The 61,135-nt window shown below is 40.3% G+C and overlaps 3 protein-coding genes across 4 annotated transcripts; all 3 read left to right on the top strand.

Annotated features, from left to right (window-relative positions):
- The first annotated feature begins 287 nt into the window (after positions 1-287).
- Positions 288-1,914, top strand: lg4h11orf96 (linkage group 4 C11orf96 homolog). The gene has a single exon (XM_049575049.1). The coding sequence runs from the start codon at positions 702-704 to the stop codon at positions 1,080-1,082; it is 381 nt and encodes a 126-aa protein (XP_049431006.1). The 5' UTR covers positions 288-701; the 3' UTR covers positions 1,083-1,914.
- Positions 1,915-15,370: 13,456 nt separating this feature from the next.
- ticrr (TopBP1-interacting, checkpoint, and replication regulator) lies at positions 15,371-30,867 on the top strand. Of its 2 annotated transcripts, none has more exons than XM_049575180.1 (21): positions 15,371-16,447; positions 17,369-17,606; positions 18,142-18,374; positions 19,463-19,697; positions 19,837-19,975; positions 20,147-20,274; positions 20,449-20,652; positions 20,780-20,925; positions 21,422-21,522; positions 21,754-21,847; positions 22,042-22,124; positions 22,484-22,714; positions 22,831-22,918; positions 23,147-23,231; positions 23,645-23,776; positions 23,879-23,969; positions 24,144-24,202; positions 24,389-24,660; positions 24,961-27,166; positions 27,574-27,702; positions 29,400-30,867. In XM_049575180.1, exons 1-21 carry the CDS (start codon positions 15,773-15,775, stop codon positions 29,516-29,518), a joined length of 5,688 nt encoding a protein of 1,895 aa, XP_049431137.1. In that variant the 5' UTR covers positions 15,371-15,772; the 3' UTR covers positions 29,519-30,867. The 2 variants fall into 2 exon arrangements, with proteins under 2 accessions (XP_049431137.1, XP_049431138.1); XM_049575181.1 differs by having other exon boundaries at positions 27,577-27,702.
- A 3,857-nt stretch (positions 30,868-34,724) lies between these two features.
- On the top strand, positions 34,725-60,383 carry LOC125887505 (creatine kinase U-type, mitochondrial-like). The gene is made up of 9 exons (XM_049574368.1): positions 34,725-35,021; positions 40,720-40,918; positions 42,467-42,562; positions 42,647-42,868; positions 43,720-43,805; positions 49,790-49,913; positions 52,100-52,234; positions 54,816-54,941; positions 59,499-60,383. The coding sequence occupies exons 1-9, from the start codon at positions 34,876-34,878 to the stop codon at positions 59,610-59,612; spliced, it is 1,248 nt and encodes a 415-aa protein (XP_049430325.1). The 5' UTR covers positions 34,725-34,875; the 3' UTR covers positions 59,613-60,383.
- Positions 60,384-61,135: the final 752 nt, after the last annotated feature.

Below are 61,135 nucleotides of genomic sequence, written 5' to 3' on the forward strand. Positions count from 1 at the left end.
CTTCATTTCTCCCCCCACTGTCTTTCTGTCCTTCTGTCTTGAAAGCTCTGTCACCCCTACAAATCCGCCAAAGCCCCCTCACCCAAGCAAACACACAGATATTCTCTCCTCATATGTTTATTTTGGTGGGGTGACTCTGACTGGCTGACTGCTGCGAAGGCCGGAACCGTGACGGAGAGGGAAGGAGGGGAGAGGGAGGGACCTGGCAAACACAGGGAGTGGGGAGGGAGAGAGAGAGAGACAGTGAGTGGGTAGTGTGCTGCTATAAAGGCAAGTGCTGGAGCTGCTGGTGGCATTAACCTCAGCAGACTGAGACTCACACACTCACACACAAAACGAGAAACAGCCAGAGAGAAAAGAGACAGCAGAGTTGAGACAGAAGCACTCACATCGAGGAGTGAAGAACAGAGGCTGATTAGAGCTGATCGAGAGCAGTTATTTCTTTGAGATTGGTAATTATTGTTGTGGCTGGACCTGAGGTTTGAGGAGTGTTTGTTTGACTTTGGATGAACTCTTTTTTTGTTGCTCCTGAGACAGAGACTTCTCTTCAAACAGGACAAAGCACCAAAAACAGCAAGGACAGACAAGTTTGAGACGTTCACAGGCAATCAGCTGTCGTCTTCCAGCTGCGTCCACACTTGGTGTTGCATTTGATTTGAACTAGATTTATTTTTATACTAATTTGGGCTTCTGGTCTACCAATGGCTGCTGTGCGTCAGATGGTTATGGAGGCCTCTGGCTTCCACGTCCTGCCGGCCCACCTTATGGCCTCAGCCATGGAGGAGTTCCCCCAGCAGCTGCCTGTCCCCAAGTGCCCAGCAAGAGGCAAGAGCCGCTCCCGCCGACCTCGTGAGGCTCGCTTCAAAACACAGCCTGTCACATTTGCTGAGATCGCAGAAGTAGAGGAGGAGGGTTCCTCGCCACTGGAGGAGGAGAGGGCACGCCGCTCCTTCCTGCAGTCCCTGGAGAACCTGCGGAGGAGCACACAGACCCTCCACTGTCCACCGGCTGCCCGTCACAGCTGCACCCCCACACCCACACAGGCCAGCCTGGACTCAAGTGACTCCGACTCCACTCAGTGAGGGGTGGGACGTGCCCATCTCCTGGCAACCATGTTCCTCGCTTCGCTTTGACGCCGCTTCAAATGGAGGCCAACTGAACTGAACCAAACTGGCCTGTCTGCCAGCCTGCCTGTGTGTGTAAGCTGCTGCTGCCTGCATTTAATCTATACTAACATATCAACATACAGTGTATAGCTTGAAGATGCACATCTGTAAAGATCTCCACCAGTGCCACAGGCTGGTTACACTGCTGTATAGATATGACGAGTGTGAGAGTAGCAGATGACGCTGTGTTGAACACACCACTCTTCAAATGTATTCCTTTTCTACTGTAGATGTCTATGAGGAAAACTTGAATGATGAAAGTTGGTTGATATTTTTCCATTTTAAAGTTGTATAGGTATTTTTGTTTCAATCCAGATTTTTCTACTTGACCAGTCACCATACAAAAGACTGTTAAGTTAGCATTGTGACTTACCACACTGTAAATACTTTGACTAAGCAATGTACGGAGTGCTGGCAGTGACCCGGCCGTCACTGTAGCGGAGGAGTACCATTACAAAGCTTTGTCATGACTTTAAGCTCTTGTTTTCCAGCTTCACAGTGAATGAAATCTCTGCTGTTGCTTCAATTCCTGAGCGAAAGAAAATGCCTTTCTAAATGTCCTTATTTATTCTATATTTTGTTCATAACCAAGTGGAGTTGTAGATGTGATATTTTATTGCTCTTTCTGACTTCTAAAGTCACCTTGACTTTCAAAGAAAATCATAACCTTTATACTTTATATTTGTTTTACTTTATACATATATGTTACGATGTTTGTTATATGTACTTTAATAAATATTTTCAAGTATTTTGAGTCATTTTCTGTTGCCATTTCTTTTACATTTCCTACTTTGGAGGTGCAATTGTTGGAACAAAATACTGAAGTTGGCATGAGTTATTCAGATATTTTTGACATTAACTGTACTGAAACTGTAATCCAACCTGATTTACACTCAGTCAATGATAGAAACTACTACAAATGAACAATAACAGGACATGCAAAGGTCAACAAGTCCCAGCACCAAGACAATGGATCTGAGAGAACAATAGCAACCCTACAAGGTTGAAGAGATGGATGAAGAGATACAATCCCATCACAAAAGTTTATGACATAAAGGAGGAAGTTAGGTATCATGTAGCCTTTACTGCAGTGATACTCAAACAGCATAGTTTTTCTTTTTACTTTTCGTATGTACTGCAACTACCATTAAAAAGTACGTACTGTACGTTCATGCTGTTGTTGCTAGCATTATATTTGCGACAGTGAAATTACGTCTGCATTACGTAGTCATTGATATTTTTATAGTTATGTCCTGTTGTTGTTTGTAATATTTATGATTCTTTTTTAACTTAAACAATCAATATTCCTATTATCACTGTTCGACTGGCCATGAGTGCATGAATTTGCCGTCAGTCATCATTGCAACTTCTGACAGCTGTCAATGAGCTGTCATCTGTTTGCAGCTCAGTCGATGTGACGTATCGTCCGCTGTCTAGACCAAAAAATCAGACCGGATGTAGTAGAACATCCTGGTATTTTTGGCATACTGCATTTGTCACATACTATGTATTGGAACATACTGAATCTTTTTTGGCATACTATATTGTGTGGTAGTATGGGGATTAGAATGCACAGTTACAACAGGCTAGGGCACTGCATGGCCCGCCAACCAGAATTGATTTTAAGATTTTACTGATCATTTTAAAAGATCACTGGGGTCTGGCCCGAGCTACATAGCAGAAATGTTGACATCATACGAGCCAGTTCGCAGCCTTAGAACCTCAGGTGGGGCCATTCTGACTGTTTCAAAGCTGCAGCTTAAATCTTAAGGTGATCCCGCCTTTGTCATCAGGGCCCCTCGACTTTGTTATGACCTGTCAGTCTGTCAGTAATTTCTTAAAACCCATCTTGATCGACTTGCATTTACATGATGCTATCTTTTTATTTATTTTACTTTTTTTTATTGCTTTTATTCTTTTTATTTGTATATTTTTATATTGACATCTTGTGTCTTGCATTTTTTGTCTTCTTGTTTTAACTTTCCAACTTTCTTTATCGTTCTGACTTTGTAAACTCTAAACCTAAAAGTGAAGTGATTATTATTAATAATATATCATTTTCTAATTCACAATGAAAATAAATTGATACATACTTGGATTTTTTAATTTTAATGTGGAGGTGCCATGGTTCACTACATATATATATATATATATATATATGCTTTTTTGATACTTGTTTATGAACTGGCCCTGGCCTCTTGCCATTTTGCAAATGTGTCCCCCGGGCAGAGCAATTAGAGAATCCCTGCTATACTGACTGTCCATCTCCAGTGTTATTGTTAAGATAAACTGACGTCTGACCGGTATGTAAACACTCAGTACTTGCTCTGCTTCAACTGCACGCTTGCTGGGCTGGTGACGCACTTTCAGTAATGTCAGGTTGTCATCAGCGAACTCAGCCACAACAACCACCAGCCTGCTGAGAGAAGTGCCTTCTGCAGCCGTCCCTCCTGTTGCTAATAACCCTACTCTCCTAATCCATTCGGTGACAAGCCAAACGTGATGCATGACTTCCATCCGAGTGCAAGTCAGCAGCTTGTTGCAGACAGAGACAATGCTGCAGGGGCTTTAGTTGAGAACCTGCTTGGGTTGCTTGTGGCTTGACTAAAAATAGACTCTGATTAAGTAAATCTGCAAGATGAGAGACGTTCTCTCCGGACGTATGATAGCTTGGACTGTGACGCCTGTGCCACAAGGAGATGTAATCACACAGGGACACAGATTGGAGATCAGGGTTTGTGAGACAGAAAGGGGGAGCACAGTGTTACTTATTTTCAACAAATCCCATGAAAAGACTAAAACCAACAATATGCTAGTCCATAACAGTTTCACAAATTCCCTACCCCGTCTGTGGCATGAAATTTCACACCCATTCGTTCCAGCTAAGGTCGTGTAAGTCTTTTCAAAAATGACTCATAAATACACACTGTTTTAAAAGGTTAAGAACAGCTTAGAACATTATTGAAACAGCTGGGTATAGTTTTTAGCAGATGTTAATCAAACAGGAGTTAATAGTGCATTTGTTGGGGACTATTGTTAATCACTGTAAATTGACTTATCGCTCAGAGGGAACTCATTCAGCGGCTCCTCTGGCAGCAGCACAGAGTCTCTCCCTCTCCTCTCTTGCCGTGTGCACACGAGGGTCGGTGTCGTCATAAACGTAAACCTTTGGTAATGTTAATACGTTACGCTCACGGCTCGACAAAAAAATATATGTGAATGTGTGATAGCTGTGGTATCATAACAGCCTGTCACAGGTTACAGCGTGATGATGAGAGGAGAAATGGCAGAGCATAAAGGTGCAGGTGGAAAACAACAACTCAGTCATTAAGGATTTTACTAAAAGAAGGAAATCATCTGTTGATTTATATATATATAGATCCCTGGGGACATTTTTTGTATTTTATTTTGCTGAACTATTAATATTGTAACAGAATCTGAATCTCACTCTGAGTTACTGTTGTTCACAAACTAAAGAAACGAGAGATCATTTTTCTTTATTTTTTTCTGAATATCTGAAGGCAAACTGTAAAACTATATCACTTATTTTGTTGCAATTCTATTTTCTTAAATTAATAATACTTTTTGTTTTACTAATTTGTCATATCATCAAGAATATTGTTACTAGAAAAATCCCCTCAAATGTTATCATATTATTTTAGGGCTATATTGTCCACCCCTTGTGGATACTCCTAATAACATAAAATGCCCCCATGGCATGTCATGATATAGCAAAGTGGAACAGCTTGTGCCATTTTGCTATATGTGTCAAAATACGTTGTTGGTTTTTTTTTTAGAGTTTTCCACCAGTGGTGGACTTGATCGACCGTATAGTCTTTCATTTCTTCAGTCACCTTCTTGGAAAGTTTGGCGTTAGAATATTTGCACGTTACCAAAAACCTGTTGATAGCCAAGTCTTTAATAATGTTTAAAAGTAGGTGTGTTCTCCTTCTGACCAGAAATGTGGGCTTTTCCTTTAGGTCTGTTGCCCACCAGTGGCCCCACTCACTCCTAACGACTGTCGTTCACTAGTGTGACTCACCTGACCCAAACAATGGTCCAGTGAAACTCCACTAACGAAGTATTGTTTTATGAGGGTGGTGGGTGTACACCTCCACAGAGGTTAAAAACCTGAGTCTTACTCCACTGTTTGTCAGACTAGTGAGGACTAGTCAGACCCATGCGTTGAGAACTGATGAAGCCGCTTGGATAAGAGGCGAAACGTCTTCTAGACAAAATCAAATGTCCAGTTGCCTACGATTTAATTGTTGCCAAAATGCTTTTCCTGTAGGCGTGCATCTCTACCCCCACCTTTCGACCTTTTTGTCAGCTGGCTTGTGTACAACTCACAGAACTGACTATAAACAAGCCAGGGGCTGTAGGTCACAAACTGCAGTAAAAACCCCAACTGAGACACATTTTCAGATGCGCTGTATACATGTCAGAGAAAGCTTTCAAACATCTTAATTGGAAAATGCTAGAATCCATATCCAAATGGAATATTCTGTATCAAATTCAGGATATTGTCATGTTTGAATTAGTAGTGGGATATTAGTGTATGTAAGGCAGGTTTTTCTCTCCTGTCTTACCTATTAACTAACTAGTTTCTGAATAAACTATCAAAGGGCTGTGGGTGAAGTAAAAAGCACAGGGACAGCTTCTCTGTGTAACTCAATCCACTTTAATCGCCGAAAAAGAATGTAGGATAACTGAACATTGACAACAATAGTGGCATCTCACATCTTGTATATCACTCCGCCAAACTTAATCACAACTTTCATTACCTGCACGTAAGGTGCACAATATTAGATAGTTCCAAATTTAATGTAAAGAGCAAAATAAATTATGTAAACAACATATGTATGTAGTCAATGTTAAATTTTGTAGATGCAAAATAATGACCAGAGAAAAACAACACAATATACAGGATACGTCTCAATGAAAATAAATTTCACCTTACATGTGCATGTAAACATAATCAATGTAGTTTGGTGTCTTTTCACGGGCTTTCTTTCAACCATCTTGCATTTTAATGTGCGCACACAGCGAGCAAAGCAAATCAACATCACAACAGCTGCCCCTTCTATTAACAACAGCTACCTCCTGTCTCCCAACCAGGATGGACAAAGACCAGCTGGTAGCACATGACAGGTCTCCATACATCTCTCACACAAAAACATACATTAGTCATTGTTTGTCTAGTGCTTGTAGAGCTGTCATACTTAACCACATCCACAGCAGAATTACTGCCTGTCTTCATGTGTGACAACGCAACTCTCAAAGCATTTGCGTCACTGAATTTTCTGAATTTCCCACTGAAGAGGGGGACAGTTTCTAGAAAGAGAGAGAGCCGGACATAAGAGGAACATATTTGTTATCACGTGCCGGGGTGACAGATTGATCCAGTTCATCATGTCTCTACTTTCTGCCTACTTTCTCCAGCAACCTAGTTTTTATGTTGCAGAGGAGATTAGGGAGTGTGCAAAAGCATCACTGTGATGAATCAAACATTGCTTTGTCCCCACCAAATCTTATGTATGAGGATATTTACCTCCTAATCAGTTTCACTGTCTGATTCTGACTGCATGACAGATGCTTGGTGTCCTAAAGTTTGAAATACATGTATAAAGACAGATTATAACCTCAAGATGAAACTTTTAATGCCTGGTGCCTGGACACCAAAGGCTTTGTCACCTTTGTTTCTTTCTAAGCTCACCCTTTACAAGATCAGAGGTATGAACCAGACCTGAGCTGGGCCCTAAAAGCGATCAGTTAAATCTTAAAATCAACAGGAGAGGAGTTCAAGGAGGGGTCATGCGACCCTGTGGCGCACATGGTGTCTTTGTTAACAACCTGGCAGAAGACAGAACTGCATAACAGGACAATCATCTGTTAAATAGAACCTGTAGCACATGGAACAAACTGTACAGACACCGTGTTTGGCCAGCTAACAGGCAACATAACCTCAAAGCTTTAGAATGTAGGACATGAAGGCTGAAAGTACGTAACCTTGTTAAAGTGCCTGTTTTTTCCCCGTGCTGTAAGTGGGATGCCAAGATGTTTGAAAGGCAACATCACTGCTTTAAGTGCACTACTGTAATGACAGTGTGTTAGCTGGAGTCTGACCAGACAGACGAGATGAGACAGAGCTGAGAGCAAACATAACACAAATGCACAGTCTCCGACTCTTCAGGTTTTCTCACATTTTGATTCATCCAAGTGGAAGTGCATACATTTCTTCTTATCTTATACATGGGATCATGTAACAGCTGTCACTTACATAGAGATCTGTAGGAAGCATTCTGTGCTAGTCCACAAGAATTAACAACTACATGCTAAAGTAGTAGAAATTATAGGCATTTAATGCCTTACTTTTAATGTTCCCTTCTTCCTTTCTTTATGTAAAATCAACCCAATTTCTGGAACAAAATGTTGGCATTGTACATTTCTGTAAATTGAGGATACATTAGAACTTTGTTTCATTATGTTTCAACAAGGCTGTGGTTAATGTTTGGTTAGATTTAGGCACAAAAACCATGTGATTTTGGTTTGGAGAAGATCACGTTTTGGCTTAAAGTACCCCAGTTTTGGGGGCACAACCCCGTTTGAAAATGCAATGATGTCTCAGTAAAAAACAACCACTTATCGCACCACTATCCCAGCAGGGAATGCAATGATATCTCGGTCAAGAATAACTGCATTTCATGCCACTATTCCAACAGGAAATGGAGCATGTCTCGGTGAAGAACATCTACTTTTCGTGCCACTATCCCGGCAGCAAACGCAGCAATGCCTCATTAAAAACAACCGCTTTTCATGCCACTATTATGGCAGGAAACGCAGTGATGTCCCAGTAAAGAACTACTGCATTTCATGTCATTATTCTGATATTCTGAAAACTGTTCTGTTCCACCTGCCTCTTTGACATGTTATTGGTTACTGATTGGGCCATACTCACATGCATAACCAACACCACTGCCAGGATAATCGTTCTGCCCACACCAGACCTCATAGAGTTAAGCATCAGGGCCATTGCACCCATTGCTACGTCAATAGAACAGGACATGACAGACCCACTCAATCAACGCATTACCCCACTTCCCTCTGGGCACAGGTGCAGAAGGGCTCGTTTTGGGAAGAGCCTGATTCCTGCAGCCATAGTTGCTTTAAACAACAGGCCTCAGTGTGTACTGCTGTCTGTCGCTGCATGTTGCTGTGTGCTGTGGTCTAAAAGTGTGCAGAGACAATAAAGTTTGAAGTAGAAGGTATTTAAGGGGATTACAGTCGGAACACTTCAGCTTCATGAGAGCAAGAGAATCACTCAAAATGTAATAGTTCAAATCTAACTTTACTAAATCTGATTTATCGTATCTCCTGAGAATGAGTCAGGCAGTTACGCTGATGTGTCACAGGTGAAAGAGGAAGTTACAACTTTGTGACATAACAGCATAGTCATCAGAGTCCCTCACCCGGACGGATTACCGTCACGCACTTTGTTTAAGATTCAACAGTGTGTGGAATTGTGTTTTTCTTATGAATCACAGACCACTCTGATAAACTGGGCTTCAGGATAAAGACAGCTGATGTATGTATAAGGAAGGTCGCCATAGCACAAGACACACACTGCATGCTTTGCTTGCTTTTGTGTGAAAAGGATCCTGGTCTTGCAAAAGAAATTTATTTTAAATCTGTCAATGAACAAAAAGGAACTTGCTTATTTTATTTCGTTATAATCATATTAGTCAGTCTCCGCTCTCATTACTCTGGCTTTGTATGATGAAATAAACTCAATTAATTTGGAAAGCACTCTATGTGCCACATACTTACAAAATGTCCCAAAACCAAGGAGGAAATGTTCCCAAAACAAGCCAGCGCTCTGCCTTATTTGTAATACAAACACAAGCCAGGAGGCCGGCCTGCAGGGACAGAAAGATTTATTTTTAGGGTCAGTAGGATCAGAAAAGCCTTTCAGTGTGGCTCTGAATGAAGACTGTCCCACTTCAGTGATGTAAAGAAGACTTTATTTACATGTTAGCAAGGCTCTTGTAGTGATGTGCACTGGTATACAGGTCAGTATGAATAATGTCTGGTACCATATTTGCTGTGGAACAGGAGTCGTTTCTGCCAAGCTGAGAGCATCTGCTCAGTGATTCCACCCACAGCCTGGAGAACATTATGCTAAACAGCCTGTTGGTTCTATTGTGTGTTTGTACTGTTTCGGTCACAGAACTCACATCCGCACACTTGCCCTAATTACACTTTGATGAATCTATTGACATTTATAGCAGCGGATGTATGACAGCCACTTGCCTGTTTAGTGTCAATTAAGGTATGCAGTGAAGTCCAGAAATAACCTTCTGAATATTTTGAACACTTTAAAAACTTTAAAAACACTTTAAAAATCAAACAAAGCTAAAAGTCTGATGGAAAACAGAATAATAGATAAAAAAGCAAGAGACAACCTTGCTAATTATTACCACAAGGTCATGTAAAACAAAATAAAAGTGATAATTATAACTTGATTGATAGAGCACTCTTAAAAAACAACTTACAAAGTGCTTTGCCAAGACATAAAACAGGAGAAACTAAAGTATCAGATATAAAGTAAAACTAATACAACAATTATCAGGCCTACAAGCGGGGTATGAATTACTAAAAAACATTGAAACAAGAGACATAAAATGGCAGAATAACAGATTCAAGAGAAAGCAATTCTGAAGAAAAATGCACAGAATTCATAGACGAAACAGAGCCTGCCCGCCTGATCTCCTCCGCCAGGTCGTTCCAGAGTTGTGGGGCCGTGACTCCAAAGGCTCAGTCTCTTCTGTTGTTTTTGTCTTCACCTAGGAATTGCTAACACACCTCTGCAGGAGGATCTCAGGCTGCCTTCAGGCTCATGGTAGGCTAGTGATAATCAGGGGCCAACCCCAAATGTGCTTTAAAACCAATCCTTAAATTTTTTAAAATCAATCGGTTTTATTATTCAGTGTTTTTAGTGATTTAAATCAACGGGTCCGCTTGTTTTGAAGAGGAAGAGACCTCTGCGGAAAAACTGGCTCCAAGTGAAAAGCTCCTCAATGTCTGGATCTTAAGTCATCAGAGAAAAAAGGTGAGTGAACATTAAGAGGTGTTAGGTTAGTGGGTCATCTCTGACAAGCTGAACAATGTTGGAGAAACACTGATTTATAACATGAAACTGCTTTATTCCGTGTTTTTACTGGTTGAAATCACCAGGTCTGATGTTTTGGAGAGGAAGGGACCTCTGCGGATAATACGGCTTCCAGTAAAAACCTCCTAAATGTCTAGACCTTAAGTTATCAGGGAAAGAAGGTGAGGACAGATTAGCAAGCACTGGGCTGACGGCCTATCTGCAATGTGCCGAACAGCAACGGGGGAAACACAGATTTGTGACGTGAAATTGTTTCATTAAGTGTTTTTACTGGTTTTAATCACCTGGACTGTTTGTTTTGGAGAGGAAGACATTTCTGTGGATAATTCGGTTCCCGGTAAAAACCTCCTGCACTATGAGAAGTTTAGGCTGGTTGCAATCTGCAATCCTCACCGCTAGATGTCACTAAATCCCACTAAATCTTACACATTAGACCTTTAACTGAAGACAGCTTTGGAAAAAATGCTTATTATCTGTAGAGTGGCTATTAAGGACATGTCAGACTCAGCTTGTCTGGCACAGCTCTACAATGTCAGCCTTAACTTAAGTTTGATCACTCTAAGCTGTACTTTCTTGGCTTCTGATGTCATGCAGGATGGACAGCAGTAGTGGTAATGATCTCAACTAAAGATGGCAACTGCCAGTGTTTCTAATATCCTGTAATTTACACACTGAGTAGATAGTCAGGCCTATCTACTATTAGTAGTGTAACATGAGGGTTCAGTGTGTGGTGGTTGGATCACTTGCTGAAAGTAAGGATGGAGACAGATATTCTCTTAAGCAGCACTTTACTATTCTCCACACATTAGCAGCCTCACAACGTTTCCTGGTTACACTTCCTTGTTATGGGTCACATGTCTCTTAACTAACCAATGAGAGGCTAGAAGGACTTAGACTGAGGTAAATGTGTGAGAGAATTACTGATGCAGATCCAGCAAATTATTCAACTGTTTTTAACAATGCTGCTGCGAATATTCTAACATGTAAATATGTTAATAATAATTGAACATAAATGAGTAAATACTTAACTGTGCAAACACTGTAAATGGCGTTTTAGTAAATTACTAAAACACATGAATAAACTTAACTTGTAAACCTTACAGCTGTATTGGACTTTGCCATGGTCATCAGGATTCATCCTCTGGAGATCAAGAAAGAACTATTAACTATTATTACCATTACTACTATTAGTATTACTAATTTAATGCCAGTCTATCCAAGAGGAGCTTGTTTAGATATGATATTGACATGCATTTTAGTGATGCGAACACAAGTGGACAGCCGAGACACATCACTGTTCACACCTGTGTCTATTGTGTGTCTCCAGCTGACCACTTGTGTTCAGAATTCGTTACTACCTATGTTACTTCTCTTAGAAGGTCAAAGGGCCGTGCGCACTGTTATTATGTCTACATTCTCACCAGCATGCTCCCTAGTCACATTGGCAGTTGTGTCGACACGACTCAAGTTATTGCTTTCAGTAGAAATCAACATGTTTCGTTCCATAGGGCAAAATAACAGACGGTCACGCAACACTTTATCCAGCTCATCATAAAATGGGTAAGTTGTAGAGTATCAGCCGCTTGTCACCAGAATTGATGACGTAGTCCTCACTGGGGACACATCAGGACACATTAGCATCTACACTACAAAAGATATGTGGTCAAATGCATCCCAGACTAGCTTGGTAATAGGTTTGAGTGATTGGATCACAATGTGTCTTGGTGATTGTATACACTTGTATTTAGCGCTGTCCACTTGTGATCAGGTCACTCAAGATGCATGTTAATACCAGGTTTAAACAGGCTTACGTTGTTGAGACATTTCTCTCTGGGCCACCTTGTTGTAGTTATTGTATGATAACCATATAAGAACATGAGAGAAACCATAAAATGTCATTTCCCTTGTTTTAGTTTTACTCCCCAGGCAATATTAATTATGGTCATCTCTTATGTTACACATGAACTTTGACCCCTGACAAAGATTTATCATTTCTGAGTGACCTGAAGGTAATCAACAGTGGTAGGAATGCATGCATCACACTTCCTTGTATGTATGGACATTTGTGCACACAATATTCGTGCATACTTCTGTGTCTAAACAGCAGCATTCTCTTTAAAAGCATCCCTGACCTACATCCTGGTCTCATGACTTAGGGGATGTCTGGTGGGACACAGAGAGCAGAGTCTAGAACATTCAGCATGCTCCTTTCATCTCTCTCTATTTCAAAGCTTTTCTAAGCTCTTCATCTCCCCCTGGTGCTGTAGAAAAGAGGTGATTACAGATGCAAAACAGAAGGTGACCCACATACCTCCTCTACCAGTGTTCTATTTCCTTAAATCTTTCTTTTTCAGGTTTGCCCTCCAGACCTGGGGAGTATAGGAGGAAGATGCTACACTTACATAGTCTGCAAATTGTCTGAAAAAAAAAGAGAAGCTGGGTCCTTGTTCTTAAAGATGATATTGCCATATTAATGATATTGGTCAAAGCTATTCTGTTATGTTTTTTTTATCATGCATATATCCTCGAATGGTCACCCTATCTAATTTGTACTTACATATGTGTAGCTTTTGAATGGATATGGATCAGCCACACATAGAATATTTTTCTCTGGTCTGCAGACACACTCAAAGAATTCTACTTTGCTTAAACCTTGAGGGAATGTTGAAAAACCAGTGAGAAGACCCAGACGTCCAGATCAAAGCCAAATGTTGGTCTGAATGAGAGTTTTTCCATTTTAGGCAGTGAGAGACAGAATAGTTGAGGATGCCAAGCTCTCAGTCTCACTGCTTTACTTGGCATCGCAGAACAAGTGAATAGTCGTCTGTGAACCAACACGATAAAAAAAACCCCAAAAAGCAGTCTCAGTCCTTTGCCCATTTTTTATTTAGTCTCTTTCCTATAAACAAACACAGGCTCTTGATAATGTAATTTTTTTGCACTTTTTATATATGGATTCTTTTCTATTTAGTGCAACTGCTGCATAACAAATCCTTGGGATGAATAAAGTCCTTTCTTATGTTATTGTGCTTTGACATGTAGGATGTGTCTCACCTCAAGCTTAATTTGCCTTGATTTTACCAGTAATCTTCAATTCAACTTTCAAATCAAGGCTTAACTATAATATATTTCTACAACTTATGGATGTCCCTTTCTTTGATTTTCAGTTCACTTGTTAGGCAATGTCTGGGGAAAATATTTATTCATTTTTTTAAATCAAGCATTAGGGAAAAATTAGCCAAAAATCTAATGCTAATGGTCGGTCTGTAGTAGGGGTACCCCCTCTTGTCCTGAAGTTCACCTGAATATTTTCATCAGTAAGTGAGCATCACAGTCAGAACATGCTAGAGCATGGTTGGGTGTGGTGGAGTGAAGTATATGTGGAGAGCACTAGAGCAAGAGAAAGTGAAAAGGCAGAGGTCATCTGGAGCGCAGCAGGAAAAAATTGATTATGTATTATTACTGTTTGTTGGCTCACTTATTCTTGAGAATAAGAATTTGGGTTTTTTTGTTGATTTTTACTCTTCAGTTATGTCTTGACTATTAAAACTTGTAATGGGCAAACCTGGTGATTTAATTTTTTCTTGAATAGCACACATAATAGATGTCAGAGGTAAGATCTGATGGAGCTGATGGCCTATAGAGTTGACTAAAAGTTATATATTTATCAATTTTTAATCATCATTGAATCATTTTTAAATCATAATTCTTATTTAGTCTTGATTTAGAGGGGCTACTGGGTTGACATATAATGGTTGAGATACCTTGGATAGTAATGTTATTTAATGAATTTATCAAAAAATAAAAAGCTCAAAAGTACTTGACCAACATTCCCACTTTTTTGGAAACCAGGTAATGAGACAGGTGTCCTTGTGATATTGCCAACCTGATCTCGCAGAAATACGTGAAATGACCGATACTGCTAACCCCTTATTATGATCGCTTAACTGATGTTTTTATACAAATCCTGACGAAGAGGACAAAAATCTGACACATCTTTAAAGGGCCAACATTTTAATAAAAAATTATATTTTAAAACAAAGACGATCATAGTAATGTACTCCGGTGTTATCAGTATGCGCTGCTGTTCGTTTTAGATTTTAAAGGCTTTAAAACATTTTTAATTGTTTGTAGTTTGGGATGGGGGTTGCATTTAAAGACTTGAATAAAAGAAGGGCATTTTGGTTTCTTTGTTTCACTCCAGAAATGGAATAAGTGTGATGAAAATAAATAATAATAATAATTGCCTCACAGCAAGAGGGTTGCCGGTTCGATCCCGGGCGTGGGAGCCCTTCTGTGCGGAGCTTGCATGTTCTCCCCGTGTCAGCGTGGGTTCTCTCCAGGCACTCCGGCTTCCTCCCACAGTCCAAAGACATGCAGATTGGGGACTAGGTTAATTGATAACTCTAAATTGTCCGTAGGTGTGAATGTGAGCGTGAATGGTTGTTTGTCTCTATGTGTCAGCCCTGCGATAGTCTGGCAACCTGTCCAGGGTGTACCCTGCCTCTCGCCCGATGTCAGCTGGGATAGGCTCCAGCCCCCCTGCGACCCTCAAGAGGATGAAGCGGTTAGATGAAGATGATAATTATACTGTTTTTTGGTAGGGGTGGGGGGAACTTGGTTTGGGCACCGAATGTGCTAGGTCCGGCACTGGCACTATGCTGTACAGTAGTTAGCTTTCCAGAGCAGTAGCTTTCACTTTTAAATTACACTAGGCATATACATATTTTAGAATTCAGAGAAGCAGACCAACGTATAATTTGATCTTTAAGTCCCCCGTTAAATCTTGACATATGGAATTCTTCACCAATCTGTAGCTTTTAAAAGTTAAATGCAAGTTTGCCTGTTCTTGTTTCATGTGACGTTTAGCACAGGTTTGATTGACAGTCGATCTGCCCAATAAAAAGTTGAGATGAGACTTGTAGCGAATCACCGACTAGCTTACACCTTGTTTTGAGCCAATTAGAATGTTGTTATTACAGAATACAACCAATCACAGCAAAGGGGTGGGCTCCAGTTCAAGGAGCGCGAACGGTTGAGGGTAGAGTACTATGAGAAAATGGCGAATATGTTTAGTTACAGGACTAATGTTATACGGAAACTTTCTGTAGGTTGATAGCTAAATAAGATCGGGGTATTTCCCTTTTACCTTGCGTGTCAAGTTATTTCAAACAACGGCGGGCGCTAAACTCATGTCACGGTAGCCGAAGCTAATTTTTAACTGCGTTAACTTGTGTAACATTAGCTACGATGGCTAGTTAGCAAGATAGCTAGAAAAATGAAGTGTCCTTAGTTAGAGCTGTAAATGGCGTCCCTGCGCCCACATACAATGAAATGACACCGGACCTGAATACGTTTGAGCGAGGCTGGCCTGTTTTCATGGCTTATTGTTGAGTTAACGGCTCTGAAGCCACACGGGGACAGTGGAGTTGACGTTATGGCTTTACACAACTTGGTTTTTGTTATCGATGTGGATTATGGAGATCACGATTCAGGAGATCAACTGGATGTCAGGAACCATCTCGTAAAACGGGGAATATTACTAACCCTGCTGCACTTCGGCTACAAATACGGATTTGACAAAGTGCGCTGGGGTTATAAATTTTTCCAGTCCAAGACTGGCCGCAATGCAAGCCTCCTATCAAGGGGGTCAGACTTTAAGGAGCTGCGCCACAAAACTTTTGAGGACTTTGAAATAGAGTTTGAAGCCAAATTTGATCTGAAGGATAAACCGTGCCCTTCTCAGCAGAGGCAGCAATCCAATCATTCTGCCTCAGTTCAAAATGCACTCAAAGAAACCCTGCTGGACTTCCAGTGGGACAGACCAGACATCACCTCGCCCACCAAACTGTCCTTGAGGCCGCGGAAGTCGAGCCGAGCTGGGAAGCCCAGTGTTTCACAGGAGGATGAGATTTCAAGCAACGGGAGGAATGTGGTGTTTATTGTCTCGGAGTGTCCACGCTCCAGGTCACAACTTGTGGACTATCTTTCTTTGGGAGACCGTGACCTGCCAACAGATGTGACGGAGCACATAATACCCAGGGGCCTTCACGATATGCTGGTTGAGCGACAGGTGGTGCTGCACTGGGTTGACAGTAGATCACATGTTCAGGTGAGTACAGCACGGAGAATATACTACTAGGTACCAAAAAGAGCTAGACAACTTTGACAAAATCAAAAATCACCTTTTGAAACAGTCCATAAAAATAATTTGGATGTAGATATAGTATGTGAGAACAAAATCAGTGTTGTGACTGCAAGAGTTAAGCAGGTAAGTGTCTCACTGTCTTTAGGAAGCTAATGCAGTCACAAAAGCTCATATCACTTAACTATAAAGCAGCCCATAAGACCAGGAACATTTAAGCTACTGTGTATCACTTTTTGGCCTATTGACATAGGGATGGGTCACAATTTAATGTAAAACACAGAATAAATGATTGGAGAAACAGTATAAATGCAGATGCTTATAATCTGGTCAGGGCACATGGGGTCACTGAATGATGTGTGTATATCCTTTGGCCTTTTTGGTTATCAGCTCTCAACTCTTTGAGTACCCATAGGAGATTTTGAAATAACGTGTTTGCCAGCACTCTCCACTGTTATCATCGAAACACCACATGAGGAAATATGTTTTGGATGAATAATGTCCATCCCTCCAGCAGAGACTTGTGAGTGCCAAAATGCATTTGTCCTTTTCTGGTGGCAGGTGTTTGCCCGACACTGAACCAAGACACTTCTTTTCCCTTAATTTCTCACTCACCGACAACCCAGCTGTTACTGTTTTCAAATCCTCTAAAATGTAAGTTTACCTTTAATGTTGCAGAAATAGGACCCAACATCTTCGGGTTAAAAAACTTTGTAGATGTTTTAAAATAAAGACATTAAACCAAACTGACCAGTCAGTGTGAAATTCAGAATAGCTATAAACATCCAATCATTAGCTACAGATAGCTATCTGTCTAACTGGCCTGTGTGGCTGTTAAAACAAATTCTCTTTTCTTCTGATGTAAGTTGGTCTTTTGTCTCCTTGCAGGTCCTGAGGTGTGAGGATCACCTCAGCTTTGACAAGCTGTCTGAGGTCCTAGCTCAGCTGGGCGGCAGAGTGATCCCTGTGGTTGCCCTGCTGGACCTGTGCTCCACTCAAAAGCCAGACTCAGACTTCAGGACAGAGACCTTTGTGTTCAAGTCCAGCATTGGATACATGCTGTCTTCTGAAAGGCTGCACCGTCTGGCTTTTCCTGTCATAGGCGGTGTTCTGCGGTGGGAGCAAGGTTGGTGACATGGAAATTACCTGTTGGCATCATCTGTTATGGCTCAAACATGCCTGAGATAGTGCAGCTGTTGGAACTGTGGTTACGATCTCTACAGATGCTATGGACCGTTTCATTGCTTTTCTGTTGCTAGGGCAACAACTTTGGTCCCTGTTTACTTCCTGTCAGTGTCTGCATTAACATACATTCAGACAGGAAATACAAAGGGACCCATTTAGAATGTTTATGTTGTCCAGTTTGAAACTGTCTGTATTAGAGTGAGACATTATAATGTACATCCTCAGTTTCTTGGGATTTAATACACATGCAGATGAAGACAAAACAGGGATAAGGGGCCTTATAACAATGCCATGTGTCAAAAGGAGCAAATCAGCAACATAAAGACAACTAAATCTGACCATTAACCATTTTCACCAGCAGAAATGAAATGAGATGCACAAGGACGGGCAAGGGAAATAAAGCACACTGAACTTGAAAAAAATGTTGAGAATGAACTGCTTTTATTCATGTGTTGTGTTATTCTTCTCCCAACCAGGTGATGTGACACAGAGCTGCGGTGTCATGGTTGAGCCAGTGTCTTGCAGACAGAGGCTTCTCCCAGAGTTGGTGGAAGTGTGTCTGAAGGGAGTGCTGCAGGACTGGGATCCTTCTTCACTGACACAGACCCCTACAGAGTCATGGGTGCTCCAGTGCACCAGCAGCAGTGACCAGGGGGCTGATGCCTTCCAGCATCTCCTGTTGGAGCTGTCTGCTCGTGGCCTGCACATGGTGAGACATCCAAATACAACAGAGCTGTTTTTTATAAGGGGCTCATGTGCAAATTGCGTGTCAGTTATATAGTACAGCTGACCCAGTTAAGGGCTACTGTTGCAGCATACATATCTGCTGTGTAAATAAATAGTCCTGTGTTGAGGGAAATTTCTATTTTATATATTTTGGTCTCATGATGGCACTCCTTAGCTTGCATTAATTCACCATAATAAATTGATTGTTGAGATGCGCTTTCCAATTCAATGCTACAATGGACGTTGATAATATAAAGTTTTCCAGTTGCCATAATCAATAGGGGTGTGACGGTACACAGAGTTTACGGCTTGGTTCATACCCTGGTTAAGGAGTCACAGTTTGGTGTGAATTCAGTACAGAGGGGAAAAAACACATAAGGATACATTTCTTTTCTGTTATTTTTAGCAGACAGTAGAAAGAATTGTCAAAGACAGAAAAATCCTCTTAGTGGAGTCTGAGGTAGCATTTTGCCCACTGGCAACTTTGGCAAACAATATTCATTATGGAAATAAGGAACATTTCGAACACCTATAAAACTAAAAAGTATCTCTTATGCTATGGAATTGAAAATACAAAATAAAAAGAATAGTAAAACTTGTGCATAAGGTGGAGTGTTTTAATTCATTCCACCTATGCCAACGTAAATGCCAATTGCATCAGTACTCCTTTTATCCCAATCTGTTTTTGCATCTTAAGTCTGCATGAAAGCAGCGAGGATAAGGATTCGGGTTTTGATTGGAGCAGTGGAGCAACACGGATACACCATCCTTGTCTTAAACACAACCCTCTCTCTGTTGCTGTTGTAGCTGACTGTGAACCTGCAGGCACGACTTCCCGCTCACCATAGTCTGACTAACTCACACACCAGTCCACCTGTTGTTCTAACCTCAGCATATGTTGCTAACAGGATACAGCTAAAAGTTTCCGGCAAATAGCCCAGTGGAATAAGGGTCCAGTTGGAACATGCAGCTGCATTATATATAAAAATATCCTGTTTTGAAGTCTCCCTCTTTTCTGTGTGCATTCACTGATGAACTTCTCCCACGTTCCTCATCTTTTGCTTCTCCCAGCTCTCTGAGGTGAATGACAGCGGCCTGGTGTGCTCAGCTGTCCTCGCCCCCTTGTCACACACTACAGCCCTGCTCACCATCCTCCAGCCTGGAGTCACTCAGCACGACCAGATCCTGACCACTGAGATCATTGCCCCTGCCTCAGCAGAAGCTTCAGTTGAACTGCCAGATGTTGTGAGCAGTGTTCTGGGAGTAGTGTATGACATAATGGAGGAGGATGGTAACGATGACGACGGTGAGGACTGAATAGTAATTTTCAGAGTTCAAAACATCAGATCACTTTTTTTGGGGGGGTTATGTTTGTAATTTATGTATATGTTTAATGAAACTTCAAATATATACCTGTTTATTGCTGACTATTTTTTATTCCTCAGACCAGCCAAAGGATTATCAGATTCCTGAGTGGGCTCAGCAGGAAGTTAGTCGTTTGCCGCTGACAACAAGCGTTTTGGAGAGTTGGTTCCCTCAGTCAGACCAGTCAGGAGTTAGTTCCCATTTAATGGAGTCGATGAGGTAAGGAGATCATCATTCAAGTTTTTTTGTGTACATTTTTTTTTAGCACTTCCTAGCAAGAATTATATAAAGATTTAAACACAAAAATAATCAAAAGCAATCAAAAACAAACTCATTCTTGGCACAAAAAGTGGCAAGTCGTCCTAATGTTTCACTTACCTTGTTGAATAGGTTGCTGCATGCAGTGCCAGAACAGAGAGAAGAAGAGGAGTTATCTGTCCTACAGCAGGAGCTGATCGGTGGTCTGGCTGAATTGTATCAAATATCCCGGGGTGCAGATGCCAAGAGGGGCAAGAAACGTGAGAAAGCCTTATCTCAGTTTTTATGCATATTCCTATGAAGGTTCTTGAATTTTGTGAAAGTATAGAAGTCATATTTAAAAAAATGTTCAGTTTCCAATATAAGCAAGATTTTGATCTGAGGGAAAATAATACAAAATAGTTGTCTTATCATTTCCCATGTTTGATCTACAGGTGGCGCCCAGCGCACACCGGTGAAACAGAAGATGAAGACCATGAGCCGCTCCCTGCAGATGCTGAATGTGGCGAGACTGAATGTCAAAGCCCAAAAGAATCAGTCCGAGTCTGAGCAGCCGGGGGCCGACAGCAGGGGGCCAGACAGACAGAGGAAGAGACGGTCAAGTGACAGGAACAAATCTGGAGGAGCAAACACCATCAGTGAGTGTCGCTGTTAAACGTTTACAACACTCACCCTGCTAAAGCATTTAAGCATACTTCCCAAAATGTCATACTCTGCCTTTGATATAGTAACAAATCAAATAATGTCTCTTCTCCCTGTGCCCAGGTTTCACTAATGAGGCAGAGCTGCTGTCCCATCTGAAGTCCAGTTATGACAAGACTGTGGCAGAGAGAGACCCGTCTCTTGTCACTGGTGTCCAGCAGCTTCTGTTGGCTGTGAAAACCTTCCACAGGACAGAGACAGACCTGGAGGTGAGACACGTGGCAGCTTTAAATGTACCTCAAGATTCTGACCTGACCCACTTTTCAACTTTACTGCAGACTGGTTATTATTTGTTGGAAAAATTGGTAGGTAGATGTGCTGCACATTTACAGACAATCAGACATTTTTTCAGTTGTCAGTTTTTCAAATTGGTAAATTCTCTATATTGTAGATAAACTCCTGTACATTTTCTCCACTTGTAAAAATAATGCTTGTAATGCAACGTTTCGGTAACTAGATCTTCATCCGGCAGTTTTTGAGTGGTTGGGAATAGATGTGTGAAGTATTCTTTTGTTCTAAATTTGGGATATTGCCATATTGTTTTTTTTACATGCCTACTGTATGAATACTAACAAGATGTTGATATAAGATGCAGAAACTTTTGTTGTCGAGATAATGAAAGCATTTGTTGCATCACATTTAGTACATTAAAGGCCAGTTGGGCAGAACTGTGATTAATTTGCATATCTGAAATTTTCTTTACAGGTAAAGACCTCCCTGTTTGTCCAGCAACACTTGATCAAGACCAGCAAATCAATCAGGCAGCTCTATGGCACAGCTGCTGATGCTGAAAGCAAAGTCAAAGAGTGAGTTACTTTTACCTTAATGTGTTAACTTGCATTTAGAGCCAGTAAAGCAGGTGAAACTCTGGTCAAGGGTAGGGTTACATACTTGTTGCTCTGTTTTTGGACTGTTGTTAGTTGATAAACTTGTGTTCCCATCCTCCTTGATAAATAAAGGTTAAAAAAGCAATTCTTTTCTGAAGTCAAATCAATTATATCTAGGTGTCAGCCATAACACTGGTTTTTGTCCTTTAGGTGCAAGCTTCAGGCGCTGCTGAGACTGGAGTTGTGCAGACTTTTCTCTGCGGAGCAGTCTGACTCACTGGATGTTGATCAGATGGCAGAGGAGGTATGACTTGAGTCAATTTAATCAATGATGCAGTTGAATCTTCTCTTTTATGGAGCTATAGAGTGTGTAGTTAAACACTGTCAGTCTTGAAATAAGAAACGGTTTCTTCTCCGTCAGTATTTTGCTTGTCCGACTCACACAGCACAATAAAGCAAACGTAAAACAAGTAAATTCTAACCTCTTATTTTCCTCAGGTGGCTGAAATGCTGAGGATTATCTCCCTAACAAAAGACCCAGTTTGCTTAGCAAGGTTCCTTGAAGATGAAGTCCTCCCAGGGTAAGTGTGCGAGAGGGTGAAGGGCTGGGAAAGACAACATAGAAGCAGTAGCTAGTGAAGACATTTGTAGGAATTGCCTTAAACATAGTTACAAAATCATGGTTTAGATTTTTTTATTTATTTATTTATTTATTTATTTTTATTTATTTATTTTTTTTAATCTTCAATCTTTCAATCTTCTTGATTGCGCTAAATCTTTAGTTTTTAACTACAGAACTGATTTTCAATGGCAAGATTGAACACCAACTTAGTAAACAGTATCCACATTGAACTGTAATGGGAAACAGTGATTTTAAATGAGCCAGATATTCCTTTTCCATAGCTGTTATATAGTCAGTGGTGTTTCTGTGTCATGGCAGGTTCCTGACCACTATTCCCAGAGTGCTTGCAGACATCTACCACAGTCTGGGAACTCAGCTGCCTCAGGCTTTGGTGGCTGTCCTGCCCGCTGACTTCTTCAGCGACGACTCAGTTACCAAGGACAGCGTTTCTCCTTCAGCCTCCTCACCTCCCCTCTCCACACAGAGTGGGGTTTCAGATGGCAGAGATCGCCTGCAGGACCTGCGAAATCGCTCCGCCAGCAAGAGGAGGTGAGGAGAGTCTGTGTGTTTGCTGGAACAAAACCTTTTGTTCATCAAAAGTCAGAGCTATGAAGATACATATTTTTGAGAGTTATATGCCCAGAATTTTTTTTGGTCTTTTGTAGGAGTGGGATGCTGACTCGTCATCGCAGTATGACTGAATCATCACAGAGTCTTCGCCAAATAGAGATCCCCAAAAAGACTACAAGAGCTGTAAGATGACCACAGATAATTTATCACTGCTGATTTGTCTGTTGGATTATTATGCAACTAACTAATATTTCCATGTCTCTTTGATGGGTTCTTACCTGTGTTGAGTTATCAAATGGCATATAATGGCAACTAAGAGACCTGAGAGAACATTTGTACAGTATGTGTTTCATGGTTACTTTATCTGTCTAATCCATATTTTTTTGACTTGCTTAATTGTGTTTTCATTAGTCCAAATCAAAGGTCTGTGTTGCTTTGGATAAACCTGTCGCAGAACCACAACCTCAACCTCAACCTCAGAAACAAGAAACCCAGGGTATGTTCTGTTTTACATCTAACCTAATTACATCTGCTACCACTTGCCTATTAAACCATAAATCGCATATTTTAAATATAAAAGTGAACCTCTGGAGTTCTGAATTATGAACAGCTTGAATTACAAAAACTCATGTGCTCAGCATGTTGTAATCATTCATAGCTGAAGCAAAATATGCCACTTCTGACAGACCAATGAAGAGGACACGGCCCTGAAACTGACTGAATTCAAGATGAACTGAGCCTCTGTGTTTTTTCCCCCACAAAGAACTAGACACTTGAAATCCTCTTTTCAAGCTGACAGAGGGAGATTGCTTTATACTCTAAAGACAGATTTTGGAGCAGTATCACTTTTGACCATCACCATGTTGAGATGAAAGTCCTAATTACAGACCATGTTTTGATTGTCCACAGAGGTGACGAAGGTGAGAAGAAATCTCTTCAACCAGGAGATTGTCTCCCCCACAAAGAAAGCTAAGATGTCGAGGAGCCAGTCTCTGTCTGCTGTGGAAGGATTGAAACGCAAGCGATCTAGTGAAGCTGAAGGTAAATAGATTCATTATTGGGAATCAACCAAAGGTGTTTGTGCCACCACACATCCATTTTAATTTGAAGCAGTTTATCTCAAAGAAAATTCTTCCGTTCCAGAAGGACACAAACTTCTAACAAAGAAAGTGTGTGAGACACCGCTCCACAAGCAAGTGTCCAGTCGCCTTCTGTACCGGCAGAAAATGGGAAGGTATGTTTTCTTTATCAACAGCTGCCGTTGTAAGATTTATTGAGAATTTTTTGCCAATTCCTCAGTAATTATATGTACTGTTAGACCCAGAAATCATCTGCAGCTGCTAATTATTGTTAATAATGTTGATTGTTTTTGTTTTTCACTGTTCTCTCTTTTTTTTTTTTCCCCCAGGAGATCTGTCCCAACTGAGGAGTGCATTGTTGAAGAGTCACCAGTAAAACCCGCAGAAGGTATTTGTAGTATTACCAGTTTGTTTTTTTGACATGAATGAATTGAATTGAATGAATTTTGGGTGCTTTTAAAACCTCTTGAGTTTGACACTGGTTTATTGTAGTTAGAATTGATTTTATTTATTATTTTGTTTCCTTGGAGCACTATCCATAACTTTGTCTTTTTGTGCTATGGTTTTGTGTCAGACCTAAGAAGAAGCCCAAGGATAAAGAAGTTCGCTCGAAGACACTCGAATGTCTTCTACTCAAGTTCTCAGCCTCGCTCCCGCAACCTGGACAGGGCTCTCTCTGCATCCCAGCTCACTCTCAGCGATGGCAAAATCAGCGGGATTAATATTAAAACAGTTCGGTCTCCCATGCGACTTCTTTTTGGGGCTGCCAATTCCCCAAGTCGTCCATCTGAGCCGTCAGCCAGGGTCACCAGGTCACGGCTGTCTACAGACTCCAGTGTCTTTGAGGTAAGATCTTTTTGTAATAATATGGTTCACCAAAACTCATCACATGCATTAGTGTACTTAGTGTACTGTCTTTTATAATAATGGATCAAATGACTGTGGAACCAGTGACAGTGTGAAAGGGGTCACTCATAGTACTGAACCTACAGATAATCATAACAGGTTTTTAATCTCCTATCTGTAGCTCTGCTCTTCTTTAGTTAGGTTTGTTGTGAGTTTTAACCCATCGTTTAGCTGTCCTGCATAAGTGGCCAAAAATCTGTTTTGCAGGTTTGATGACTTTTGTTTGTGCGTTTGTTTCAGAGTCCAAATAAAACACCAACAAAGTCCCCCAGCAAGCGTGGGAGAGCCATGCATGGAATCACGACACCCAGGACACCCAGGACACCCAGAACCCCTCAAACCCCAGGATCCCCCAAAACCCCGCCTCCATCCAGGATGCGTGTTTTCTCTGCTACAGAGAGCCCTGTAGCAGGAAGATCTTGTGAGCTGGTAATGACTCTGAGAGGCAGTCCTTTCAGATCTCCAGCCAGACAGACTCTTGTGGTAGAGACGCCTACTAAGGAGAGCCCTGTGAGGAGCCCGTTGAAGGGTATTCTCAGGACTCCAGTTAAGGCCTTGGTTGAATGCCATCCCTCTTCTGGATCACATCTTCTCAACAGCCCAGTTTCCAGGACTCCCAAGAAGAGTGTCACATGGTCTCCATCCCCTCGAAAATGTAGGGTTGTAGAGAGCACCGTTTTCAAGGTGCCAGAGTCGCCTCGTATTGCAACCCGCTCTTCTCCAAGACTGGTGAAAACACCCAACAAGTTTAGCAGTCCTATCAAAAGCACTAACACTAAAAAAGACATATTCAAGTCCCCAGAAAAGACTGCAGGTAGCGTTAATTTAACACAGGAAAAAAATCAAAGGGCCTCTGAAAAACTTCACAACAGGATGAAAACACCTGAGAAAGATGAAACTGTTTTTCCACTAGAAATGCCTCCTCCTCAATTGACACCACCTCTAGACCACCACCTTTCACCTAAACCTAACACTAGAACTCAATCCAAGACCCCTAGTCCTACTCATACAATGACTACTCGTTCTGGACGAACTCCAGGCAAAAGTTCAAACATTGTATCCCCATGTAAGCCAGAATTTACACCAGTAGGAGCTACCACCATTTCAGAAGGATCAAATAGTTCAGGAAAGTCTCCAGCAAAGTCCCTGACAAGAACAAGGTCCATTCAAGGTGCTGGAGCCACCAGACATAACTTAAGATCCCGTTCTGGTGAGAATGTTTCCTCCAAACTGAACACAGATTCTGCTGAGAACTGTGACCCAGTGGAAAACAACATGCAGTCACACACAAAAGATCAGGTACAAGCTGACTCTTCCCAAATCTCTGAAACAGACTCTAGTTCCCATACAGACTCCCAGCAGTTTGACTCCTCACAGTTTGCCTCCACAGAAGATGAAAGTATGGACATTGTAGATGCTGCGATTGTAAAGACCCAGTTTAGTGGCGGTATCAAGATGAACATTAGTTTTTCACGGAAGCCTTCAAAGTCCAGTGAAGACTTTCTGTCTAACACAGTCTCTCCTAAATCACGTGTGTCACCCCCTTGCACACCTGGCCGGAGCTACGGCTTCCGGCAGACCCCTGATCGTCAACAGAGAGAAGCTGCTGCTCGTTTGGGGTACGGGAATGAACCCCCTCGATTTTCAACCCCTCGAGGCCCAGCAAGACTTAGTCGACAAAAGAGCAAGGGTACTCCGAACCCTCTGACTTACCAAGTGGAAATGGAAATGCAAACATCAGGACTTCCCAAGCTCAAATTCAAGCGCACAGATTCTATGAATGCAGGCGATTTGGCCTCAGATGGAGGTCCTCTATCAGGAGGTCAAAGCCCTTTAGTTGGTTGGAAACCTTCTCTGCTGGAGAGCCCCTTGGCTTTGAAATCAAAGCAAAGAGATCCTGGATGTGTCTCACCATCTATCTGCGCTCACGTCACCCCAGCCAAGAGCACACCTGGCAAAGGTGGAAGCGTCCAAACTTACATTTGTCAGTCCTACACACCTACACACCATCCTGTGGGAACAATGTCTCCAGTGGCACCTGCAGACGTGGTTCCCCTGACTCCCTCCCCTCAAAGTGTAGGTAAGGTGACCCCAGACAATCTCAACAGCTGGCCTCGCAGGAAGAGAGCTCAGATTGGAGTGGTTGGAGGCAAGGATCGTGGCCTGAAGGTGGAGCCTTTGCTGGTGGAGTTGCTGGAGGAAGCTGAGCTTGGAGTCAGCAGATTGCAGGACGTTGAGGACACAGACGAGCCCTCAAATAGCAAAGCTGCAATATCCACTTTGACTTCCAAACAGTCACCCCCAGTTGGAGCAGATGCTTCTCCTCTTTCTCCACTGGAAGACTTGTACTGGATGGAGAAGCTGGCTCAGCAGCCTGACTGTGCTGATCCTCAGAGAGGTGAAGAAGACATCTTCTGGGCCACTGGAAATGGAGATGTTAAGTCAGGTAAGCTGTGGTTTACACATTACAGCTTGTTGTCAAAAATACTGATTTATCAATACATATTGATTCTGACTGAAACAGTTTTGAAACAGTTGTACAGTGATATAAGAAGAAAGCAAGACAGCATTCGCAGATGTAAAGCTGTAACAAGTACATCTTCTATAGTTTTGCTTGTTCTTGATGTGTTTTGAATAATTTATCTTTAAACTTTTCAAATGTAGGATTCACTTTTTAGAGCTACTGTGGAGTTAAAGCCACCATACAAAATGGATATCATGTCTTGGCATTTTAAAACAATGGCTTTTAAGGTACTTAACGATAAGTTCAAAGTTGAACTTTTCATCTGAAATGACGTGAAGTTACTGAATAGAATTTGATTATATCACTGCTTTTTTTCTACATTTTGACAGCAGCGACTCCTCCCAGCTCAAAGGTGAGGAAGCCAGTGACAGCGAGTGGGATTTTGGCCCTCACTCACTCTCCATTGTTGTTCAAGGGCAAAGCCAGCTCTGCCAGTAAGAGAACACCAAATTTTAAAGGTAAGATTTACAGTGTTTTTGTTTCACAGTTTGTTTGGGGTTTTTTGGCAGTTAATTAAAGGCACTATCTATAGCCCTGTTTTCACCAAGCAGTACGGTATGGTACAGTTCAGTTCGGTACGCTTTTTTTTTTTTTTTTGAGTTTAAGTTTCCACTGGGAAAAGTTGTGGATTGTATCAAGGGAACTGTTCCATATCGTCTCCATTTTTGGTCCCCCCTCTGTTGGGGTACCTAGCACACAGATCTGGTACTAAAAGGTGGAGAGTTTTGCGTTTTTTAAGTAAATTGTCGCTATAAAATGAAATTATGTTTAGCTGGCTCTCGCAGCAGCGGGAGTCGGACAAAAAAATGGCTTAATTCACTGGGCCGACTACCGGCAGCTTTTAAGGAGGAACATGAGTTGAAGATGTGAATCCATCAGTGCACCTTAAATTTCAATGTCACAGCTTTGACCATTACTTTAGTTTTTATTCTCTCTCTTGGATGACATACACCTTTAGTAATGAGTAGATCTTCAAGCATTTAAAAATATGTTTTAATTTCGACAAGACTAGGTTTATGGCATATATTCTTATCCTTGACTGGAGAAAATAATTACGTTCCTGTGTGCTACAGCAACACTACACCCCTGTGCTTGCCTGAGAAGGACTAAACGCACAAACCCACTATTTCTAAATATCTCACAGAGACAGAGACTCTCACTGTCAAATGATGGCGTACAAACCAGTTCTGTGGATGATAGATGAGGTGCAGACTTCATCTGTGTCACCAGTAATGAGAAAAATACAGTGAGTGCTCGACGGAGCAGTGAGTGTCAACCACTGCCTATATTTAGGGATACTGTTTGTGATGGCAACGCTAAACAAACCTAGGGTCTAGGTACCATGTCTGAAGGGTTACTTTTGGTTCCACAGGTACCATACCGAAAGTATTTGGTGGAAATAGGGCTTATTACTGTGTTTACTGACTCTGGTTTTAATATGCATCTTGGGCGTTTGCATCAGATGTAGACTGTGCTAAAGACAGGTGTAAATAACCACAAGGGCACAGTGTGATCCGATCACTCAAACTACTTACCAAGGTTGTCTGGGAAGCGTTTGACCATATATCTTTTGTAGCGAATACACTAATGGGTCCTGATGTGTCCCACTGCTTAGCTGTAAAACAAGAAAGTTTGTGACCTGGCCGCCATGTTGGCAACATTTAACCAAATTACCAAACAGCCCCCACCTAGTAGACCAGCTCTCTCATTTTACAGCTCATCAGTACACTAAAATATGTTTCTGACAACATTTCAGATGAGAAATGGGCAATGCAGTGATAGTATCCTGAATCATATTTGATCAGAGCTGCCGAAGTTGATAGTTAGACCCCATTTCCTGCAGCAGTTGACATGATTGAAAGCTGTGTTCCTCAGAGATTCCTCAGCTCTGGTTGTTTTCACTCACATGAATTCATGTCAATAGAAGTGCAATAAGGCAACAGAGTAGGCCGAGGATTATGACTTTGTTTCACAGATGCTTTGTCTCATTTTTGTGTCATGTGAATATAGTGTCAGTTTCAGGAGATATGGCAAAAAGTTATTTTTTATAAAAGTTACCAACTGCAAAAATATGTATGATACATATGATGAACTAAACTTTCACCTTACAGTAAGTCACAAGCGAACAATCCTCATTATTTCCTAAACTTTGTAGGTGAGGCTGCCTCAGGAAGAAGGGTAGAAGTCGATGGGGTGGACCTCTCTCCTTTCAGCCAGCCGATCAAACGCTCAAACACAGGGAGGACCTACAGCAGGAAGAGACTGCTCCACTGAACCACAATACCGTCTGGCAAGCAAAGCGAAAAGATCCATTCTGTGTTTTACTGTGAAGTTTTGAGCCTTTCTCAGTCGTGTTTTGTCAGGAGTGCTTTTGATGGCAGATCTGAAAGATGTCTTTCAAACACCACTTGAAAGGCTTTACAGATTCTGACCCTTACATTTTCTGCTCCAACCAGTGGCTTTTGTTTTAATTACAACATTTTAAAGGGATAGCTCGGATATTTAGAAGTGGGGTTGTATGAGGTACTTGGCCGTAATCTGTGTGGTATATACAAGAGATGGTAGTTGGCATGCCACAGAAACTGAGCAATTTACCTCTATGGACAGGGGCAGCAGTGAAATGTATTTTAGCCACTTAAAAAAAATCAATATTAGTTTAAGTGCATGCTATATTGAGAATATTTTCACTGCTTTACCTTTACCGTCAAACAGCTCTTTCTGACAGGAAACTGAGACTGAAACTCCCTGGACAAAAACAGTAATTTTACCTTGCTGAACAAAAGGAGCTGCTGGCAGCTGTTGCTGCCTCTGTTAGTTTGTATTCTTGTGTAACTTTGGCATTTAAAATGGTTGATTTAGGTTCACCAAAGTCACACAGCAACACAAACTAAGCTATCGAGGAATGGTATACCTGCTGTGAGGTAAAATTTCAGTCTTTGTCAAAGGAGTCAGGCGCTTTGAAGAGAGCATACATGGTTTCAGTTCCCCCGTTGCGGTCTGTGACAAGGTGAAGCCGTGAAAATATTCTAAATATAGTGTACACTTGAACTGAGAATGATGGTTTTTTTAGGTCGCTAAAAACATTTTGCTGCTGCCCCTGTCCACGGCAGTACATTGCCTATCTTCTGTGGTGGTACTCCTGTCTGCTTCTCCAAACTGGGGACATGCTGACTTTCATTTACTGTTTGTAATACACTTTATATGATAAGAGCCTCGTATAGCCAACCTTAAAAAATCTGAACTGTTTCTTTGAGATCATCGGTAGGTTAAACACTCGGTTTAAAAGCTGTGCAGCTTTTAAACCAAGACGTTTAAAACTGTTCCTGTTAGTGATTTTATCATTAAAGCATGTCATGTTTTCTGTGTAGGTCTCTCTGAAGCTAATCGTTGGAAGATGGTGACATGAAGTCATCGTTGTTTTTCTTAAAATTTTACCAAGTAATTTTACAATCAAGTTTAAAGTATAAATTTGTTTCTATGAATACTATTCATGTTTATTTATTAGTTTGTTTTTGTCATAAACTTGCTTTTAAGTCAAAGGGAAGGCCTAATGAGTGATTCACATTGTAAATATCTTGTGTTACCAAAGTCTAATGTAAATAAATATCTGTTTTCTTAATTAAGTTATTGAAAATGTTTTTTGTTTTTTTTTAACTTTAGACCTGCACCTGTACAGTTCACTTTACTGTACAGACTTTGTTTTCATTGAGTGTGACTTTTCTAATTCAAGTTTATCAGCTACCAGCAAACAAAAGGAAACATGATACCTTCGTCCAGTAATCACCCATCTGTTCAAAGGTCAGTTCTCTACAAGTATGACATTCCATGTGATTTCAGTGGGAGGTTTTGCTCACAGGAAATTACATTTTAATAGTTCCTGATAATACGCCCCAAATTTTAGAATCATGAATATTATCTATTTGTTTCATCAGAACTGCAGGTTGTTTAGGGCATGAGACCCTATAATGTCATTGTTAATCATCATGAGATTAGCTTGGCATCGAGCACCAGTGTGCTGTAAAGTGAGATAAGGTGACGCACCTCTTCACTGTGCTGTGTTTGTGTGCCGGCTCATGTTGGTGTTAACAGTGCCACTGAAATCCAAGACGTGATACAGCAGTAAGAATAAAAATACAAAAGTAATTTTGGCAGAATTCTGTTCAGCTGGATCAGTTTCAGGGTCCTGATACTGTGAATGCTGGCTCACTGTAACTGTATTGACTTACTGTAGAATACAACAGAGCCATTGTTAATGCTGTTAGTAACACCTGTGCTTTTTATCCAATAAGTATTAAAAATGAGCTGTGAAAAGGCCTGTTGAATCACAGTTAGTGTATAATTAGGCTTTTTTGACGCTGACAAAATGGGGTGACACAGCGTGATCCTCCATAAGAAGCTCAGGCCCTGAATATGAAACAGTATGGCCTCTGTCTGGAGACTGCAGACTGGAAGTGGACGGGTCTGTAACTGCACAGGGCACAGATCTTATTACCTGCTTTTGCCGAAATAATTAGAATAAAAGGCCATTTTGAAAGAAGTAGGCATGTTAAATCTGAATATCAGCATGTGGCTGGGAAGGTGCACGTAGTTATGTACATGCATTAAGCTTGTCTGAATGGAAAAAAAAGAATGAATAAAAATAAATAAATATGAAAATATTTTTAAAAATAATAATAAAATAGATATAAATTAAATCAATAAATAAAAAAAGAATAAAAAGTCTGAATAAGTCAGATAAGGTCACAGCCTAGGAGTGGGGAAACCGATCTGATGTCAGTGACTTTGATTACAAGGTGTTTAGTTTTCTCTAGTTAGCCTTTTGCTTAAGTGCATCTTAATTAATATTAAAATCATATCAGGAAAAATGTGAGATGAAGGCAATAGAGTTTTTCTGAGAATATTGATACTGTTAATGCTTAAGGTTGCTTTGAGGTCATAGTTAAAATACAATGTGTTATGTGATACGCACTTATACTGTATCATCATGACATAGAAACCTGAGTGCTTTCCTTGTGTGAAGTCGCATTAACCAGTGACACGTCGGTTATGAGGAAGTTGCAGCAGTGTTTTATAGTATGAATCACTGGGCAGACTAGATCAACCTTGGGGTGAGCTTTTATGCAGAAGCATAATGCAACTCTTATTCACTCTTGTGATAAAGGAAAGACTGAGTGACTGCACTGTGTGTTTTAAGGCTTTGGGGTAGCCCAGCGTGATGGGAAACCTTTCAGTGCTGCAGCCCTATTCACTGATGCCCTTCAGTATTCACACCACGCACCTCTCCACCACTGTCAAGGTAGACAAATTAAGATATGTGACTTCCTGTACAAAGCAAATTTCACAATAAAATCCTTAGTGATCACCTTTTTTCAGTTACAGTCTTATATAAAGAAATATCCTTTAAATGTCATCTGAACCACTGACATTTTAGATGTGATTGATTCGTCTAGATACAGATTTTTTTTTTATCACTGTCATGTAGTTGTTTGTCAAACCAGTTGCCATTAACTCCAATATTTGTAAAACAAGTCTGAAAATTGGTGTTGGTTTGCATCTGCAATTCATTTTTTTTGTTTTGTTTTTCCTGTGCAATGGATAGAAGAGCAAGGTAGTTTAAAAAATGTGTAACAGCTGATAAATTCTCAAACTGCTTTAATAGGAAATTAGATTAAAAGCAACTTGTGATCTCATGCTTTCTTCACCTGTCAGTTTAAGAGGAGTTTTTTCATTCATTCAACCATTATTTAAATTTAGAAAAATCACTGAGGACGTGCCCTAACCTGCAGTGATTTTCATGCCAGTCAGTTAAACTGAGATTTGTCTTTACCTTTAACCTGCTGCTGCTGATTTGAATGCCGTTCCAGGTTTTGGATGCAGGTGTTAAATAGAACATACACGTGAGATGTATGAGTATGTTTCTACTTACATGGGTAATTCTAAGTATCGTGATTTTTGTGGCCCTGTCAGTATTTAGAGAAACAAAAACACACTTCTTATTTTTTATGTTTGTCATATTTACTTGACACCAAAAGGAACATAGAACAAAGATTTATATAAATTTTTGTTATATAAAACAGCTGTGGTTTCAGCTTTATTTTCTTTGTCTCTGAGACAGATTTTGGACGTTTTACCCTGCTTAATTCTGACTTTAACAGTGATCTTATTTAACTTCAAATACAAATGACACATTATACCCATTTTTAGGAAATATGGCAAGTGTTGTAAGATATATTACTGTATTATGTATTTTTTCATTAAAAGAACACCTGCCCCTTTGGGGTTACTGTCATGTCTACCATGTACAAAATGTAAATTCAGGGAAGGTTTTTATTTATTTATTTATTTATTTATTTTTTAGAGTTTTTAAATGAATGACCACAGTAATATTCATGTGACAGCAGAGCATCTGGCTGGAGGACAGTTAACCCGATGGAGGGAACTGAAATAAGAAAAAACCAAGGTCAATTTTTGTTAAATCAGGAGTTTGTTTATTGACTGTCATTTCCAGACAGCTCATATTTCCTCTTTAATGTACAAATAATAAGAAAAACAACATTATATATTGTGTTTTGTGTATATCCTCCTGAGACCTGAACTTTTGTTGGGTATGCATTTTTAATTTCTTGCTATTTTGGATTAGTAGGACGAGGTAAGTATAAAAAACTAAACATTGTCAATGACAGTAAAGTGACAATGTCTTTAAACGAGACGATAAGAAAGTCCCAGTGTCCTCAAACAACATGATAATATAGTCCCAATGTCCTTTGGTGAGCTGTTGATAAAACAATATCTTTCTAATAGCAGTGTCTTAGCTTGTTACCATTGCTAAAATTGGTTTGTATGGTATATCAAATTACAACATTTATTATTCATAAATAAACAAGTTTCAACCATAAATGTGATCAGGTTCTGTATCTTGTCCACTTTTGTGTCAGGGTCAGCTGCAGACTGACCTGGCAGAAATGGCCGCCATCTTGTTTTTACATGGATTGGTGTACTGTGCTCTTACTAACACTAGATGGCACAAAGAAGTGTCCAAGAGTGAGGACAACAGGTCTGAGTTAAGCAGAATGAAGTATATGGTCCAGTAAACCTAAAATGTGATGTCCTCATATCAGGACACAGGGTCCAAGGAAGATATTTAATACCATAAAAAGGACACTAGCAAGCTGACATATTATGAGATTTTTTTTTTCATCATTTCCATCACTTTTTATGGTGATTGGAAAGATATATAAGAATGCCAGTATTATATTACTAAAAAAAATACACAGAACAAAATTAAAATGCAACACTTTTGTTTTTGCTTCCTTTTTTAACAGGTTTAAGTTAAAGTTCTAAGATTTTTTATTCACTCGATATATATTTCTGAACAAAATTAAATTTATGTAAAGAAATCGTAGTGTTCTTGGTCTTTTACGCTTTTATTTTGAAGCCACAGCTGAACTTCCGGTGTCGTCCTGTGTGTCTCCGTCCATCTTGACGTCGCTCCGGTTAAAGCCTTCCCCGCCGTTACCATTCCACCAGAGGCTGTTCATCACCGACGCTCTTTCCCATCCACCTGTCCCTCCCTCCTGCGACCGTGGAAATATTACCTTTTTAACACCTACACAGAAAACAAAAAAAGAAAAATGGCGAGCAGCTTCTCAAGAATCCTCTCCTCCAAAAGAAAAATCGGGCTCCTGTCGTTGGTGGGGGGCTCAGTAACGGCTGGATTCCTGCTCCACCGGGAACATGTCAGCGCCGGAGTGCCTGTACGCAGGCAGTACCCCGCCAGGTACCGTTACACCACCGCTCTGTGTCCGTTACATGGCTCTGTAACAAATTGTATATCTTTACATTCATTAATGAACATGTCTTGGTTATTCATAATGCCATCACGCGCGAATTAAACGCAGGTTAATTGTGTTTTACGGGGACAATTTAATGTGTAAAAAAAGGCGGGGTGTGAAACATCAAAGTACCGTGAAATTTAACCACCATAACAGCCTCAATAACCTTGACCTGTAGAAAATCGTTTTACACTATCATACAGCAGCTAAATACATAGTGGAATATTATTGGATGTCATGAGATACTAACCAAAGCTGTTAACAGTCACTTTATTAAACGCACCGTTTTTGACATAGTCTCTTTTTTCAGAGGCACCGTAAACACACCTTTACTCCTAAAATACAGACGTAACAAAACATTCATGAGAAAAGGTGAAGTGCCTACACGGTAATTCTGCCACGTATTAGACACATTATTATTAGGAAAAGGAAAAACAGTTGGTTTCCTTATAGCTTGTGCTGTATGGATGACATACTGAGAGGCTGGGGAGGTGACGCGTACGTGACCTGCTACACGCTGCATTATAAAGCAGTGTATCTATAAAGATTAACAAAATCTTATCTGCTGCCTGATATAAAACTCTACCCAGAGTGTTACATAACTGTCACACACCTAAAGAGCACCTACCGTGCACTGAGTCTAAACGCAATCTATTACTGGCCAAATGTTACTAATATGTTACTGTAAAGAGCTGTAGGAGAAGTATACAATTATTTTACTTATGTAAAAGGACCAATACCACACTAAAAGACAATTACAATGTAAAGTACTGCATTTGAAATATATCGCAAGGTATCAAAAGTAAAAAATCATCCTGCAAAATATCATATTTTTCAGTCTTATGATCACTGTTGGGGAATAACTAAATCACAAAATAAATGTAGTTGTAATCAGTTACATTTACTGGGAAAAAATACTGTAAAACTTCAATTAAACGCCTAGTTTCTTTTACTAGCCCGGTGTGGCCACACATTTTGATAAATAAAGGCCTGTCTCTATTAGAAGCCTGGTCTGGTTACCAAGCAGTTCATGTTTTTTTAATAGAAATTCTTTTGGTTGTTAGCTACCTCAAATTATGTGTCCATTCCTCGATTACCCTGTAAGTTATTCATATTCCTTTAGTCCGTAAGCGTCCTCAGATCAAAAGAATCAAAAGGGTTTTTTATAGAAATGAATCCAAGTTGTGAGTATTGTTTTAATAGTTGTGTTGTGTCAGTACGCCGGGTGTCGTAATCCTCAAGTGCCATAACTCTCACACTCTAGTGCGCTGTCTGTCGGAGCTAGATCAAATTAATGACCCATAATCGATATATTATCTGAAGCCTTTTTTTAAATAAGTAACATCCATACTGGTTCAAATAAACAATTAGACTGTGTTTCCTGATCTTTGTTGAGCAACAGTTTTTCGTGAAAGGAATTAAAGGCCTGTCCCATATATAGGCCCGTTGAGTTCAGTGATTTAAGCAAATAATAGCCCGGGCTATTAATTGAAGTTTTACGGTATGTAATTAAATTACAGTTACTTATCAAAATGTTGATTACGAAGACGTTACATCTGACTGTGTTCTTTTTGGTAAAAAAAAAAGTTTATATGTAGTGTATGACATTCATTCTGTTGCCTTGCGTCTTTTTGCCGCACAGAAATTCCTTCTTTTGGCACAGCCTATATCCAGACATTTTTCAGCTTCATTACTGAGTTTAAAACATTTGTCAGAAAAGTTATCAAAAAGTAATCAAATGTAATAAGTTACATTACTTTAAAGAAGTAATTAGAATACTTACCTTAAATTTGTTCTAGGGTAACTATTAATCTGTAACCTATTACATTTCAAACGTAACCTTCCCAGCACTGTGTGTTATATGTTAATAAAGGATTTTTTTATTCCTGATTCATTACCGTCTATGCTCCATCTGAATGTTAAAAAATAATTTTCACAACTTTATATTCCTTTGGATAGTTGTGATAGTGTTAATCTACAACAATGCATATTATAAACTGGGGATGGGAATCACCAGAGGCTCCACGATACAGTATTATCACGATACTTAAGTCACGATACAATATTCTTGCGATTTTAAACGTGTTGCGATATGCTGAGTATTGCAATATATTGTGATTTATTGCCTTTTCTTAACTGTAAATTATGTCCTTGAAGGAAAACTTTGTCAACGTTTGTTTTATCAAATAAGATAAAGTTAAAGGTAAAGTTTTCATAACGCTTGTGGGCTACTTGATGTTGAATTTGTATTTGTAATATTGATATTTATATAATAAAAAAATATATATGTGTCACTGTGTGATGTTGTGATACTTAGCTGTATTGATTTTTCACCCCATTATAAACTGATTAAAAGTTTGACGTTTAAAATCTTGATCTGAGAAGTCACTAAAGCTGTCCAATGTAGTAGAATGAAAAGTAGACCAAAATATTTCCCTCTGAAATGTGGTGAAGTAGAAGTATAAAGTAGCATTAAATGGACATGCTCAAGTAAAGTACAAGTACCTTAAATTTGCACTTAAGTGAATTAACTCAGTAACATTCACTGACTATAAAGGTGTTTTTATCAGTTTGGGGATCAGTCTGTGGGTGTCAGCTGTCTGAGGTTACCTCAGGTTTGTTTTAGTTCCCAGAGTAACCAAACAGCCTTCAATGGCTTTTTCTTATCAAGCGTTACTGATATAATTAACAGGCATAATCATTAAGCTGATATCATACCCTGAATCCTGCCAGCTGGATACGCCCAGCTCTGTGTTATTAATCATTAAAACTAGTGTAACCTTAGGGACTTTGTGGTTATGTTGGTGAATCAGAATATTGTATTTTTGATTGATAACTGCAGCAAAGTTGGTTAAAATAATCCTTTGGCAATGAACTCCATAGTGTCTGCACGTCCTGTTGACTGCATTGCCCAGCACGACTGTTTAACAGTGACCAGTGATACATCCATCGTTCCTTTCGGACATATGGGCTCTAAGACGCTGACCAGGCAGTTCATTGGCATTATTAAATCCTGCAATAAAAACAGACACAAGTGCACATTTTACAATATGCACATGATATTGGAGCACATTGAGTGTGATGATACTTATCTGAACCTTGGCCCACATATTGTGTCTGTGACCACCTGTGTTTTCCTGGCTCTGAAAACATTGTAATGCGGCACCTGTGTTTCTTAAGGGATGGGACGCTGGCCATAGGCTGCAACCTTAGATGCAGTTCTCTCCTTCATTTCCTGTCATCCATCTACTGGTGTTATCTAAGAAAGGCATCAACGGCCCTGAAAAATGATAATAATACTTAAAAAAATCAGTGCAGCAGATCATGTGCTAGTACAGATAATGTTAACCATCTTTTCAACTCATTGTTGTGGTAGAGAGGGGAACTTCTGCCTTTGTGTAGTGGACCAGGAGAAGGATGAATAAGCTGAGAAGCCATGTTTATCCCTGACAAAATCTTTATGTATGTCCATGTCCTCGTGAGAGTGGCTTGGCAATATATTAATATCTTGACATGAGACTAGGGATCATCTAATTTTGGATATCGTATGTTGTAACTGTTGTCTTTTCCTGGTTTTAAAGGCTACATTACAGTAAAGTGATATATTTTTCTGCACTACCAGACTGCTCTAGCTGTTCTGTTATCTGTCTTTACCCACTGATTATTATTTATCAAAAATCTCATTGTGTAAATAATTTGTGAAAGCATGAATAGTTATCATGGGCTGGATAAAATGATGGGCATAGCTACCGTGGTGTCACCCACTGGTTTGTGGACTCCCATTTTGAAGCCTTGAGTTTGGCATTTTGGCCGTAGCCATCTTAGTTTTTTTTTGTTTTTTTTTTTTGAGCCACAAGTGACCATATGTGAATGAGAGGCTAGAGCTGTGGAGGAGTGAGGGGTGGATTTGACTGAGAAGCCAAGGACACTATCCGCAGACAGTCTGTCACTCAAAGAGGTCCTGCTCTTAATTATGCATAAAATTTAAACAGGCGAGTTGTATAAAAAATCACCTTTTGTACCATAGACTGTATAAATAATGGTTGTAGCTACCATGACGCCACCCATTAGTTTGTGGAGTTTAGCTTTTTAGCTGTTGCCATCTTGGATTTTAGAAGCCAGACTTGACTGTATTTGGATGAGAGGTTGGAGCTCTGGAGCAGTAAGGGATGGATTTGACTCACAGACTTAATTATGTAAAAATCGCCCTCAGCACAGTTGTCATAAATGTTGACATTAGCTATAGAGACCAAAACTGATTTTTGTATCAGGCTGTGAACATGTTATTTGTGCAGTAAAGTTGGGCATTTTAACATGCGGGGCCTATGGGGATTGACTCTGTTTTGGAGCCAGCCTCTAGTGGCCATTCAGTGAAATGCAGATTTTGTCACTTCCGCACTGGCTTAATTTTTCAGCCTCGGAGGTTGCTTCTTGCGCTGTACAGCTATCATGGAGGGGGAAATTGGCTAAAACAGGATGGTCTTTGGAAATTATGTCACTTCTGGAGCCAGCCTTAAGTGGCTGTTCAAGGAACTGCAGTTTTTCAAGGTTCAAGGTTCCTTTATTGTCATTGAAATTTCTAGTGCATTCAGTTAAAGGGCCGTAGAATAATAATAAAAACAAACAAAGGCAGTAGATAAAATGTAAGGTAATAGACAAAATAGCTAGATAAAAAAGATGGCTACTTCCTGGAACACTCTGCAGTCACCAGATCCAATTTTATCACAGCATAGCTTCTAACTACTATCGATGAAGTATTCAATCTATCTTACTGTCAGTACTTACGACACAATTGAGCCAAGTACTTCTGTCGCCATTTGAGTATTATCAGAAGTCAGAAGTATTATTAAGACATTTGATCAAAAATATCGTGATATTTGGATTTCACCACATCAGCCAGCCTAGTGATTGTTACGGGAGCAATTGTAAAATGCAGTTTTTGTATAATTTTGTACTGGAATATCTTAGCCTTTCTTTTCTTTTGTCAGATAGCAGGAAACAGGAACCTATAAGCTACTTAGTCTGTGCTGCATCTGCAGTAGAACCTTCTCTCATGCCAAACCCAGTTTCATTCCATCGCTGGCCTTAGAAAAGCTTTGTGTGGATAAAAAACAGTCTTTGACAGGAGGTGATTAGGCTGATTAATTAATTTAAAGCTAGATGATTTAGTTATCTGTTTTTTGTTAAATCAGCAGCATTATTTTACTAAAACAACATAAATCTAAAGTCTTTTTCTCCATCAGCACTAAATTAATGGCACTTTTAACACTTAATGTCAAACAGTAGTTGCTGTTATGCCTGTTGCACCTGAGTCGTAAGATTCAGTTGTCTTCAAGTTAAATAATTAAAATTTTATCATTATTCCCCATGTCCCAGTGTATCAGACACTACTACCCACATCTGCAGTATAACTATCAGACATATTTTGCAGCAGGGAGTCCCATAGCCATAAGGTCACAGGTTTACACAAACCCCAGTTACCTGCATACGTGCCATTTGGAAATGTCCTTGAGTAAGTCACTCGCTCCGTACCTGCTCCAAGGGCACAGCTCCACAGTTAAGCTGTGCCCATACTGCTGCTGTTTTGTTTCTCTTTGAAAGATCAATGCAGCAATATGTTATCTTGACATTGTATTTGTGCAGTGCGGAGTACCCTGACTTGCGCAAACACAACAACTGCATGGCCAGTAACCTGACACCTGCCATCTACGCCAAGCTGTGTGACAAGGCCACTCCCAACGGGTACACGCTTGACCAGGCCATCCAGACGGGTGTGGACAACCCCGGGCACCCGTTCATCAAGACTGTTGGCATGGTGGCAGGAGACGAGGAGTCCTACGAGGTCAGATATCACAGTACTTTTTCAAAAACACACGCAAGCTCCTCACTGTTGATAAGAAGGGCACATCTCCATTTGTATTGTACAATAGTTATGACGGTGAACACAGCCTCCCAAAGCCACCAGCTGGAGTGACAAGGACAACATTACTAAAGTCCAATCTGCAGAGTGTGACACTGTAAATAAAAGTACTGAAAAGGGGTATTTGTATTTGCATTCTGGTCCCATTCCAACATCCTTTAAACTGTCAAGACAGTTTCAACATACAGTAGGTGACTCATCAGAAATGATTGGGAAATTTGTCTGACTACAACTACAAAAAAATGCAACCACCCATCCTCCCTATCCTGTTTTAAAGGAGGGAGTATTACAGAACAGGAGAGGAAAAGTTTTAGGCTAGGACACCCCTTTTGGGATATCTCAGTTTCTATCTATAGTGAGGGTCTAACTGTATTTCCATTTTAATCTCATGCTGCCTTTAGAGGCCACAGAAAAATCCAGGAGTTCTTCCAGTTGTCAGTATGTTTTTTAACATTTTTTTTTTAAGGTTTTTTAATCTGATATTAACTGTTGATTGATTGTTGAACATTTTTGATCAAATTTAAGTCTCTGACCATGTTATGACTTCCTTAAATTTTTCTTTTTGTTGGTTGGCTGAAATCTAATTTTTGTATTCTAGCTAATGTTTATCATACAGTATCTCTACAATGTTATGCAATTTATGATTCATTAATACTCCCTGCGTTCCAAATGGGAGGTTCTTTTGGTTTTAGTGATGTGGGTGTGGTATTACTGCTGCTGGTAAGTGTACAAAAGTGCAGAGAGTGCTGACCTGCAAATGAAAGAGTTGTGATAATGTTGTTGGGAAATGTATGGAGTTACAGCCTGGACTATACAGTAACATAGAAAGACTATCTGTCCAGTCAACATGATGTAGATAAAGAGAAAGAGATTCCTATTTTTTTCTTTATTATACTGTATATGAGATTGAGTCTGTATAAAAGCTATTATAAAGTACAATATTAAGAAGTAAAAAGAGACTGACTCTCCCTGATCATCAGCATATCTAAAAAAAAACCCAAAAACAGTAGAGCATCTATTTGAACTGAGATAGAAGTCACTGTTGTTTGAGGTAGTTTGCGATACGTGTGCAGCAGTGATACTCAAGTTGCAGCCTGCAGCCCAGATAGGGTTCCTGGTGGCCCGCTGAGCTTTTTCTAAATCACAATGAAAAGAAATTGATTCATGCTGGGATTTTTTTTGTACTTTTAGTTTAAATAAGGTGTCAGAGTGCATAAAAACACATCAAAATAGAGCTTGTTTATCAAAAAAGTGCCAAGGGAGATAACCAAGGAAGTGCCAAAGAGATAACTAGAGTATAAATATATTTAATAGCTATGGCAGAATGAATGCCAGCCATACCATATCATAAATGGTACCTGTGTGGATATGGATAATGTCAGATGCCACATATTTATGCCATTATTTATATTTAGTCCACATCATAGCACACAAATTAGTAATGCATAAAATGTCTTGGGTCTTTTTCAGGTATTTGCAGATCTGCTGGATCCCATCATCAAAGAGAGGCACAACGGCTATGACCCCCGCACCATGAAGCACCCCACCGACCTGGATGCCAGCAAGGTAACACTCTCACTGACAACACAGAGCGTCTTCTTTTAAGATAAGTCAAATGTTGAACTATTTCCCTACCTGCCTTTGTTTCAGATCCAGTCGGGCAACTTTGACCCGCGTTACGTGCTGTCGTCCAGGGTGAGAACGGGCCGCAGTATCCGAGGGCTGAGCCTGCCCCCCGCCTGCACCCGGGCGGAGCGCAGGGAGGTGGAGAGGGTGGTGGTGGATGCCCTCGCCGGCCTGAAGGATGACCTGACTGGGACGTACTACAGTCTCACCCAGATGACAGACCAAGAGCAGCAACAATTGATCGATGTGAGTGATGCAGGGATGCTGCTGTATGAATATGACGATGTTGCACATTGTTGAGATACCACTTTTGACTTGAAGTGTTAATGCACCATTTTGCAGGGAAATAGTTTCAGGGGGGAAAGGAGGGGTTAGCAGTGTTATTTGACACTTCCATATGTCAAATGACATTTAATAATTCCAGTTTTTAGATTTTACAAAAATGATTTTTTTTTGCAATTTTATAAAGGAAAGACAGAGGTTATGTTTTAAAAGGGGCTCTAAAAATGCCTACATTAGTTACAGTGTGAATGTAAGAAAAGAATCTAGGCTAATGGCTACGCTAGGTAGTTTTCCAAACATAGGCTTTTTTTTTTTTACCTTGCATGAACGAGAGCTAGATTTTTGTTTTTGAATAAACAGAATGTTTTCACAGGAGTTAAATATAGCAGGTAGCATGTAGCAGCAGTGGTTATACATGATCTTTCCTGCTAGAACAGTTTTGGATCTGACAGTACACAGCATCAATCTGCAAAGTGCTGAGTATACTGATCTTATTTCCTGTAAGGTTACTTGAGTAAATATCGTGCTCTCATGGTAAAGATGTTGAGCCACTGTGGATGTGGAACTCAATTCAACTTCTAGCTGAGGAAAACAAACAAGGAGCAGACAATTTTATCACATGTAATCAGAAATGGTGTGGGTCGAGCCTGCCATGGCATTTTCCTCCTGCCCACAATGAGACAGATTGACCAGATTATTGAATTCTCAAGTCTCACACTCTTGTTTCTGTCTCACTTTGACAATACTGTCCAGTGCAAGCTGACCACTGTTGGCACTCTGAGTAAAAAAATGTCTGTTCTCTGTATTTACAACAGGACCACTTCCTCTTTGACAAGCCTGTGTCACCCCTCCTGACCTGTGCAGGAATGGCTCGTGATTGGCCAGATGCTCGTGGTATCTGGTAAGTCATTCTTCCTTTGAATACAATCTTCTGGCTTGTTGAGCAAACTTCTTTATTCAAGGCAAGACAGGGGCAATATTGTCTTTGCAGTTGAGCATTGCATTACATGTAAGCACAAAAGGCTTAAGCCATACAGCAGTGAGTCATGTTTGACTCTTCCGTGTTGGCTGCATGAACCAGTTTGTCAGAATCAGTTGAGAAATCTGTAACTTTGAATGTCAAGTTAATAGCAGCTCATGTACAAAACCCAAAACCAGTGAAGTTGGCACGTTATGTAAATTGTAGATAAAAACAGAATACAATGATTTGCAAATCCTTTTCAACCTATATTCAATTGAATACACTGCAAAGACAAGTTACTTAATGTTCGAACAGGTAAACTTTGTAATTTTTTGCAAATATTAGCTCATTTGGAATTTGATGCCTGCAACATGTTTCAAAAAAGCTGGCACAAGTGGCAAAAAAGACTGAGAAAGTTGAGGAATGCTCATCAAACACTTATTTGGAACATCCCACAGGTGAACGGGCTAATTGGGAACAGGTGGGTGCCATGATTGGGTATAAAAGCAGCTTCCCTGAAATGCTCAGTCATTCACAAACAAGGATGGGGCGAGGGTCACCACTTAGTGAACAAATGCGTGAGCTGATTGTCGAACAGTTTAAGAACAACATTCCTCAACGAGCTATTGCAAGAAATTTAGGGATTTCATCATCTACGGTCCGTAATATCATCAAAAGGTTCAGAGAATCTGGAGAAATCACTGCACGTGAGCGACAAGGCGGAAAACCAACATTGAATGCCCATGACCTTCGATCCTCAGGCGGTACTGCATCAAAACCGACATCAATGTGTAAAGGACATCACCACATGGGCTCAGGAACACTTCAGAAAACCACTGTCAGTAACTACAGTTCGTCGCTACATCTGCAAGTGCAAGTTAAAACTCTACAATGCAAAGCGAAAGCCATTTATCAACAGCACCCAGAACCCGCCGGCTTCATGGCCCGAGCTCATCTAAGATGGACTGATGCAAAGTGGAAAAGTGTTCTGTGGTCTGACGAGTCCACATTTCAAATTGTTTTTGGAAACTGTGGACGTCGTGTCCTCCGGACCAAAGAGGAAAAGAACCATCCGGACTGTTATAGGCGCAAAGTTCAAAAGCCAGCATCTGTGATGGTATGGGGGTGTATTAGTGCCCAAGGCATGGGCAACTTACACATATGGGAAGGCATCATTAATGCTGAAAGGTACATACAGGTTTTGGCAAGGAGCAGACAATTTTATCACATGTAATCAGAAATGGTAGCCTGCCATGGCATTTTCCTCCTGCCCACAATGAGACAGATTGACCAGCATGGCTCCATTGAATTCTCAAGTCTCACCTACTTGTTTCTGTCTCACTGTTGAACAATACTGTACATCAAGCAAGAATGGGAAAGAGTTCCACCTGAAAAGCTTCAAAAATTGGTCTCCTCAGTTCCCAAACGTTTACTGAGTGTCGTTTAAAAGGAAAGGCGATGTAACACAGTGGTAAAAAGGCCCCTGTGCCAACTTTTTTGCAATGTGTTGCTGCCTTTAAATTCTAAGTTAATGATTATTTGCAAAAAAAAAAAAAAGTTTCTCAGTTTGAACATTAAACATCTTGTCTTTGCAGTGTATTCAATTGAATATGAGTTGAAAAGGATTTGCAAATCATTGTATTCTGTTTTTATCTACGATTTACATAACGTGCCAACTTCACTGGTTTTGGGTTTTGTACTTTATTTGCGTTTTTTTCTCCAACATTTAGATCAGCATCCAATTAACTAGTGAGGCTCTGTCTTGTTCACTGTATTTATGAGACGATGACTTCAAGTGTAAATAAATGAATTGTCTAAATTACTGGGTTGTTAATTTATTTGGTTCATCACAGAAAAGGGAGACATAGTGTGTGTACCATTAGTATGTGAAAAGCAAGATATACGTTAAATTTTTTTATGGTGCTGCCAAGCGGGAGCATTAACGAATTAAAAAGTGAAGGTCCCAGTATTGACCCTTGTGGAACTCCTCAGAAAAGTTTTGTTTCAACAGATGTAAAACTTTGAATTGAAACATAGGAGCTCCTATCCTGAAAGGAAAACAGGGAAGAACGGAGCAGACAGACCAGCTGAATCTGGAAGTGTTTGAATTACAGGATACCTGGCTCTTCTGTGGGTTATTTATTTATTTATTTAGAAAAGGTGAGACAAGGGTATGTGTTAAGATATCAGTGAAATGACATGCCTCCTTAACGAGTGACCATTTAGTATGGTCTTTTGGGGTTGTCAGTTTTTAAGAGATATCAATAAGTTAGGAAGGAAATAATTAATAATTTTAGTGGACTGTACAGAGCAAGAGGAGCTCTTTATCTGCTGTATTATTCAATTTAATACAGGGTGTCTGTAGGTCCTTAAAAAGTCATAAAATGTCTTATATTCAATTGTATAAATATCAGGCCTTAAAGGTCATTAAATGGTCTCAAATTTGAATTATGAAGTCTTAATTGCCACAAACGTTTTATCTAATTACATTTATCTATCTTTTAATTCCTTTTTGTTAACATGAGTGAAGGTCTTTCACATGAAAGTCTTTTCTAATGTTACAAATCTTTAAACCTACCTCCGAATATCATCCTGTCTTTTTACTTAATACTTGCACTTATCTGTCAGCAAAATATAGATTAACCCTAACTCACGCTAATAATCACGTTTTCCTACATAAAACCAACCTATGCTCGGGATCATAGACATACTTACCTGCAATGCTTGAGTAACAAATAATGATATGTCTATATATCAGCCTTAAATTTGGCCAAAAATCTTGAAAAGGTCTTAAAAATCATTGAATTGAAGTGTCTGATTCCTGCAGACTTCCTGTAATAGATGAGACATTGCACAGTGAACTCTTGCGGTGCATTGATGTGAAGTTGAGGACAGACCTGAGGTACTCTTGTAAAATAATGTAACATTACAAAATTTAATTGATATGATGGATTTGAGCAGTTTGTAACTTGCTGTATGTCTGCTGACTTACAATTATAGCGTTATAATAGTTATAATTATAGCGTTTAGTGAACTTGTAGGTTGGTTTTGCACCATTTATGTTAAGTCCTCCATCAGATTCTCTTTGGCATCCTCACTTCCTACACCATTTCTTTAAGTGCTGTTGGTCGTCCATGTAACTGTTATGTTTTAACTGGAGCAACATGGTCAGTAATCTGAAACAGAGGGAATTTGCTGCCAGCTTTTAATAGATTTTTGGGATAGTTACTCTTTTTCTTTTTTTTGGATAATTCTAGCATCATTCAGATGCGTCAGGATTTGAATGAACCTTTTCCGCCTTTGCTGGAAATTGGCAGCAGGTCACACAAACAAAATCTGCAACTGTAAACTTCCCTCTGTCTCAAAATAGGTCAATCTTTCAATTCTTAGTTTATTAGTTTTCATATTGAACAGAACACAAATAAAATGTGAAAAAAATGCCCCATAATCTTTAATCTTACTGACATTTATGAACTTTCCAGTGACTTTCCAAGCTCGCATGATTGCACCAGTAATGTCATTTCCCCGTTGTTGAGCTGTGGTGGAGGTGTATTAGCAAAGCAGACAGTGCTCCCTCAGCCTTTAGTTTTAGCTTGTACCCAGGAATAGCCAAATGCAGGGCATCAGCCAGCCAAAATCAATCACCAGCCTCCCCCCTCTCTCCGTATCAGCCTCTCCTCTCCTTAATAATTCACCTTCACTCCATCCCTTCATCATCTCTTCTTTCAGGTCCACTGGCAGCTTTTTCTTTCCCTCTCTGGCTCATTCTCCCCCGCTCTCCTTTCATTTTTTCACTTCCCATATGTCATGCTCTACTTTCTCGCATTTATGCTTAACAATCCCCCATCCTTCTAATATTCCTTTGTTGTTTCACTCCTTACTCATGTTCTTTTTTATACTGCACTACTGTATTCCCTTCTCTCTTTCTCTTCCTCTCCCCAACCTGCTGTCTCCACAGCCGATCCATTACCTTATTAAATCTCTAACAATATTAAGGAGGTCAGTGTGGACAAAAAGTCTTTGTAGCGATTGACAGTAGCTTTGTGCACTTTAAAATTTGGAATGTCATGTATAAAAGTGGAGAGTTCGCCCTGAGATTGGTGGTAGGAGGGATCATTGGGTCATCAAGATTCAATGACTGCTTCCTCTGGGAAACATGAATGTGTTCAACAAATGTCGCTGTACTTTGCTTTTTCAATTTTTTTATTGTTATATTTGCAATTGGAAATGTTACTGTGGCACTTGAGGGGAGGTTGGAGGGTGACCAAGATCTTGATGATTAATATACTGCCACGAATATTTACATCACAATTCACAGCAATTTGGATCTTCGTTTTTGCAATATCTTGTTTCTCTATCTTGATCTCCCCTGAGAATGAAATCTTAATTCCCCATGGCACTGGAAACAAAGGTTATTTGAGTTTTGTATGTGTGCGACAAGTGAATTGCTGTACTTGCCAAGGACACGAGATTAAAAGCTCAGGGATTTTGTCATTAAGATTTCTACTCTGAAGACCCTGAATGTCTGTGCCATTTAACCCATACAATAGTTGCTGACATTTGTCTATCTGTACTAAGGATAGACTGATACATTGGCCGGCCAATATATCGGGCCGATATTTCAGTTTTTTACTTGTATCGGCATTGGCCGATACGCGCGTGGGTTCGCGGATTTATTTTTCCCTGGCATGATTTACAGACAGGCATCCACGGGCAGCTCTGTGTTGCCGGAAGACCCTGCAGCGCACATGCAGCGAATCCTACTGTGTACAGTAGTTGTTGTTTTATTTATGCTTCAGCTTAAATATTTGTTGATTTTATAAAGACATTACTGGAAGATTTAAGAGCACTGAACTCTTGTTTTTATTTGAATGTATAATAATAATAATAATAATAATATTCTACCTGTTCTACCTCAATTTTCCATTTTGTTTTAGTATTTTTTACTGTTCAATAAATGTTTCTTATTTTAAACTTGAGACCTGTAATATTTGTTATCATTGTGTCATTTTTTCATGTAAATTGAGGGAGCAAAAGCAGTATTGGCCCCAAATACCGGCTCAAGAAAATCGGCAGTCCATAATCGGTCATCGGCTAAGGGTGATGGAAAAAAATCGGTATCGGCATCGGCCCTAAAAAATCCATATCGGTCTATCCCTAATCTGTACACTTATGTAAGACCAATGATTAGACAAACCAACACTGACACCACCATCCATATCGCCCTACCACTGGCACGGCTAAAGATAGGAATGTCAGTACAACACTGTCTGCACACTTGCTCATATATTGACTTGTTTAAACTATTTTTAGAAAAAGAGAACAGACTAGAGAAAAGCCTTTCTTGTAAGCTTGTCCCAATTGCTGACAAACTGATATCCCTGAGTTGTGAGGTTTCCATCCGACAGATTTTACTTTGAGTTATCATTTATTAGATGTCAAGTTTCTTTTGAGTATGTCACAAATCAATACCACAAGGCCGTGTGAGCACAGTGCAGCCTTTAAGATCAGTCAATGACCTGAGGCAAAAACAAGCGTTATTGTCAGTGATTGATAGTGAATAGCTTCCCCTCTACTTGACAATATGATATGGCTCTCTTAGTCGAGAAAACCCATCACCAATCTCTGCTAATTAACTTATCCTGTACACTGTCTTCCAATAGGCTTCCAAAAAATAACTTAAGCATTGATTCAGTCTGGGGAAAAAATATTTAAATATTAATTTATGTTCTGCTTGTGGATAAGAAAGGAATATCAGCACTAGGTTCAAGTTTAGAGGTTACTGCATCAGAATAAATTACCCCACCCTGGGTGCTGCACTGTGTCTCTCCACTGCTCACTGATAGCTACAATGGTGCAAACACAGAGGACAAATAGCCCAAACCTACAGGGATCAATACTGAGTATAACTTCTCTGTGTGCAGGCACAACAACGAGAAGACATTCCTGATTTGGATCAATGAGGAGGATCACACCAGGGTCATCTCCATGGAGAAGGGAGGGAACATGAAAAGAGTCTTTGAGAGGTTCTGCAGAGGCCTCAAGGAGGTAAGGCAGTGTTTGTGTGTGGACTGTTAAAGATGCTGAGATGAAACAGAGCGAGACTATGGGTTCATCCCAATACCTGGTCTTGCATCTACATTTCCCTCACTTGTGTTTCTTCCTCATGTCTTAGCCTCGTCCTCGTAAGACATGAGGGAGACATGCGAGTAGGGAAGAAACAAGAAAACATGCCTTTAGAGAAATAAGACATCTTTTCCTCTGAAACATGACGTGAGGCAATGCCCATTGGAGGTGGTGGTGTGTCTTCCTCAAGCTCGGGTCCTCTACCAGAAGCCTGGGAGTTTGAAGGTTCTGCGCAGTATCTTAGCTTTTCCTAGGACAGCACTCTTCTCGACAGAGACCTATGCTGCCATGATTGGTGGTGTCTTGCGGTCCAGCCTTTTCCAGCCATTGGTAGGATTTCTTGATGTCGGCCACTCATTAAATCTGTTGGTGGCACATGCCGTGCAGGGGCTTATCCTTCCATGATGGTTCATCCTCCTCTTAATTCCAGTTCATTCATTAATCTCAATCTCAGGTCATTTGCCTTTGCTGGGCTTGGTACCCAATCTTGGAGTGTGGGAATAATGATGTTGTTCTGTCTCCTCCTTGCCGAAGCATGTTTGTTGCACCTCATCAATCTCTAGTTGTGGTAGCAGTTGCCGTTTGTGGGTGTTAGAAAACTGGGCTAGGAGTTGTTTCTTTGCCAGTTTAGATGTTGGGTTTTGAAGCATCCATATATCCCACATCCTCTGCTTGTAGCCCCTCTTGCTGGGGTTATTTGAATAGTAGCATTCCAACAGTTCCATATTCTCTGGTCTAGTTCATCTATGTTTTGTTCCAGTAGCCAATTTCTCATCAGGTTGCCCCGGCTCCCTAGCACCTGACGTGGTGTTGACCTGGGCGATGTCCGAGCTGGTATGTTTTTGCGGTTTCACTCATCCTGAGGTAGGCTAGCAGCATTAAGAACCTTGCCTAAGGGTCCAGACTGGATATCTGTTACCTGCCCTGACCAGGATTCGAACCCCAGTAGATCCAGTTATCAATGGCAGAGCAGCAGTGTTTTGTCTCTGTTAACACCTGCACATGAAGAAAAACCTGTGTTCTATATTTTACTGTGTCCTGTGCAGTCACAGAATGCGTTTATGTCATTTATTAATTATTTGCATCTATATTTATTGATATTCTGAGTGTGAGTTCATTATTTATTAATCCAGAACATTATTATGGTGTCTTTGAACACTGGAAATGGTTTATAAGGCCAAATGTTTCAGGGGAAATTAAAATTCTGTAACTCATCACCTTGTTGCTCAGGAATGATCAGTCTCAGTGTGGCTGAATGGAAATGATGATCGCCGATGTAAAAGTGTTTCTTGCTGACAGACAGACTCTCTGAATTTAACTGTTTTCATTAAAGTTGATGAGTGACGTAACAGATCGTGAGGAGAAAAATGTGTTTAATAATTGAAGAAAGTCATTTGTGGTCCTTTTATTGTTCAGATTTTAACTAGATTGTGAATCAGAGACGCTGGAGTGGTTACTTTACAGCAGTCTAGTGTCAGCTGTGCATGACTTAACCAAGCTGCTGGACCATAGTGGACCATTGCGCACTTGGGCACAGCATCTTCAAGTTAGCAGCTGGAACAGACTTTGCTGTCATCAGATGACTGTAGGGATTTAATCAGCCAAAAAGGGAGTGCATTAATACAGTGTAAAAGCATCTAGTGTACACTTGCAAAAGCAAAAAAAAAAAACTGCTTATACTAGTCTTTGCCCTGCCACGAAAATAAAGCCTTTAGACCGAACATGGTTGTTGAAACATAAATTATTTATTTAAGTGTTCCAAGTTCCCCATTAGAGATAGAGCAAAGGACAAGCAATGCAACATCTGGCACTGCACTGTTGGGTGACAGAACACCTCAGTGCTACATTAGCATCAGTTAAACTGTATGCACTAACACTACGCCAGTGTTTGTATCAGCCCACTCCTACAAGAGTTCATTCAGTATTGCTCCAAGACAGCAACTTTCCACTCCTTACTTCTCAGTTTAAAAAAATCCACAGCTACTACAACAATTTGCGGTGTGTGTGAACAGTATGTACACATCCAGCCAACATACCAAAGGTCAGAGATAGTATGATGAAACACACAGTCATTATATTGCAACTGGTTCTCCCTCTGTCTCTCTAAGGTGGAGCGTCTGATCCAGGAGAGAGGCTGGGAGTTCATGTGGAACGAGAGGCTCGGTTACATCCTCACTTGCCCCTCCAACCTGGGCACAGGGCTCAGGGCCGGGGTTCACGTCAAGCTGCCCCTGCTGAGCAAGGTAACACAATAGATGTAACAGAAAGAAAATAATTTGATATTTTTCTTAAGTAGATATGTTACGCCGCAGTCTAGGGGTGTTGGAGAGTGACATAACAAAGTGGCACGTGAGTATATATGTGTGAACAACAGTGAGCAATTTATGGCTAATACAATTCATCTAAGAGTTGTTTTTTTTTTACAGCTAAAAATAGTTTTCTGTTAAACACAAGTGATACAAGAAATTAGTGCATAGTAGGAGGCAAGGACTTGAGGGTGAATCATGGCCAAAATAACAAACAAAACCCACCTATCTTCCCCCAAAGTGCTGCCTAGGCCCTGCAAACAAAAGAATGGGCCTGACTCCCTAAACTAAATAAAAACAGGAGGAAAAAATGTTATAACAAAAATGGCAGTTCACCCCTACCTCTTCGTGCTACATAATCTAAAGTGCAAGCTACTGACAATGTATATACAAGCGCAGTTAGCGACCAGAGGCTAACTGCGGCCCACCCGTCATCAAACAAACTGGTTAACAGTAATGAAACGGCTCACTGTAATGAGCACAAACACAGAACACAGCATTTCAACGAGTGGAAGGCCAAGGAGGAAAGTGACCAGCTAGCAACAACAGTCCTAGGCGTCATCACGGCTGACCTGGATGTTAAGAAAGCCAAGCCCTCAAGCTCAGCCAATCAGCAGCAGTGATGTCAGCTTTGAATGTTATCAGCCCATTAAATTACTGTTATCAGTTGCCATCAGGAATGTAGATTTAAGGTAGTATGGCACAACTCTACCTCCGAAATTTATTGTTAGGTGGCGACCTCTAGTGGCCATAGTAATTATATCCAAAGCAAAGGAGGGAGTTAGGTGACCCTGCATAAAGAACACAGGACTTTCACCCAGGAGACCACTGATTGTGTCCTACGTGAAACCCAAAGTTACCATTTATTTATTTTAACTTATGTACACAAGTTAACTTGCATGACATACTTAGCTTACGTCACGTGTGAAACATACCTAACATAGTGATGTAAGATAAAATGGCTTCACTCGGGACACAAACAGGGGTCTCCTGTGAGAAAGTCCAGTGTTTGTTTGACCCATCCATCCACCCTGGCCTCTTCCCCATACAGACTTTCTCGGCCTTTATTCTGCGTCTCCTGACTCTCTCCTTCATCCTCTCCACCATCATTATTACTGTGTCCACAAGTCAAGTCAATTTTATTTATATAGCACATTTCATATGACAAGCGTAAAGTCAATGTGCTTAAGATACAGTATACCAGTACATGACAAACATAAAATAAATAAGATAATGAAATATTACATATATAAAAACAAGCAGGACATGATAAAAACAAACAAAATAAGAGGGTACTGTTATTATCATTTTTCTTTAAAAAGGGGAGATAACTATAGTAATACTAATTCCTAAAGCAAATAAAAATACACTTAAAACCTAACTGAAGCTTGCTAAAAAACATACGTTTTTAGTTTGCTTTTAAAAGAGAACACTGTTGTAGCAGATCATAGTTCATGTGGAAGAGAATTCCAGAGAGTAGGACCATAATGACTAAAAGCACCATGAGCTGATTGAGAGTTGATTTTAGGTGCAATGAGTAGACCTGTATTTGATGATCTGGGGGATCTCTGGTGTGTTCCTTATGAGCATGTCAGTAACATTGGAAGGAGCTCAACAATTTGAACATTTAAAAACAATAAGTAAATAATAAGTATTTTAAAATCAATAATCTGTTTTACTGGGAGCCAGTGAAGAGAAGATAACATAGGAGTTATGTGGTCAGACCTTTTGGTGTTGTTAAAACTCTGGCTGCTTTTGCACCAGCTTTTCAGAGTCTGACTGAGACAAGAAGCATCTAACTTTTAGATATAGGTCGCTGCTTTATTTGAACCCTAATCCTGATCTTTTCCTAAACCTTATCAAATTGCAGTCGTTTCACAATGTTAACAATGTATGAGGACGTGTTAGATAGCACCTTTTGGCCTTCTGGTAAGTAGCCCATCTGAAACATTATAATGGTAGTGATAACAACTGATAACAGCCATTTAATGGGCTGATAACATCAGAAGGAGCGGTAGATAATGTGGGATCGATTGTGTTACCACTTTATTTGTGTCACACAATGAAAAATAGAGCATCTGCATGGCCTTAAAAAAAAGTCCAAGTATTAAATTAAAAGATGAAAATGGGACAAGCAGCAGAGTTAGTTTGGTTTTCTCTCTTTTTCCAGATTTTGTATCAACATGCATGTCACCTACAAGATTTGTACTGCTAAATGCCAAATAAATTATTTTCTCAATTGCATCTGTTTCACTAAACTTTGAAAATAATGTTGATGATGTGATTTGCAACCGTTACTGCCAAATTACATTATCAGAACTTTTGTTGGGCATGTTCACCTAGAAATGAGCTGTTCATAAGATCTTTCTTCATGAAATGTTGGTGGTTGCAAACTCAAAATGTCTGAATGGTACCTGCAGAAACCTTAAAGAAAATAAATTTTAATTGTGTACTGAGTATTATGGTGACTACAGTGCTTTGAGACTGTGTAGAATAACTCCTCTTCCCCAACCCTAAGGATCCCCGCTTCAGTAAGATCCTGGACAACCTGCGCCTGCAGAAGCGAGGAACTGGCGGCGTGGACACCGCTGCTGTGGGTGGCACCTTCGACATCTCCAACCTGGACCGCCTGGGACTGTCTGAGGTAGGCAAACCTCTGTGGTAATGCACAGAGATGGTAAGAAACAAAAACAAAAAAAAAACTAAGGACGTGAGTGATTCTTTACCTTTCATTCCCAGAGCAAAGCATTCACCTGCCACTTTACATTAGTGCAGTTGCTCCTGTAGTTGTTCCTTGGGTGTGAATGTATAGCAACATATCAGTGATAGTGACTTCACAGGAACAGTGCACACTTGCAGAGTGTCTCCTCCTATAAACAACGATTTAATATGAACATTTATTGCATCACAGTGCTGTCGGTGTAGCACAGTTATACTCAACTTACTACCAGATGGATTTTATTTTTATTTAGCCTTTATTTAACCAAGGTTGTCCCACTGAGATCAAAGATCCCTTTTACAAGGCAGACCTGGTCAAGAATAGCAGCAACACAGTTTCAACAACAAATAAACTTTACATAAAAGCACATGGATTAGAGTAACATAAAATGATGGACTCATGGATTTACACTCATTCAAGGTCACCATGTCTTGAAGCTTAAGATCATTCTGCAGATTGCTCCATGCTGTAGGTGCAGAGAACATCTGAGGCTTTTTTACCCAGTTCAGTTCTGATTTTGGGAACAACAAGATGCAAAAAGTCCTGCAAACGGAGATTGTAATTTTCATATTTCATATTCAAAAGAGAAGATAAGTTGGTTGCCAACAATAGCTCTGTAAATAAAAATACAGCAGTGACTGAGGCAGATTGTACACAAAGCAGGCCAATTCACTTTTGAGTGTAGTACACAATGATGAGTAAGTTTGTAATGAATCTCAGGGCCCCATGATACATGCTATCCAGCCTGTGATAGGGTGCTGGGTGGCCCACTGATCATGCTGTAATTCACAATTAGAATGAATTTCCTCACACTGGGAATTTTCTTTGTACTGGGATGTAAATAAGGTGACACAGTGCATAAAAGCATCGAAACAGAACTTGTCTATCAATGAAAAAATGGCAAGAAGGATCCCTGGACCCCCCGACAGATTTCTGGATTAGTTATTTATATATTAATGAATGAATGTTTGTTTAATGATGGAGTGTACCATGTTACCACGGAGACATTAGTAATGTGTCGGACAGCAACTGGACTATTTTGAATGGGAATGTTTTGTGTCAATGAGTTGGATTTTTTGGAACACAAATAGCAACTTAAATATGGCACAAAAAAGGAGCGAGAGCCGAGGAGAGGAGAGTAGAAAGGAAAGGGAGAGAGGAGGAGAGGATAGGAAAGGAAAGGAAAAGAGGAGAAGAGAAGAAAGGAAAAGAGGACATGGACATGGATGAGAGGACAGGAAAGGAATGGGATGAAGAGGAAGGGAAAGGAAAAGACGAAAAGGAAAGGAGACAAGAGGAAAGGAAAACAAAAGAGAAGAGAGGAGAAAAGGGAGAGGAAAGGAAAGGAGAAGAAAAGTTAATGAGAGGAAAGGAAAAGAGAGGAGAGGAAAGGAAAGGAAAGGACAGAAAATGGGAGGAGAGGAAAAGAATGAAGAGGAAAAGAGGGGAGAGGAAAGGGCAGAAAATGAGAGGAAAGAAAAGAAAGGGAAGGAAAACAAAAGAGAGGAGAGAACAGGAAAGGAAAGGGAAAGGAGATGAGAGGGAAGGAAAGGAAAAGAGAGGAGAGCAAAGGACAGAAAAGGAGAGGAGAGGAGAAGTGTCCTTGTCCAGACTGTACATGTAGTTTGTCTTTGTTATGTCCTTGTCTCATGCTGTCACGCCTGACAGAGTCGTACAGTACAATGGTGCTGTTCTCTATTGTCTTAAGCCAGTGGTCACTTATTTTATTCTGATTACGTGCAGAGTGGAGATGGTTCTTTACTGTTTCTGGGCGTAGTGAGAATCGTTTTAATTTAATTTCATTCAATTTAAGATGTGACTCTTTGTAATTGACTGAACACAGACTGTTCTTTGCCTCTGTGCAAAAATAAATCCAGGACTTTGATACAGAGAGGTTTAAGTGCAGCGTTGCAGCCGCCTGACTCCAATGTCCACTCCTGTATTTTAAGAGCGTGGGGTGCTCACTGCTGCTTGGTCCTCCATCATCCAGACTGATGATCACTCAAGACAGGAGCACTCTGAGGGTGGAGTCAACAAGATAATAGATGGAGGGATAGGCGAAGTAGGGACAGCTGGAGCAAAGCGCCAGAGGACATTAAGGAGAAGAAGGTTCCAGAGCAGAGACAGTATCCTGTCTGTGCAAAATAAAATCTTGATTCCTGGCAAAGCTTAGGAAAAGGGCTCCTAAGTCCTGATGACTTTTCATGATGGTTTTACTCAGGCCACATGTTAATAAGACATAGTAATGTTTTTATCACACACAATAACATTATCTGAATAGTAACTAAGTCAGGATGTTGATGACGCAAGTTGATGACCATAGATTGATATTCTTTCATCTTTCAGAAAGTACAAAACATCCTGTGCTGAGCCTCCTGTATTCAAACTGTGCAGCTACAGTTTATAAACTATCTCACAGATGTTGCTGTAAATGAGAGCAGCAGGCAAGTGTCTGCTTTGGAGGTGGGCTGTACTTTTGACCATAGTTTAGTGGAGACGTTCCTGGATAAGGTTATCGGCCTCAAGTTGATGGCTCTGCTCGGTTTAGAATGCAGACTGCCTGTGTTTACGTGTGTCTGTAATGTCCATACTTTGGTAGAGAGAGGTTTGCAGATGTTGGGGCTGCAGATTTTGTGTCTGTAGTAACTGATAGTCACTGTATTTGGAGAAAGCTGTGTCACCTGTACTCTTAAAGGGGTAGTTTGGATCTTTTTAAGTGAGGTTGTATGAGGTACTTATCCATAATCAGTGTATAACATACAGTCGGTGTCTGTTGACTTGCCCCCTGTTTGGAGAAGCAGGAGTACCAACACTGACGCTAAATGTACTGCGGTAGACCTCCCTCCATCTTACCAGTGCCCTGAACTCCTTATTCATCTCTCAGCTCAAATATTCTCTGGCTCTAGGGCTATTGTTCGACTATAGATTGTACGTCTACATTTTTGTATGCCCACAAAACTAAGTAGCACTGATTCCAGGCGGCTGTGGCTCAGAGGTAGAGCAGGTCGTCCACTAATCAGATGATCAGCGGTTTAATCCCCGGCTTCTCCAGTCTGCATGTCGAAGTATCCTTGAGCCAGATACTGAACCCCAAATTGCTCCCAGTGGCTGTCCCATCAGTTGTAAGTGTCTTAAAAACTGGGTATCAGGTGGTACCTTTGTACAGTAGCCTCAGCAACCAGTGTGTGAATAGATGAATGTGACTCACTTTGAGTGGTCAGATGACTAGAAAAGGCACTATACAACTGCAGGTCCATTTACCATTAAATATAAACCAAGGTTGTTCTACTGTATTGCTTATTTTTCGCCTAAAATGTCTTCCTAAACATATTTTAGTGCGCTTCTTGGCTCTAATACAAAAGTCTCTGAACAGGAAGTGGGCCCCATACTGTTCCCTGTATTGTAAAATTAGAGGCTGAAAATACTGAGATCAAACCGTAATACTAAGCAGTGCTTAACAAATATAAGGACTATAAAGACTCTGGTAATGCATTGCCTATCTCTTGCCTCAAATGTTTTCAGAAACATATTTTAGTGTACCATTTATCTGCGATTTGAGATCATTTGTGATGAGCCAGAGGCCATGTTGTTTCTGTATCAAAATAGCCAAGCTCGCATTATATCACCTACCAAGAGCAGTATTTATTGGTCCCTTGTGGCAAAATTCATTCTGGTAGTTGTGAGTTTTTCAGCCTCTTGAGCAAAAGCAAATTCCACAGCCCCTTTTCCTCTGTTTTCTCTGGTCATGTCGCACCAATCTCAAAAGTAGATAGCCCAGTTTTATGAAAAGACGTTCTCTCTAGCAGTGATATACAATATTTAGAATATTGTCAATATCAAAGCCAGACTCCACTGAGAAAAACTGTGATTCAACATCCCTGAACACTGCTGATCTACCACGGCCTTGATCACGTAGTTTGTTTCTTTCATTGTGTGACTTCTGTATTTTAGAGGGTTGGTCACACAATAACCCAAACAAACTATGCCAGGCGAGGCAGCGGTGGACCAGTAGTTCTGTGTTCTGCAAGCTAACATTACTCACCTAGTAGCTTTAAAGGATAGATGGGGCCGTTAACGGCTTCTCCATCGAAAAGGACTGTCTGCAGCAAGATAATGCAGCGAGAATATTCTAAATATAGTGTACAGTTAAACTGTTATTGATTTTTTTTGGATGGCTAAAATACATTTTGCTACTGCTGTGTAGATACTCTTCCCTGCTTCTCCAGTCAGGGGGCACGCCAGCAGACATCTGCTGTATATAATACACCTACTGTGGATAAGTACCTCATATAACCCCACTTTGAAAGATCCAAACTATCCCTTTAATTAGGGCCAAAAGAGTGTTTTGGAAACTAAAAAAAGTAAAAGATTAAAGGCATGTTTAAGACATATAAGACTCTTTTGAGTAATAATTTGTGTCTGATCATTTTTCTTTTGCTAAAAAAATTAAATGCACTAAAATGTGATGTGTCCGTCCCTCAGGTCCAGCTGGTGCAGACAGTGGTCGATGGTGTCAACTACCTGATCGAGTGTGAGAAGAGACTGGAGAAAGGCCAGGACATCAAGGTGCCCCCACCTATCAAGTATTTCAAGTAGACACTGATCCCTGACCCCTGACCCCACCCCACAAACCTCTGGGCACACACACATGCACAAACCCCCCTCCCGCTCTGTGCCCATAGATATTATAATATAACATAATCTCTCTCTCTATATATATAATATACGCAGCTATCTGACTAAACCAAACCAGGTCCCAGAAATGGGCTCTTCTGTGTTTCAAATTATTTTGAAGGGTTTTATATTAAACTCAAATTCAAATGTTGCTCTAAAATGGCAGCAAACATTAATGAAGGATGCACAAACTGTAGGCTGATGTAATGGAGTGAAGATGGCCGCCAGTTTGCCCGTCTGTGCATGGCCAAACAGTATCTATGGCTCTGCTCCCAAAGCACTCCTCAGCCCACTAAACCTGGCTTTACCTCGCCTCAGTCCCTTCCTGCCGCATGTCCTATACTCAGCCTGTCTCTTCCCCTCATTCCCACGTGTTCGTTTGCTCATCCCTATTACCTGGTGCTTGTATAGTCCATCCATTTGTGCTTTATTTTCCATCGTGGATTGTGTGTACACAGTTTCTTTTCACCATTTTTGAGTGGATTTGAATGTAGATTAACAGAGTAAGACTGAAGAGACTCATCTTCTCCAGAGGATTTGTACGTTTGACGACACGCTGGTGTCAAAATGTGATGTTATAACACTGGTTGGGCTGGGTTCTGTACTGTAAGCTACTGAAGCAATATCATTCCAGCGCCTCATGAATGTCACAGTGTAATTTCTTTTATTAAAGAAGTCATCTATTTAACAGTAGCTCCTCTGCCTGTCTCTCATTTCTTGATGGAGCGTTGCTTTTTTTAGTTTCTGCATGAACCAGACGTCATTCTTTGGTATCCAGGAGGATTTTGCCAAAGCCTGAAGCCCAAGCTTTAGGTAACCGTGGTGACCAAGCTCAAGGAGCGTGATTGCGATCAGCTTGGTTGCATAGTGTCACGTGACAACGTTCAGTCAGAGGCATAACAAAACTGTGTTATGCTTGAAAGGCTGTTACTCAGGGGCCTTGTTTTCACCCAGAGCCAAGGACGTCTAATCTGGAAGATGTCTGATTGTCTTGACTTCATTACAAATGTTAGGACCCTCGTTTATACTGCAAAAGGCAGACTTTTAAAAGCATCAGTTAAAGGATAAGGCAGGTGGTATTCTATGTTTTTCTTGTCAACAATCCCATGAGAAGACAATAACTTAAAATGAATTTGTCCTCACTTACAGGGTTTGTCTGCATCTCCAAAGCCTGATATATCTTATTCCTCCCTGCCACAGAGCGTTGTCGAGTAGGTGATTGATGGAAGATTAATAAAAACAATTTTGATAATTGATTACTCATTTCTAGATGCAGGAACTTGAGTCACTTGACTTGGACTGTGATCAGAATCGATTCACGAATTTGATGACTTTACACTCGACTTGACAAAATCAAAAAACATGCAATTTGACTTGGACTTGGCCAGGAATGAATGACTCGTGACTTTGCTTGGACTTGAGCTCTTTGACTTGAAAATACTCTA

This window comes from Epinephelus fuscoguttatus, linkage group LG4 (assembly GCF_011397635.1).
Source record: "Epinephelus fuscoguttatus linkage group LG4, E.fuscoguttatus.final_Chr_v1".
NCBI lineage: Eukaryota > Metazoa > Chordata > Actinopteri > Perciformes > Serranidae > Epinephelus > Epinephelus fuscoguttatus.

Excerpts from the sequence above, each read along its gene's own strand:
- LOC125887505 (XM_049574368.1), top strand. The coding sequence starts at position 34,876 with ATGGCGAGCAGCTTCTCAAGAATCCTCTCCTCCAAAAGAAAAATCGGG. Across the intron at positions 42,563-42,646 it reads CCGACCTGGATGCCAGCAAG|ATCCAGTCGGGCAACTTTGA; the intron begins GTAACACTCTCA and ends CCTTTGTTTCAG. Across the intron at positions 43,806-49,789 it reads CCAGATGCTCGTGGTATCTG|GCACAACAACGAGAAGACAT; the intron begins GTAAGTCATTCT and ends CTCTGTGTGCAG.
- lg4h11orf96 (XM_049575049.1), top strand. The coding sequence starts at position 702 with ATGGCTGCTGTGCGTCAGATGGTTATGGAGGCCTCTGGCTTCCACGTC.
- ticrr (XM_049575180.1), top strand. The coding sequence starts at position 15,773 with ATGGCTTTACACAACTTGGTTTTTGTTATCGATGTGGATTATGGAGAT. Across the intron at positions 22,125-22,483 it reads GAAGATGAAGTCCTCCCAGG|GTTCCTGACCACTATTCCCA; the intron begins GTAAGTGTGCGA and ends GTGTCATGGCAG. Across the intron at positions 22,715-22,830 it reads CGCTCCGCCAGCAAGAGGAG|GAGTGGGATGCTGACTCGTC; the intron begins GTGAGGAGAGTC and ends GGTCTTTTGTAG.